This window comes from Mesoplodon bidens (assembly GCF_964165515.1).
Source record: "Mesoplodon bidens genome assembly, chromosome: Y".
Lineage (NCBI taxonomy): Eukaryota > Metazoa > Chordata > Mammalia > Artiodactyla > Ziphiidae > Mesoplodon > Mesoplodon bidens.
Genome location: NC_138180.1, coordinates 9913623 through 9985711, shown reverse-complemented (window position 1 = coordinate 9985711; position 72089 = coordinate 9913623).

Sequence of the window (72089 nt, the reverse complement as noted above, 5' to 3'; positions counted from 1 at the left end):
GGCCTCAGAATGCAGCATCTGTAGTCCATGGTAACCTGCGGAGAGTGGTCGGGGCTGAGGGAGGCTGGAACACTGCCCTCACTGAGGGAGTCGGTGTGGCCATCTCTGCTGTGACTGAACAAAGGGCAGGGGAGCAGGGGGCCCAGGGCAGGGCCCTCAGAGCCCGGCAGGCCCAGTGGAGTGTCCCAAGCATTTAGGCCCAGGCCATAGGGCGCCTTCTTTGTCTGCACAGCTACCCAAACTCTCACTTTTCCACTCAGGCCACCCACTTTGTTGAAGTGTGTGTGGAACCTGTCCGCGCAGTATACCTCGCTGCACAGCTAACCATAGGTCTGGGCATCGTAGCTTCCTGCCAGGTGACCGAAGTTCGCAGGAGAGATGATTCCCAGGTTCACACGCAGAGAGGCTCATGCCCGGGCCACAGGCCGCCCACTGCCCCTGCCCAAGATCGGGGGCCGAAAGCAGCCCTGTCTAAGTCCCCTACTCCTAGAAGGAGTATTGGACCAACACTTCTAGAAAACGGGGTCCTTGTGGGCAACTCATTGGAGGGACACAAATAAATCTTTGCCGACTTTTGGCTGAAACTTACGAGCGTTCACACCTAAGCCTCTTACAAGGTCAGCTGTTTAGCTAAACATGAGCTCATGATCTAAATTTACACAATAATGAAGAAATCAGCTACAAAGGGAGACAATCAGCAAAAACAATCAATACCAGATTTAGATTCCCTAGGCCATCCTTGAGATGTTGGAATAGTCAGGTGCTAGGCAGAAAATATACATAAAACTGGAAATGAAACAAGGAACAAGCATGTTTTCAAAGACTGGTAGGATCTCTAAAACATTTTTAAAGTACATGTCATTGATAAAGCTAAATACTCAAATGTTGTTTAATACAACAAATTAAGCAGTGAGAAGAGTGAAATTATGCTGTTTAGAAAACTATGGAAGGTGAGATTTTCTGCCTAATTATATAAGATGATTTCTCTAAAAAATACACATTATTTCAAAGAATTATTGGCTGTGAAATAAGTTAAGGGTATTTCAAATGGCTTGTCTGCAAAGAAAGGTGAGATGTAGGGAATCACAGAAAGCCGAGGGGATAATATGTCAATATATACATGGCTATATGGTGAACTAAGCCTTAGGCCGTTAACAGTGTAGAGGAATGGACCCTTAGAAACGTACAAGTAAGCTGGAATCTTTAAAAGTTCAAATCTTTATAAGTAAAAAGATTTATTAAAATGAATAACCAAGTGTTTTACTTGACATCAGAAAATCAAAACAATAAACCATGAGAACCTAGAAAAAAGATAAATAAAGATATGAGCAGAACTTACTACAACAGAAAACGTATAAAATTCAGGTGATTTAGTAAGTCCAAAGAATATTCTTTGAAAAGATTTAAAAGACACACTTTGATTAAGGAAAACAAAAACATAAGTAAAGAATATACAGAAAGAATCAGGACAATGTTACAGCAGAGAATATATGAAACGCCAGTAAATTTGAACATTTCTGTAAAGCGGACCATTTCCTAGCTCCTAAAGTTTACCAAAACTGACACAAGAGGAAATCATTTAAGGTCATCATGTCTGCCCTTGGCATTCTCGGAACGCCCTGGCCTCAGAATGCAGCATCTGTAGTCCATGGTAACCTGCGGAGAAGGGGCGTGGCTGAGGGAGGTTGGAAGACTGCCCTCACTGAGGGAGTGGGTGTGGCCATCTCTGCTGTGACTGAACAAAGGGCAGGGTAGCAGGGGGCCCAGGGGAGAGCCCTCAGATCCCGGCAGACCCAGTGGGGTGTCACAAGCATTTAGGCCCAGGCCAAAGGGCGCCTTCTTTGTCTGCACAGCTGCCCAAACTCTCACCTTTCCACTCAGGCCGCCCTCTTATTTGAAGTGTGTTTGGAACCTGTCCGCGAAGTACTCCTCGCTGCACAGCTCACCATAGGTCACGGCATCGTACCTTCCTGCCAGGTGACCGAAGTTCGCAGGCAAATGGGTCCCTGGGACACATGCGTAGAGGCTCTTGCCCGGGCCACAGGCCGCCCACTGGCCATGCCCCAGATCGAAGGCTGAAAAGCAGCCATGTCTGAGTCCACTGCCTCTCGAAGGAGTATTGGACCAACACTTGTAGAAAACGGGGTCCTTGCGGGCAACTCATTGGAGGAACACAAATAAATCTTTGCCGACTTTCTGCTGAAGCTTACCAGCGTTCACACCTAAGCCTCTTACAAGGTCAGCTGTTTAGCTAAACATGAGCTCATGATCTAAATTTACACAATATTGAAGAAATCAGCTGCAAAGTGAGACAAACAGCAAAACAATCAATACCAGAATGAGATTCCCTAGGCCATCCTTGAGATGTTGGAATAATCAGGTGCTAGGCAGAAAATATACATAAACCTGGAAATGAAACAAGGAACAAGCATGTTTTCAAAGACTGGTAGGATCTCTAAAACATTTTTAAAGTACATGTCATTGATAAAGCTAAATACTCAAAGGTTCTTTAATACAGCAAATTAAGCAGTGAGAAGAGTGAAATTATGCTGTTTAGAAAACTATGGAAGGTGAGATTTTCTGCCTAATTATATAAGATGATTTCTCTAAAAAATACACATTATTTCAAAGAATTATTGGCTGTGAAATAAGTTAAGGGTATTTCAAATGGCTTGTCTGCAAAGAAAGGTGAGATGTAGGGAATCACAGAAAGCCGAGGGTATAATATGTCAATATATACATTGCTATATGGTGAACTAAGCCTTAGGCCGGCAACAGTGGAGAGGAATGGACCCTTAGAAAGGTACAAGTAAGCTGGAATCTTTAAAAGTTCAAATCTTTATAAGTAAAAAGATTTATTAAAATGAATAACCAAGTGTTTTACTTGACATCAGAAAATCAAAACAATAAACCCTGAGAACATAGAAAAAAGATAAATAAAGATATGAGCAGAACTTAATACAACAGAAAAAGTATAAAATTCAGTGATTTAGTAAGTACAAAGAATATTCTTTGAAAAGATTTAAAAGACACACTTTGATTAAGGAAAACAAAAACATAAGTAAAGAATATACAGAAAGAATCAGGACAATGTTATAGCAGAGAATATATGAAATGCCAGTAAATTTGAACATTTCTGTAAAGCGGACCATTTCCTAGCTCCTAAACTTTACCAAAACTGACACAAGAGGAAATCATTTAAGGTCATCATGTCTGCCCTTGGCATTCTCGGAAAGCCCTGGCCTCAGAATGCAGCATCTGTAGTCCATGGTAACCTGCGGAGAGGAGGCGTGGCTGAGGGAGCTTGGAAGACTGCCCTCACTGAGGGAGTGGGTGTGGCCATCTCTGCTGTGACTGAACAAAGGGCAGGGGAGCAGGGGGCCCAGGGCTGGGCCCTCAGAGCCCGGCAGACCCAGTGGGGTGACACAAGCATTTAGGCCCAGGCCAAAGGGCGCCTTCTTTGTCTGCACAGCTGCCCAAACTCTAACCTTTCTACTCAGGCCGCCCTCTAATTTGAAGTGTGTTTGGAACCTGTCCGCGCAGTACTCCTCGCTGCACAGCTCACCATAGGTCAGGGCATTGTAGCTTCCAGCCAGGTGACCGAAGTTCGCAGGCAAATGCGTCCGTGGGACACATGTGGAGAGGCTCTTGCCCGGGCCACAGGCCGCCCACTGGCCCTGCCCCCAATCGAAGGCTGAAAAGCAGCCATGTCTGAATCCACTGCCTCTCGAAGGAGTATTGGACCAACAATTGTAGAAAACGGGGTCCTTGCGGGCAACTCATTGGAGGGACACAAATAAATCTTTGCCGACTTTCTGCTGAAGCTTACCAGCGTTCACACCTAAGCCTCTTACAAGGTCAGCTGTTTAGCTAAACATGAGCTCATGATCTAAATTTACACAATATTGAAGAAATCATCTACAAAGGGAGACAATCAGCAAAAACAATCAATACCAGAATGAGATTCACTAGGCCATCCACCTGATGTTGCAATAATCAGGTGCAAGGCAGAAAATATACATAAAACTGGAACTGAAACAAGGAACAAGGAGGTTTTCAAATGCTGGCAGGATCTCTAAAACATTTTAAAGTACATGTCGTTGATAAACCTAAATACTCAAAGGTTGTTTAATACCACAGATTAAGCATTGAGAAAAGTGAAATTATGCTGTTTTGAAAACTATGGCAGGTGAGATTTTCTGCCTAATTATATAAGAAGATTTCTCTAAAAAATAGACATTATTTCAAAGACTTATTGGCTGTGAAATAAGTTAAGTGTATTTCAAATGGCTTGTCTGCAAAGAAAGGTGAGATGTAGGGAATCACAGAAAGTCGAGGGGAAAATGTCAATATATACATTGCTATATGGTGAACTAAGCCTAAGGCCAGCCACAGTGTAGAGGACCTGACCCTTAGAAACTTAAAAGTGAGCTGGAATCTTAAAAACTTCAAATCTTTATAAGTAAAAAGATTGATGAAAATGAATAACCAAGTGTTTTAATTGACATCAGAAGATCAAAACAATAAACCCTGAGAACATAGAAAAAAGATAAATAGAGATATGAGCAGAACTTAATACCACAGAAAACGTATAAAATTCAGGTGAGGTAGTAAGTCCAAAGAATATTCTTTGAAAAGATTTAAAAGACACACTTTGATTAAGGAAAACACAAACATAATTAAAGAATATACAGAAAGAATCAGGACAATGTTATAGCAGAGAATATATGAAATGCCAGTAAATTTGAACATTTCTGTAAAGTTGACCATTTCCTAGCTCCTACAGTTTACCAAAACTGACACAAGAGGAAATCATTTAAGGTCATCATGTCTGCCCTTGGCATTCTCGGAACGCCCTGGCCTCAGAATGCAGCATCTGTAGTCCATGGTAACCTGCGGAGAGTGGGCGGGGCTGAGGGAGGCAGGAACACTGCCCTCACTGAGGGAGTGGGTGTGGCCATCTCTGCTGTGACTGAACAAAGGGCAGGGGAGCAGGGGGCCCAGGGCAGGGCCCTCAGAGCCCGGCAGGCCCAGTGGTGTGTCCCAAGCATTTAGGCCCAGGCCATAGGGCGCCTTCTTTGTCTGCACAGCTACCCAAACTCTCACTTTTCCACTCAGGCCACCCACTTAGTTGAAGTGTGTGTGGAACCTGTCCGCGCAGTATACCTCGCTGCACAGCTAACCATAGGTCTGGGCATCGTAGCTTCCTGCCAGGTGACCGAAGTTCGCAGGAGAGATGATTCCCAGGTTCACACGCAGAGAGGCTCCTGCCCGGGCCACAGGCCGCCCACTGCCCCTGCCCAAGATCGGGGGCCGAAAGCAGCCCTGTCTAAGTCCCCTACTCCTAGAAGGAGTATTGGACCAACACTTCTAGAAAACGGGGTCCTTGTGGGCAACTCATTGGAGGGACACAAATAAATCTTTGCCGACTTTTTGCTGAAACTTACGAGCGTTCACACCTAAGCCTCTTACAAGGTCAGCTGTTTAGCTAAACATGAGCTCATGATCTAAATTTACACAATAATGAAGAAATCAGCTACAAAGAAAGACAATCAGCAAAAACAATCAATACCAGAATTAGATTCCCTAGGCCATCCTTGAGATGTTGGAATAATCAGGTGCTAGGCAGAAAATATACATAAAACTGGAAATGAAACAAGGAACAAGCATGTTTTCAAAGACTGGTAGGATCTCTAAAACATTTTTAAAGTACATGTCATTGATAAAGCTAAATACTCAAAGGTTGTTTAATACAACAAATTAAGCAGTGAGAAGAGTGAAATTATGCTGTTTAGAAAACTATGGAAGGTGAGATTTTCTGCCTAATTATATAAGATGATTTCTCTAAAAAATACACATTATTTCAAAGAATTATTGGCTGTGAAATAAGTTAAGGGTATTTCAAATGGCTTGTCTGCAAAGAAAGGTGAGATGTAGGGAATCACAGAAAGCCGAGGGGATAATATGTCAATATATACATGGCTATATGGTGAACTAAGCCTTAGGCCGGCAACAGTGTAGAGGAATGGACCCTTAGAAACGTACAAGTAAGCTGGAATCTTTAAAAGTTCAAATCTTTATAAGTAAAAAGATTGATGAAAATGAATAACCAAGTGTTTTACTTGACATCAGAAAATGAAAACAATAAACCATGAGAACCTAGAAAAAAGATAAATAAAGATATGAGCAGAACTTAATACAACAGAAAACGTATAAAATTCAGGTGATTTAGTAAGTCCAAAGAATATTCTTTGAAAAGATTTAAAAGACACACTTTGATTAAGGAAAACAAAAACATAAGTAAAGAATATACAGAAAGAATCAGGACAATGTTACAGCAGAGAATATATGAAACGCCAGTAAATTTGAACATTTCTGTAAAGCGGACCATTTCCTAGCTCCTAAAGTTTACCAAAACTGACACAAGAGGAAATCATTTAAGGTCATCATGCCTGCCCATGGCATTCTCGGAATGCCCTGGCCTCAGAATGCAGCATCTGTAGTCCATGGTAACCTGCGGAGAGGGGGCGGGGCTGAGGGAGCTTGGAAGACTGCCCTCACTGACGGAGTGGGTGTGGCCATCTCTGCTGTGACTGAACAAAGGGCAGGGGAGCAGGGGGCCCAGGGCAGGGCCCTCAGAGTCCGGCAGACCCAGTGGGGTGACACAAGCATTTAGGCCCAGGCCAAAGGGCGCCTTCTTTGTCTGCACAGCTGCCCAAACTCTCACCTTTCTACTCAGGCCGCCCTCTTATTTGAAGTGTGTTTGGAACCTGTCCACGCAGTACTCCTCGCTGCACAGCTCACCATAGGTCAGGGCATCGTAGCTTCCTGCAAGGTGACCGAAGTTCGCAGGCAAATGGGTCCCTGGGACACATGCGGAGAGGCTCTTGCCCGGGCCACAGGCCGCCCACTGGCCCTGCCCCCAATCGAGGGCTGAAAAGCAGCCATGTCTGAATCCACTGCCTCTCGAAGGAGTATTGGACCAACACTTGTAGAAAACGGGGTCCTTGCGGGCAACTCATTGGAGGGACACAAATAAATCTTTGCCGACTTTCTGCTGAAGCTTACCAGCGTTCACACCTAAGCCTCATACAAGGTCAGCTGTTCAGCTAAACATGAGCTCATGATCTAAATTTACACAATATTGAAGAAATCAGCTACAAAGGGAGACAATCAGCAAAAACAATCAATACCAGAATGAGATTCCCTAGGCCATCCACCTGATGTTGGAATAATCAGGTGCAAGGCAGAAAATATACATAAAACTGGAACTGAAACAAGGAACAAGGAGGTTTTCAAAGGCTGGCAGGATCTCTAAAACTTTTTAAAGTACATGTCGTTGATAAACATAAATACTCAAAGGTTGTTTAATACCACAGATTAAGCATTGAGAAGAGTGAAATTATGCTGTTTTGAAAACTATGGCAGGTGAGATTTTCTGCCTAATTATATAAGAAGATTTCTCTAAAAAATAGACATTATTTCAAAGACTTATTGGCTGTGAAATAAGTTAAGAGTATTTCAAATGGCTTGTCTGCAAAGAAAGGTGAGATGTAGGGAATCACAGAAAGTCGAGGGGAAAATGTCAATATATACATTGCTATATGGTGAACTAAGCCTAAGGCCAGCCACAGTGTAGAAGACCTGACCCTTAGAAACTTAAAAGTGAGCTGGAATCTTTAAAACTTCAAATCTTTATAAGTAAAAAGATTGATGAAAATGAATAACCAAGTGTTTTAATTGACATCAGAAGATCAAAACAATAAACCCTGAGAACATAGAAAAAAGATAAATAAAGATATGAGCAGAACTTAATACCACAGAAAACGTATAAAATTCAGGTGAGGTAGTAAGTCCAAAGAATATTCTTTGAAAAGATTTAAAAGACACACTTTGATTAAGGAAAACACAAACATAATTAAAGAATATATAGAAAGAATCAGGACAATGTTATAGCAGAGAATATATGAAATGCCAGTAAATTTGAACATTTCTGTAAAGTGGACCATTTCCTAGCTCCTACAGTTTACCAAAACTGACACAAGAGGAAATCATTTAAGGTCATCATGTCTGCCCTTGGCATTCTCGGAACGCCCAGGCCTCAGAATGCAGCATCTGTAGTCCATGGTAACCTGCGGAGAGTGGGCGGGGCTGAGGGAGGCTGGAACACTGCCCTCACTGAGGGAGTCGGTGTGGCCATCTCTGCTGTGACTGAACAAAGGGCAGGGGAGCAGGGGGCCCAGGGCTGGGCCCTCAGAGCCCGGCAGGCCCAGTGGAGTGTCACAAGCATTTAGGCCCAGGCCATAGGGCGCCTTCTTTGTCTGCACAGCTACCCAAACTCTCACTTTTCCACTCAGGCCACCCACTTAGTTGAAGTGTGTGTGGAACCTGTCCGCGCAGTATACCTCGCTGCACAGCTAACCATAAGTCTGGGCATCGTAGCTTCCTGCCAGGTGACCGAAGTTTGCAGGAGAGATGATTCCCAGGTTCACACCCAGAGAGGGTCCTGCCCGGGCCACAGGCCGCCCACTGCCCCTGCCCAAGATCGGGGGCCGAAAGCAGCCCTGTCTAAGTCCCCTACTCCTAGAAGGAGTATTGGACCAACACTTCTAGAAAACGGGGTCCTTGTGGGCAACTCATTGGAGGGACACAAATAAATCTTTGCCGACTTTTTGCTGAAACTTACGAGCGTTCACACCTAAGCCACTTACAAGGTCAGCTGTTTAGCTAAACATGAGCTCATGATCTAAATTTACACAATAATGAAGAAATCAGCTACAAAGGGAGACAATCAGCAAAAACAATCAATACCAGATTTAGATTCCCTAGGCCATCCTTGAGATGTTGGAATAATCAGGTGCTAGGCAGAAAATATACATAAAACTGGAAATGAAACAAGGAACAAGCATGTTTTCAAAGACTGGTAGGATCTCTAAAACATTTTTAAAGTACATGTCATTGATAAAGCTAAATACTCAAAGGTTGTTTAATACAACAAATTAAGCAGTGAGAAGAGTGAAATTATGCTGTTTAGAAAACTATGGAAGGTGAGATTTTCTGCCTAATTATATAAGATGATTTCTCTAAAAAATACACATTATTTCAAAGAATTATTGGCTGTGAAATAAGTTAAGGGTATTTCAAATGGCTTGTCTGCAAAGAAAGGTGAGATGTAGGGAATCACAGAAAGCCGAGGGGATAATATGTCAATATATACATGGCTATATGGTGAACTAAGCCTTAGGCTGGCAACAGTGTAGAGGAATGGACCCTTAGAATCGTACAAGTAAGCTGGAATCTTTAAAAGTTCAAATCTTTATAAGTAAAAAGATTTATTAAAATGAATAACCAAGTGTTTTACTTGACATCAGAAAATCAAAACAATAAACCATGAGAACATAGAAAAAAGATATATAAAGATATGAGCAGAACTTAATACAACAGAAAACGTATAAAATTCAGGTGATTTAGTAAGTCCAAAGAATATTCTTTGAAAAGATTTAAAAGACACACTTTGATTAAGGAAAACAAAAACATAAGTAAAGAATATACAGAAAGAATCAGGACAATGTTATAGCAGAGAATATATGAAACGCCAGTAAATTTGAACATTTCTGTAAAGCGGACCATTTCCTAGCTCCTAAAGTTTACCAAAACTGACACAAGAGGAAATCATTTAAGGTCATCATGTCTGCCCTTGGCATTCTCGGAAAGCCCTGGCCTCAGAATGCAGCATCTGTAGTCCATGGTAACCTGCGGAGAAGGGGCGTGGCTGAGGGAGGTTGTAAGACTGCCCTCACTGAGGGAGTGGGTGTGGCCATCTCTGCTGTGACTGAACAAAGGGCAGGGGAGCAGGGGGCCCAGGGCAGGGCCCTCAGAGCCCGGCAGACCCAGTGGGGTGTCACAAGCATTTAGGCCCAGGACAAAGGGCGCCTTCATTGTCTGCACAGCTGCCCAAACTCTCACCTTTCCACTCAGGCCGCCCTCTTATTTGAAGTGTGTTTGGAACCTGTCCGCGCAGTACTCCTCGCTGCACAGCTCACCATAGGTCAGGGCATCGTACCTTCCTGCCAGGTGACCGAAGTTCGCAGGCAAATGGGACCCTGGGACACATGCGGAGAGGCTCCTGCCCGGGCCACAGGCCGCCCACTGGCCCTGCCCCTGATCGAAGGCTGAAAAGCAGCCATGTCTGAGTCCACTGCCTCTCGAAGGAGTATTGGACCAACACTTGTAGAAAACGGGGTCCTTGCGGGCAACTCATTGGAGGGACACAAATAAATCTTTGCCGACTTTGTGCTATAGCTTACCAGCGTTCACACCTAAGCCTCTTACAAGGTCAGCTGTTTAGCTAAACAAGAGCTCATGATCTAAATTTACACAATATTGAAGAAATCAGCTACAAAGTGAGACAATCAGCAAAAACAATCAATACCAGAATGAGATTCCCTAGGCCATCCATCTGATGTTGGAATAATCAGGTGCAAGGCAGAAAATATACATAAAACTGGAACTGAAACAAGGAACAAGGAGGTTTTCAAAGGCTGGTAGGATCTCTCAAACATTTTTAAAGTACATGTCGTTGATAAACCTAAATACTCAAAGGTTTTTTAATACCACAGATTAAGCATTGAGAAGAGTGAAATTATGCTGTTTTGAAAACTATGGCAGGTGAGATTTTCTGCCTAATTATATAAGAAGATTTCTCTATAAAATAGACATTATTTCAAAGACTTATTGGCTGTGAAATAAGTTAAGTGTATTTCAAATGGCTTGTCTGCAAAGAAAGGTGAGATGTAGGGAATCACAGAAAGTCGAGGGGAAAACGTCAATATATACATTGCTATATGGTGAACTAAGCCTTAGGCCTGCCACAATGAGAAGACATGACCCTTAGAAACTTAAAAGTGAGCTGGAATCTTTAAAAGTTCAAATCTTTATAAGTAAAAAGATTGATGAAAATGAATAACCAAGTGTTTTAATTGCCATCAGAAGATCAAAACAATAAACCCTGAGAACATAGATAAAAGATAAATAAAGATATGAGCAGAACTTAATACCACAGAAAACGTATAAAATTCAGGTGATTTAGTAAGTCCAAAGAATATTCTTTGAAAAGATTTAAAAGAAACACTTTGAATAACGAAAACAAAAACATAAGTAAAGAATATATAGAAAGAATCAGGACAAAGTTATAGCAGAGAATATATGAAATGCCAGTAAATTTGAACATTTCTGTAAAGTTGACCATTTCGTAGCTCCTACAGTTTACCAAAACTGACACAAGAGGTAATCATTTAAGGTCATCATGTCTGCTCTTGGCATTCTCGGAACGCCCTGGCCTCAGAATGCAGAATCTGTAGTCCAAGGTAACCTGCGGAGAGTGGGCGGGGCTGAGGGAGGCTGGAACACTGCCCTCACTGAGGGAGTCGGTGTGGCCATCTCTGCTGTGACTGAACAAAAGGCAGGGGAGCAGGGGGCCCAGGGCAGGGCCCTCAGAGCCCGGCAGGCCCAGTGGTGTGTCACAAGCCTTTAGGCCCAGGCCATAGGGCACCTTCTTTGTCTGTACAGCTGCCCTAACTCTCACTTTTCCACTCAGGCCACCCACTTAGTTGAAGTGTGTGTGGAACCTGTCCGCGCAGTATACCTCGTTGCACAGCTAACCATAGGTCTGGGCATCGTAGCTTCCTGCCAGGTGACCGAAGTTCGCAGGAGAGATGATTCCCAGGTTCACACGCAGAGAGGCTCCTGCCCGGTCCACAGCCGCCCACTGCCCCTGCCCAAGATCGGGGGCCGAAAGCAGCCCTGTCTAAGTCCCCTACCCCTAGAGGGAGTATTGGACCAACACTTCTAGAAAACGGGGTCCTTGTGGGCAACTCATTGGAGGGACACAAATAAATCTTTGCCGACTTTTTGCTGAAACTTACGAGCGTTCACACCTAAGCCTCTTACAAGGTCAGCTGTTTAGCTAAACATGAGCTCATGATCTAAATTTACACAATATTTAAGAAATCAGCTACAAAGGGAGACAATCAGCAAAAACAATCAATACCAGAATTAGATTCCTTAGGCCACCCAACAGATGTTGGAATAATCAGGTGCTAGGCAGAAAATATACATAAACCTGGAAATGAAACAAGGAACAAGGAGCTTTTCAAAGACTGGTAGGATCTCTAAAACATTTTTAAAGTACATGTCATTGATAAAGCTAAATACTCAAAGTTTGTTTAATACCACAGATTAAGCATTGAGAAGAGTGAAATTATGCTGTTTAGAAAAATACGGAAGGTGAATTTTTCTGCCTAATTATATAAGAAGATTTCTCTAAAAAATACACATTATTTCAAAGAATTATTTGCTGTGAAATAAGTTAAGGGTATTTCAAATGGCTTGTCTGCAAAGAAAGGTGAGATGTAGGGAATCACAGAAAGCCGAGGGGATAATATGTCAATATATACATTGCTATATGGTGAACTAAGCCTTAGGCCGGCAACAGTGTAGAGGAATGGACCCTTAGAAACGTACAAGTAAGCTGGAACCTTTAAAAGTTCAAATCTTTATAAGTAAAAAGATTTATTAAAATGAATAACCAAGTGTTTTACTTGACATCAGAAGATCAAACCAATAAACCCTGAGAACATAGAAAAAAGATAAATAAAGATATGGGCAGAACTTAATACCACAGAAAACGTATCAAATTCAGGTGAGGTTGTAAGTCCAAAGAATATTCTTTGAAAAGATTTAAAAGACACACTTAGATTAAGGAAAACACAAACAAAATTAAATAATATATAGAAAGAATCAGGGCAAAGTTATAGCAGAGAATATATGAAATGCCAGTAAATTTGAACATTTCTGTAAAGTTGACCATTTCCTAGCTCCTACAGTTTACCAAAACTGACAAAAGAGGAAATCATTTAAGGTCATCATGTCTGCCCTTGGCATTCTCAGAACGCCCTGGCCTCAGAATGCAGCATCTGTAGTCCATGGTAACCTGCGGAGAGTGGGTGGGGCTGAGGGAGGCTGGAACACTGCTCTCACTGAGGGAGTCGGTGTGGCCATCTCTGCTTTGACTGAACAAAGGGCAGGGGAGCAGGGGGCCCAGGGCAGGGCCCTCAGAGCCCGGCAGGCCCAGTGGAGTGTCACAAGCATTTAGGCCCAGGACATAGGGCACCTTCTTTGTCTGCACAGCTGCCCAAACTCTCACTTTTCAACTCAGGCCACCCACTTAGTTGAAGTGTGGGTGGAACCTGTCTGTGCAGTATACCTCGCTGCACAGCTAACCATAGGTCTGGGCATCGTAGCTTCCTGCCAGGTGACCGAAGTTCGCAGGAGAGATGATTCCCAGGTTCACACGCAGAGAGGCTCCTGCCCGGGCCACAGGCCGCCCACTGCCCCTCTCCAAGATCGGGGGCCGAAAGCAGCCCTGTCTAAGTCCCCTACCCCTAGAGGGAGTATTGGACCAACACTTCTAGAAAACGGGGTCCTTGTGGGCAACTCATTGGAGGGACACAAATAAATCTTTGCCGACTTTTTGCTGAAACTTGCGAGCGTTCACACCTAAGCCTCTTACAAGGTCAGCTGTTTAGCTAAACATGAGCTCATGATCTAAATTTACACAATAATGAAGAAATCAGCTACAAAGGGAGACAATCAGCAAAAACAATCAATACCAGAATTAGATTCCTTAGGCCACCCATCAGATGTTGGAATAATCAGGTGCTAGGCAGAAAATATACATAAACCTGGAAATGAAACAAGGAACAAGGAGGTTTTCAAAGACTGGTAGGATCTCTAAAACATTTTTAAAGTACATGTCATTGAGAAAGCTAAATACTGAAAGGTACTTTAATACAACAAATTAAGCAGTGAGAAAAGTGAAATTATGCTGTTTAGAAAAATATGGAAGGTGAGATTTTCTGCCTAATTATATAAGATGATTTCTCTAAAAAATACACATTATTTCAAAGAATTATTGGCTGTGAAATAAGTTAAGGGTATTTCAAATGGCTTGTCTGCAAAGAAAGGTGAGATGTAGGGAATCACAGAAAGCCGAGGGGATAATATGTCAATGTATACATTGCTAATGGTGATCTAAGCCTTAGGCCGGCAACAGTGTAGAGGAATGGACCCTTAGAAACGTACAAGTAAGCTGGAATCTTTAAAAGTTCAAATCTTTATAAGTAAAAAGATTGATTAAAATGAATAACCAAGTGTTTTACTTGACATCAGAAAATCAAAACAATAAACCCTGAGAACATAGAAAAAAGATAAATAAAGATATGAGCAGAACTTAATACAACAGAAAACGTATAAAATTCAGGTGATTTAGTAAGTCCAAAGAATATTCTTTGAAAAGATTTAAAAGACACACTTTGATTAAGGAAAACCAAAACATAAGTAAAGAATATACAGAAAGAATCAGGACAATGTTATAGCACAGAGTATATGAAATGCCAGTAAATTTGAACATTTGTGTATAGTGGACCAGTTCCTAGCTCCTAAAGTTTACCAAAACTGTCACAAGAGGAAATCATTTAAGGTCATCATGTCTGCCCTTGGCATTCTCGGAATGCCCTGGCCTCAGGATGCAGCATCTGTAGTCCATGGTAACCTGCGGAGAGGGGGCGGGGATGAGGGAGGTAGGAACACGGTCCTCACAGAGGGAATGGGTGGGGCCATCTCTGCTGTGACTGAACAAAGGGCAGGGGAGCAGGGGGCCCAGGGCAGGGCACTCAGAGGCCAGCAGGCCCAGTGGGGTGTCACAAGCATTTAGGCCCAGGACAAAGGAAGCCTTCTTTGTCTGCACAGCTGCCCAAACTCTCACCTTTCCACTCAGGCCGCCCTCTTATTGAAGTGTGTGTGGAACCTGTCCTCGCAGTACACCTCGCTGCACAGCTAACCATAAGTCTGGGCATCATAGCTTCCTGCCAGGTGACGGAAGCTCGCAGGCAGATGGGTCCCTGGGACACACGCAGAGAGGCTCCTACCCGGGCCACAGGCCGCCCACTGCCACTGCCCCAGATCGTGGGGCGCAAAGCAGCCCTGTCTGAGGCCGTGCCTCTAGAGGGAGTAGTGGACCAACACTTGTAGAGAACGGGGCCCACGCGGGCAACTCATTGGAGGGACACAAATAAATCTTTGCGGATTCTGTGATGAAGCTTACGAGGGTTCACACATAAGCCTCTTACATAGTGAGATGTTTAGATAAACATGAGCTCATGATCTAAATTTACACAATAATGAAGAAATCAGGTACAGGTGGAGACAATCAGCAAAAACAATCAATACCAGAATTAGATTCCCTAGGCCATCGATCAGACGTTGGAATAATCAGGTGCAAGGCAGAAAATATACATAAAACTGGAAATGAAACAAGGAACAAGGATGTTTTCAAAGACTGGTAGGATCTCTAAAACATTTTTAAAGTACATGTCATTGATAAAGCTAAATACTCAAAGGTTGTGTAATACAACAGATTCATCATTGTGAAGAGTGAAATTATGCTGTTTTGAAAACTATGGCAGGTCAGATTTTCTGCCTAAATATATAAGAAGATTTCTCTGAAAAATACACATTATTTCAAAGACTTATTGGCTGTGAAATAAGTTAAGTTTATTTCAAATGGCTTGTCTGCAAAGAAAGGTGAGTTATAGGAAATCACAGAAAGTCGAGGGGAAAACAGGTCAATATATACTTTGCTATATTGTGAACTAAGCCTTTGGCCAGCCACAATGTAGAGGACGGGACCCTTAGAAACTTACAAGTAAGCTGGAAGCTTTAAAAATTCAAATCTTTATAAGTAAAAAGATTTATTAAAATGAATAACCAGGTGTTTTAATTGACATCAGAAGATCAAAACAATAAACCCTGAGAACATAAAAAAAGATAAATAAATCTATGAGCAGAACTTAATACCACAGAAAACGTATAAAATTCAGTTGAGGTAGTAAGTCCAAAGAATATTCTTTGACAAGGTTTAAAAGACACACTTTGATTAAGGAAAACCAAAACATAAGTAAAGAATATACAGAAAGAATCAGGACAATGTTATAGCAGAGAATATATGAAATGCCAGTAAATTTGAACATTTGTGTAAAGTGGACCAGTTCCTAGCTCCTAAAGTTTACGAAAACTGACACAAGAGGAAATCATTTAAGGTCATCATGTCTGCCCTTGGCATTCTCGGAATGCCCTGGCCTCAGAATGCAGCATCTGTAGTCCATGGTAACCTGCGGAGAGGGGGCGGGGCTGAGGGAGGTAGGAACACGGCCCTCACAGAGGGAGAGGGTGGGGCCATCTCTGCTGTGACTGAACAAAGGGCAGGGGAGCAGGGGGCCTAGGGCAGGGCCCTCAGAGCCCAGCAGGCCCAGCCCAGTGGGGTGTCACAAGCATTTAGGCCCAGGACAAAGGAAACCTTCTTTGTCTGCACAGCTGCCCAAACTCTGACCTTTCCACTCAGGCCGACCTCTTACTTGAAGTGTGTTTGGAACCTGTCCGCGCAGTACACCTCGCTGCACAGCTAACCATAGGTCTGGGCATCGTAGCTTCCTGCCAGGTGACGGAAGCTCGCAGGCAGATGGGTCACTGGGACACACGCAGAGAGGCTCCTACCCGGGCCACAGGCCGCCCACTGCCACTGCCCCAGATCGTGGGGCGCAAAGCAGCCCTGTCTGAGGCCGTGCCTCTAGAGGGAGTAGTGGACCAACCCTAGTAGAAAACGGGGTCCTCGCGGGCAACTCATTGGAGGGACACAAATAAATCTTTGCGGACTTTCTGATGAAACTTACGAGTGTTCACACCTAAGCCTCTTACAAAGTCAGATGTTTAGCTAAACATGAGCTCATGATCTAAATTTACACAATAATGAAGAAATCAGCTACAGGGGGAGACAATCAGCAAAAACAATCAATACCAGAATTAGATTTCCTAAGCCATCGATCAGACGTTGGAATAATCAGGTGCAAGGCACAAAATATACATAAAAGTGGAACTGAAACAAGGAACAAGGATGTTTTCAAAGACTGGTAGGATCTCTAAAACATTTTTAAAGTTCATGTCATTGATAAAGCTAAATACTCAAAGGTTGTGTAATACAACAGATTCATCATTGAGAAGAGTGAAATTATGCTGTTTTGAAAACTATGGCAGGTCAGATTTTGTGCCTAAATATATAATAAGATTTCTCTGAAAAATGCACATTATTTCAAAGACTTATTGGCAGTAAAATAAGTTAAGGTTATTTCAAATGGCTTGTCTGCAAAGAAAGGTGAGATGTAGGAAATCACAGAAAGTCGAGGCGAAAATAGGTCAATATATACTTTGCTATACTGTGAACTAAGCCTTTGGCCAGCCATAATGTAGAGGACCTGACCCTTAGAAACTTACAAGTAAGCTGGAATCTTTAAAAATTCAAATCTTTATAAGTAAAAAGATTTATTAAAATGAATAACCAAGTGTTTTAATTGACATCAGAAGATCAAAACAATAAACCCTGAGAACATAGAAAAAAGATAAATAAAGATATGAGCAGAAATTAATACCACAGAAAACGTATAAAATTCAGTTGAGGTACTAAGTCCAAAGAATATTCTTTGACAAGATTTAAAAGACACACTTTGATTAAGGAAAACCAAAACATAAGTAAAGAATATACAGAAAGAATCAGGACAATGTTATAGCACAGAGTATATGAAATGCCAGTAAATTTGAACATTTCTGTAAAGTGGACCAGTTCCTAGCTCCTAAAGTTTACCAAAACAGACACAAGAGGAAATCATTTAAGGTCATCATGTCTGCCCTTGGCATTCTCGGAATGCCCTGGCCTCAGAATGCAGCATCTGTAGTCCATGGTAACCTGCGGAGAGGGGGCGGGGCTGAAGGAGGTAGGAACACGGCCCTCACAGAGGGAGTGGGTGGGGCCATCTCTGCTGTGACTGAACAAAGGGCAGGGGAGCAGGGGGCCCAGGGCAGGGCACTCAGAGGCCAGCAGGCCCAGTGGGGTGTCACAAGCATGTAGGCCCAGGACAAAGGAAGCCTTCTTTGTCTGCACAGCTGCCCAAACTCTCACCTTTCCACTCAGGCCGCCCTCTTATTGAAGTGTGTGTGGAACCTGTCCGCGCAGTACACCTCGCTGCACAGCTAACCATAAGTCTGGGCATCGTAGCTTCCTGCCAGGTGACGGAAGCTCGCAGGCAGATGGGTCCCTGGGACACACGCAGAGAGGCTCCTACCCGGGCCACAGGCCGCCCACTGCCACTGCCCCAGATCGTGGGGCGCAAAGCAGCCCTGTCTGAGGCCGTGCCTCTAGAGGGAGTAGTGGACCAACACTTGTAGAGAACGGGGCCCTCGCGGGCAACTCATTGGAGGGACACAAATAAATCTTTGCGGACTCTGTGATGAAGCTTACGAGGGTTCACACATAAGCCTCTTACATAGTCAGATGTTTAGCTAAACATGAGCTCATGATCTAATTTTACACAATAATGAAGAAATCAGCTACAGGGGGAGACAATCAGCAAAAACAATCAATACCAGAATTAGATTCCCTAGGCCATCGATCAGACGTTGGAATAATCAGGTGCAAGGCAGAAAATATACATAAAACTGGAAATGAAACAAGGAACAAGGATGTTTTCAAAGACTGGTAGGATCTCTAAAACATTTTTAAAGTACATGTCATTGATAAAGGTAAATACTCAAAGGTTGTGTAATACAACAGATTCATCATTGTGAAGAGTGAAATTATGCTGTTTTGAAAACTATGGTAGGTCAGATTTTCTGCCTAAATATATAAGAAGATTTCTCTGAAAAATACACATTATTTCAAAGACTTATTGGCTGTGAAATAAGTTAAGTTTATTTCAAATGGCTTGTCTGCAAGGAAAGGTGAGTTATAGGAAATCACAGAAAGTCGAGGGGAAAATAGGTCAATATATACTTTGCTATATTGTGAACTAAGCCTTTGGCCAGCCACAATGTAGAGGACGGGACCCTTAGAAACTTACAAGTAAGCTGGAATCTTGAAAAGTTCAAATCTTTAGAAGTAAAAAGATTTATTAAAATGAATAACCAAGTGTTTTAATTGACATCAGAAGATCAAAACAATAAACCTGAGAACATAGAAAAAATATAAATAAAGATATGAGCAGAACTTAATACAATAGAAAACGTATAAAATTCAGGTGATGTAGTAAGTCCAAAGAATATTCTTTGACAAGATTAAAAGACACACTTTGATTAAGGAAAACCAAAACATAAGTAAAGAATATACAGAAAGAATCAGGACAATGTTATAGCAGAGAGTATATGAAATGCCAGTAAATTTGAACATTTGTGTAAAGTGGACCAGTTCCTAGCTCCTAAAATTTACCAAAACTGACAAAAGAGGAAATCATTTAAGGTCGTCATGTCTGCCCTTGGCATTCTCGGAATGCCCTGGACTCAGAATGCAGCATCTGTAGTCCATGTTAACCTGCGGAGAGGGGGCGGGGCTGAGGGAGTTTGGAACACAGCCCTCACAGAGGGAGTGGGTGTGGCAATCTCTGCTGTGACTGAACAAAGGGCAGGGGAGCAGGGGGCCCAGGGCAGGGCCCTCAGAGCCCGGCAGGCCCAGTGGGGTACACAAGCATTTAGGCCCAGGACAAAGGAAGCCTTCTTTGTCTGCACAGCTGCCCAAACTCTCACCTTTCCACTCAGGCCGCCCTCTTACTTGAAGTGTGTGTGGAACCTGTCCGCGCAGTACACCTCGCTGCACAGCTAACCATAGTTCTGGGCATCGTAGCTTCCTGCCAGGTGACCGAAGTTCGCAGGCAGATGGGTCCCTGGGACACACGCAGAGAGTCTCCTAACCGGGCCACAGGCCGCCCACTGCCACTGCCCCAGATCGTGGGGTGCCAAGCAGCCCTGTCTGAGGCCGTGCCTCTAGAGGGAGTAGTGGACCAACCCTAGTAGAAAACGGGGTCCTCGCCGGCAACTCATTGGAGGGACACAAATAAATCTTTGCGGACTTTCTGATGAAGCTTACGAGTGTTCACACCTAAGCCTCTTACAAAGTCAGATGTTTAGCTAAACATGAGCTCATGATCTAAATTTACACAATAATGAAGAAATCAGCTACAGGGGGAGACAATCAGCAAAAACAATCAATACCAGAATTAGATTTCCTAAGCCATCGATCAGACGTTGGAATAATCAGGTGCAAGGCACAAAATATACATAAAAGTGGAACTGAAACAAGGAACAAGGATGTTTTCAAAGACTGGTAGGATCTCTAAAACATTTTTAAAGTACATGTCATTGATAAAGCTAAATACTCAAAGGTTGTGTAATACAACAGATTCATCATTGAGAAGAGTGAAATTATGCTGTTTTGAAAACTATGGCAGGTCAGATTTTGTGCCTAAATATATAATAAGATTTCTCTGAAAAATGCACATTATTTCAAAGACTTATTGGCAGTAAAATAAGTTAAGGTTATTTCAAATGGCTTGTCTGCAAAGAAAGGTGAGATGTAGGAAATCACAGAAAGTCGAGGCGAAAATAGGTCAATATATACTTTGCTATATTGTGAACTAAGCCTTTGGCCAGCCATAATGTAGAGGACCTGACCCTTAGAAACTTACAAGTAAGCTGGAATCTTTAAAAATTCAAATCTTTATAAGTAAAAAGATTTATTAAAATGAATAACCAAGTGTTTTAATTGACATCAGAAGATCAAAACAATAAACCCTGAGAACATAGAAAAAAGATAAATAAAGATATGAGCAGAAATTAATACCACAGAAAACGTATAAAATTCAGTTGAGGTACTAAGTCCAAAGAATATTCTTTGACAAGATTTAAAAGACACACTTTGATTAAGGAAAACCAAAACATAAGTAAAGAATATACAGAAAGAATCAGGACAATGTTATAGCACAGAGTATATGAAATGCCAGTAAATTTGAACATTTCTGTAAAGTGGACCAGTTCCTAGCTCCTAAAGTTTACCAAAACTGACACAAGAGGAAATCATTTAAGGTCATCATGTCTGCCCTTGGCATTCTCGGAATGCCCTGGCCTCAGAATGCAGCATCTGTAGTCCATGGTAACCTGCGGAGAGGGGGCGGGGCTGAAGGAGGTAGGAACACGGCCCTCACAGAGGGAGTGGGTGGGGCCATCTCTGCTGTGACTGAACAAAGGGCAGGGGAGCAGGGGGCCCAGGGCAGGGCACTCAGAGGCCAGCAGGCCCAGTGGGGTGTCACAAGCATGTAGGCCCAGGACAAAGGAAGCCTTCTTTGTCTGCACAGCTGCCCAAACTCTCACCTTTCCACTCAGGCCGCCCTCTTATTGAAGTGTGTGTGGAACCTGTCCGCGCAGTACACCTCGCTGCACAGCTAACCATAAGTCTGGGCATCGTAGCTTCCTGCCAGGTGACGGAAGCTCGCAGGCAGATGGGTCCCTGGGACACACGCAGAGAGGCTCCTACCCGGGCCACAGGCCGCCCACTGCCACTGCCCCAGATCGTGGGGCGCAAAGCAGCCCTGTCTGAGGCCGTGCCTCTAGAGGGAGTAGTGGACCAACACTTGTAGAGAACGGGGCCCTCGCGGGCAACTCATTGGAGGGACACAAATAAATCTTTGCGGACTCTGTGATGAAGCTTACGAGGGTTCACACATAAGCCTCTTACATAGTCAGATGTTTAGCTAAACATGAGCTCATGATCTAATTTTACACAATAATGAAGAAATCAGCTACAGGGGGAGACAATCAGCAAAAACAATCAATACCAGAATTAGATTCCCTAGGCCATCGATCAGACGTTGGAATAATCAGGTGCAAGGCAGAAAATATACATAAAACTGGAAATGAAACAAGGAACAAGGATGTTTTCAAAGACTGGTAGGATCTCTAAAACATTTTTAAAGTACATGTCATTGATAAAGCTAAATACTCAAAGGTTGTGTAATACAACAGATTCATCATTGTGAAGAGTGAAATTATGCTGTTTTGAAAACTATGGTAGGTCAGATTTTCTGCCTAAATATATAAGAAGATTTCTCTGAAAAATACACATTATTTCAAAGACTTATTGGCTGTGAAATAAGTTAAGTTTATTTCAAATGGCTTGTCTGCAAGGAAAGGTGAGTTATAGGAAATCACAGAAAGTCGAGGGGAAAATAGGTCAATATATACTTTGCTATATTGTGAACTAAGCCTTTGGCCAGCCACAATGTAGAGGACGGGACCCTTAGAAACTTACAAGTAAGCTGGAATCTTGAAAAGTTCAAATCTTTAGAAGTAAAAAGATTTATTAAAATGAATAACCAAGTGTTTTAATTGACATCAGAAGATCAAAACAATAAACCTGAGAACATAGAAAAAATATAAATAAAGATATGAGCAGAACTTAATACAATAGAAAACGTATAAAATTCAGGTGATGTAGTAAGTCCAAAGAATATTCTTTGACAAGATTAAAAGACACACTTTGATTAAGGAAAACCAAAACATAAGTAAAGAATATACAGAAAGAATCAGGACAATGTTATAGCAGAGAGTATATGAAATGCCAGTAAATTTGAACATTTGTGTAAAGTGGACCAGTTCCTAGCTCCTAAAATTTACCAAAACTGACAAAAGAGGAAATCATTTAAGGTCGTCATGTCTGCCCTTGGCATTCTCGGAATGCCCTGGACTCAGAATGCAGCATCTGTAGTCCATGTTAACCTGCGGAGAGGGGGCGGGGCTGAGGGAGTTTGGAACACAGCCCTCACAGAGGGAGTGGGTGTGGCAATCTCTGCTGTGACTGAACAAAGGGCAGGGGAGCAGGGGGCCCAGGGCAGGGCCCTCAGAGCCCGGCAGGCCCAGTGGGGTACACAAGCATTTAGGCCCAGGACAAAGGAAGCCTTCTTTGTCTGCACAGCTGCCCAAACTCTCACCTTTCCACTCAGGCCGCCCTCTTACTTGAAGTGTGTGTGGAACCTGTCCACGCAGTACACCTCGCTGCACAGCTAACCATAGTTCTGGGCATCGTAGCTTCCTGCCAGGTGACCGAAGTTCGCAGGCAGATGGGTCCCTGGGACACACGCAGAGAGTCTCCTAACCGGGCCACAGGCCGCCCACTGCCACTGCCCCAGATCGTGGGGTGCCAAGCAGCCCTGTCTGAGGCCGTGCCTCTAGAGGGAGTAGTGGACCAACCCTAGTAGAAAACGGGGTCCTCGCCGGCAACTCATTGGAGGGACACAAATAAATCTTTGCGGACTTTCTGATGAAGCTTACGAGTGTTCACACCTAAGCCTCTTACAAAGTCAGATGTTTAGCTAAACATGAGCTCATGATCTAAATTTACACAATAATGAAGAAATCAGCTACAGGGGGAGACAATCAGCAAAAACAATCAATACCAGAATTAGATTTCCTAAGCCATCGATCAGACGTTGGAATAATCAGGTGCAAGGCACAAAATATACATAAAAGTGGAACTGAAACAAGGAACAAGGATGTTTTCAAAGACTGGTAGGATCTCTAAAACATTTTTAAAGTACATGTCATTGATAAAGCTAAATACTCAAAGGTTGTGTAATACAACAGATTCATCATTGAGAAGAGTGAAATTATGCTGTTTTGAAAACTATGGCAGGTCAGATTTTGTGCCTAAATATATAATAAGATTTCTCTGAAAAATGCACATTATTTCAAAGACTTATTGGCAGTAAAATAAGTTAAGGTTATTTCAAATGGCTTGTCTGCAAAGAAAGGTGAGATGTAGGAAATCACAGAAAGTCGAGGCGAAAATAGGTCAATATATACTTTGCTATATTGTGAACTAAGCCTTTGGCCAGCCACAATGTAGAGGACCTGACCCTTAGAAACTTACAAGTAAGCTGGAATCTTTAAAAATTCAAAACTTTAAAAGTAAAAAGATTTATTAAAATGAATAACCAAGGGTTTTAATTGACATCAGAAGATCAAAACAATAAACCCTGAGAACATAGAAAAAAGATAAATAAAGATATGAGCAGAAATTAATACCACAGAAAACGTATAAAATTCAGTTGAGGTACTAAGTCCAAAGAATATTCTTTGACAAGATTTAAAAGACACACTTTGATTAAGGAAAACCAAAACATAAGTAAAGAATATACAGAAAGAATCAGGACAATGTTATAGCACAGAGTATATGAAATGCCAGTAAATTTGAACATTTGTGTATAGTGGACCAGTTCCTAGCTCCTAAAGTTTACCAAAACTGACACAAGAGGAAATCATTTAAGGTCATCATGTCTGCCCTTGGCATTCTCGGAATGCCCTGGCCTCAGAATGCAGCATCTGTAGTCCATGGTAACCTGCGGAAAGGGGGCGGGGCTGAGGGAGGTAGGAACACGGTCCTCACAGAGGGAGTGGGTGGGGCCATCTCTGCTGTGACTGAACAAAGGGCAGGGGAGCAGGGGGCCCAGGGCAGGGCACTCAGAGGCCAGCAGGCCCAGTGGGGTGTCACAAGCATTTAGGCCCAGGACAAAGGAAGCCTTCTTTGTCTGCACAGCTGCCCAAACTCTCACCTTTCCACTCAGGCCGCCCGCTTATTGAAGTGTGTGTGGAACCTGTCCTCGCAGTACACCTCGCTGCACAGCTAACCATAAGTCTGGGCATCATAGCTTCCTGCCAGGTGACGGAAGCTCGCAGGCAGATGGGTCCCTGGGACACACGCAGAGAGGCTCCTACCCGGGCCACAGGCCGCACACTGCCACTGCCCCAGATCGTGGGGCGCAAAGCAGCCCTGTCTGAGGCCGTGCCTCTAGAGGGAGTAGTGGACCAACACTTGTAGAGAACGGGGCCCACGCGGGCAACTCATTGGAGGGACACAAATAAATCTTTGCGGATTCTGTGATGAAGCTTACGAGGGTTCACACATAAGCCTCTTACATAGTGAGATGTTTAGCTAAACATGAGCTCATGATCTAAATTTACACAATAATGAAGAAATCAGGTACAGGGGGAGACAATCAGCAAAAACAATCAATACCAGAATTAGATTCCCTAGGCCATCGATCAGACGTTGGAATAATCAGGTGCAAGGCAGAAAATATACATAAAACTGGAAATGAAACAAGGAACAAGGATGTTTTCAAAGACTGGTAGGATCTCTAAAACATTTTTAAAGTACATGTCATTGATAAAGCTAAATACTCAAAGGTTGTGTAATACAACAGATTCATCATTGTGAAGAGTGAAATTATGCTGTTTTGAAAACTATGGCAGGTCAGATTTTCTGCCTAAATATATAAGAAGATTTCTCTGAAAAATACACATTATTTCAAAGACTTATTGGCTGTGAAATAAGTTAAGTTTATTTCAAATGGCTTGTCTGCAAAGAAAGGTGAGTTATAGGAAATCACAGAAAGTCGAGGGGAAAATAGGTCAATATATACTTTGCTATATTGTGAACTAAGCCTTTGGCCAGCCACAATGTAGAGGACGGGACCCTTAGAAACTTACAAGTAAGCTGGAAGCTTTAAAAATTCAAATCTTTATAAGTAAAAAGATTTATTAAAATGAATAACCAGGTGTTTTAATTGACATCAGAAGATCAAAACAATAAACCCTGAGAACATAGAAAAAAGATAAATAAATCTATGAGTAGAACTTAATACCACAGAAAACGTATAAAATTCAGTTGAGGTAGTAAGTCCAAAGAATATTCTTTGACAAGGTTTAAAAGACACACTTTGATTAAGGAAAACCAAAACATAAGTAAAGAATATACAGAAAGAATCAGGAGAATGTTATAGCAGAGAATATATGAAATGCCAGTAAATTTGAACATTTGTGTAAAGTGGACCAGTTCCTAGCTCCTAAAGTTTACGAAAACTGACACAAGAGGAAATCATTTAAGGTCATCATGTCTGCCCTTGGCATTCTCGGAATGCCCTGGCCTCAGAATGCAGCATCTGTAGTCCATGGTAACCTGCGGAGAGGGGGCGGGGCTGAGGGAGGTAGGAACACGGCCCTCACAGAGGGAGAGGGTGGGGCCATCTCTGCTGTGACTGAACAAAGGGCAGGGGAGCAGGGGGCCTAGGGCAGGGCCCTCAGAGCCCAGCAGGCCCAGCCCAGTGGGGTGTCACAAGCATTTAGGCCCAGGACAAAGGAAACCTTCTTTGTCTGCACAGCTGCCCAAACTCTGACCTTTCCACTCAGGCCGACCTCTTACTTGAAGTGTGTTTGGAACCTGTCCGCGCAGTACACCTCGCTGCACAGCTAACCATAGGTCTGGGCATCGTAGCTTCCTGCCAGGTGACGGAAGCTCGCAGGCAGATGGGTCACTGGGACACACGCAGAGAGGCTCCTACACGGGCCACAGGCCGCCCACTGCCACTGCCCCAGATCGTGGGGCGCAAAGCAGCCCTGTCTGAGGCCGTGCCTCTAGAGGGAGTAGTGGACCAACCCTAGTAGAAAACGGGGTCCTCGCGGGCAACTCATTGGAGGGACACAAATAAATCTTTGCGGACTTTCTGATGAAACTTACGAGTGTTCACACCTAAGCCTCTTACAAAGTCAGATGTTTAGCTAAACATGAGCTCATGATCTAAATTTACACAATAATGAAGAAATCAGCTACAGGGGGAGACAATCAGCAAAAACAATCAATACCAGAATTAGATTTCCTAAGCCATCGATCAGACGTTGGAATAATCAGGTGCAAGGCACAAAATATACATAAAAGTGGAACTGAAACAAGGAACAAGGATGTTTTCAAAGACTGGTAGGATCTCTAAAACATTTTTAAAGTACATGTCATTGATAAAGCTAAATACTCAAAGGTTGTGTAATACAACAGATTCATCATTGAGAAGAGTGAAATTATGCTGTTTTGAAAACTATGGCAGGTCAGATTTTGTGCCTAAATATATAATAAGATTTCTCTGAAAAATGCACATTATTTCAAAGACTTATTGGCAGTAAAATAAGTTAAGGTTATTTCAAATGGCTTGTCTGCAAAGAAAGGTGAGATGTAGGAAATCACAGAAAGTCGAGGCGAAAATAGGTCAATATATACTTTGCTATATTGTGAACTAAGCCTTTGGCCAGCCACAATGTAGAGGACCTGACCCTTAGAAACTTACAAGTAAGCTGGAATCTTTAAAAATTCAAATCTTTATAAGTAAAAACATTTATTAAAATGAATAACCAAGTGTTTTAATTGACATCAGAAGATCAAAACAATAAACCCTGAGAACATAGAAAAAAGATAAATAAAGATATGAGCAGAAATTAATACCACAGAAAACGTATAAAATTCAGTTGAGGTACTAAGTCCAAAGAATATTCTTTGACAAGATTTAAAAGACACACTTTGATTAAGGAAAACCAAAACATAAGTAAAGAATATACAGAAAGAATCAGGACAATGTTATAGCACAGAGTATATGAAATGCCAGTAAATTTGAACATTTCTGTAAAGTGGACCAGTTCCTAGCTCCTAAAGTTTACCAAAACTGACACAAGAGGAAATCATTTAAGGTCATCATGTCTACCCTTGGCATTCTCGGAATGCCCTGGCCTCAGAATGCAGCATCTGTAGTCCATGGTAACCTGCGGAGAGGGGGCGGGGCTGAAGGAGGTAGGAACACGGCCCTCACAGAGGGAGTGGGTGGGGCCATCTCTGCTGTGACTGAACAAAGGGCAGGGGAGCAGGGGGCCCAGGGCAGGGCACTCAGAGGCCAGCAGGCCCAGTGGGGTGTCACAAGCATGTAGGCCCAGGACAAAGGAAGCCTTCTTTGTCTGCACAGCTGCCCAAACTCTCACCTTTCCACTCAGGCCGCCCTCTTATTGAAGTGTGTGTGGAACCTGTCCGCGCAGTACACCTCTCTGCACAGCTAACCATAAGTCTGGGCATCGTAGCTTCCTGCCAGGTGACGGAAGCTCGCAGGCAGATGGGTCCCTGGGACACACGCAGAGAGGCTCCTACCCGGGCCACAGGCCACCCACTGCCACTGCCCCAGATCGTGGGGCGCAAAGCAGCCCTGTCTGAGGCCGTGCCTCTAGAGGGAGTAGTGGACCAACACTTGTAGAGAACGGGGCCCTCGCGGGCAACTCATTGGAGGGACACAAATAAATCTTTGCGGACTCTGTTATGAAGCTTACGAGGGTTCACACATAAGCCTCTTACATAGTCAGATGTTAAGCTAAACATGAGCTCATGATCTAATTTTACACAATAATGAAGAAATCAGCTACAGGGGGAGACAATCAGCAAAAACAATCAATACCAGAATTAGATTCCCTAGGCCATCGATCAGACGTTGGAATAATCAGGTGCAAGGCAGAAAATATACATAAAACTGGAAATGAAACAAGGAACAAGGATGTTTTCAAAGACTGGTAGGATCTCTAAAACATTTTTAAAGTACATGTCATTGATAAAGGTAAATACTCAAAGGTTGTGTAATACAACAGATTCATCATTGTGAAGAGTGAAATTATGCTGTTTTGAAAACTATGGTAGGTCAGATTTTCTGCCTAAATATATAAGAAGATTTCTCTGAAAAATACACATTATTTCAAAGACTTATTGGCTGTGAAATAAGTTAAGTTTATTTCAAATGGCTTGTCTGCAAGGAAAGGTGAGTTATAGGAAATCACAGAAAGTCGAGGGGAAAATAGGTCAATATATACTTTGCTATATTGTGAACTAAGCCTTTGGCCAGCCACAATGTAGAGGACGGGACCCTTAGAAACTTACAAGTAAGCTGGAATCTTGAAAAGTTCAAATCTTTAGAAGTAAAAAGATTTATTAAAATGAATAACCAAGTGTTTTAATTGACATCAGAAGATCAAAACAATAAACCTGAGAACATAGAAAAAATATAAATAAAGATATGAGCAGAACTTAATACAATAGAAAACGTATAAAATTCAGGTGATGTAGTAAGTCCAAAGAATATTCTTTGACAAGATTAAAAGACACACTTTGATTAAGGAAAACCAAAACATAAGTAAAGAATATACAGAAAGAATCAGGACAATGTTATAGCAGAGAGTATATGAAATGCCAGTAAATTTGAACATTTGTGTAAAGTGGACCAGTTCCTAGCTCCTAAAATTTACCAAAACTGACAAAAGAGGAAATCATTTAAGGTCGTCATGTCTGCCCTTGGCATTCTCGGAATGCCCTGGACTCAGAATGCAGCATCTGTAGTCCATGTTAACCTGCGGAGAGGGGGCGGGGCTGAGGGAGTTTGGAACACAGCCCTCACAGAGGGAGTGGGTGTGGCAATCTCTGCTGTGACTGAACAAAGGGCAGGGGAGCAGGGGGCCCAGGGCAGGGCCCTCAGAGCCCGGCAGGCCCAGTGGGGTACACAAGCATTTAGGCCCAGGACAAAGGAAGCCTTCTTTGTCTGCACAGCTGCCCAAACTCTCACCTTTCCACTCAGTCCGCCCTCTTACTTGAAGTGTGTGTGGAACCTGTCTGCGAAGTACACCTCGCTGCACAGCTAACCATAGTTCTGGGCATCGTAGCTTCCTGCCAGGGGACCGAAGTTCGCAGGCAGATGGGTCCCTGGGACACACGCAGAGAGTCTCCTAACCGGGCCACAGGCCGCCCACTGCCACTGCCCCAGATCGTGGGGTGCCAAGCAGCCCTGTCTGAGGCCGTGCCTCTAGAGGGAGTAGTGGACCAACCCTAGTAGAAAACGGGGTCCTCGCGGGCAACTCATTGGAGGGACACAAATAAATCTTTGCGGACTTTCTGATGAAGCTTACGAGTGTTCACACCTAAGCCTCTTACAAAGTCAGATGTTTAGCTAAACATGAGCTCATGATCTAAATTTACACAATAATGAAGAAATCAGCTACAGGGGGAGACAAGCAGCAAAAACAATCAATACCAGAATTAGATTCCCTAGGCCAATCATCAGATATTGGAATAATCAGGTGCAAGGCAGAAAGTATATACAAAACTGGAACTGAAACAAGGAACAAGGATGTTTTCAAAGACTGGTAGGATCTCTAAAACATTTTTAAAGTACATGTCATTGATAAAGCTAAATACTCAAAGGTTGTGTAATACAACAGATTCATCATTGAGAAGAGTGAAATTATGCTGTTTTGAAAACTATGGCAGGTGAGATTTTCTGCCTAAATATATAATAAGATTTCTCTGAAAAATGCACATTATTTCAAAGACTTATTGGCAGTAAAATAAGTTAAGGTTATTTCAAATGGCTTGTCTGCAAAGAAAGGTGAGATGTAGGAAATCACAGAAAGTCGAGGCGAAAATAGGTCAATATATACTTTGCTATATTGTGAACTAAGCCTTTGGCCAGCCACAATGTAGAGGACCTGACCCTTAGAAACTTACAAGTAAGCTGGAATCTTTAAAAATTCAAATCTTTATAAGTAAAAATATTTATTAAAATGAATAACCAAGTGTTTTAATTGACATCAGAAGATCAAAACAATAAACCCTGAGAACATAGAAAAAAGATAAATAAAGATATGAGCAGAAATTAATACCACAGAAAACGTATAAAATTCAGTTGAGGTAATAAGTCCAAAGAATATTCTTTGACAAGATTTAAAAGACACACTTTGATTAAGGAAAACCAAAACATAAGTAAAGAATATACAGAAAGAATCAGGACAATGTTACAGCACAGAGTATATGAAATGCCAGTAAATTTGAACATTTGTGTAAAGTGGACCAGTTCCTAGCTCCTAAAGTTTACCAAAACTGACACAAGAGGAAATCATTTAAGGTCATCATGTCTGCCCTTGGCATTCTCGGAATGCCCTGGCCTCAGAATGCAGCATCTGTAGTCCATGGTAACCTGCGAAGAGGGGGCGGGGCTGAGGAAGGTAGGAACAGGGCCCTCACAGAGGGAGTGGGTGGGGCCATCTCTGCTGTGACTGAACAAAGGGCAGGGGAGCAGGGGACCCAGGGCAGGGCACTCAGAGGCGAGCAGGCCCAGTGGGGTGTCACAAGCATTTAGGCCCAGAACAAAGGAAGCCTTCTTTGTCTGCACAGCTGCCCAAACTCTCACCTTTCCACTCAGGCCGCCCTCTTATTGAAGTGTGTGTGGAACCTGTCCGCGCAGTACACCTCGCTGCACAGCTAACCATAAGTCTGTGCATCGTAGCTTCCTGCCAGGTGACGGAAGCTCGCAGGCAGATGGGTCCCTGGGACACATGCAGAGAGGCTCCTACCCGGGCCACAGGCCGCCCACTGCCACTGCCCCAGATCGTGGGGCGCAAAGCAGCCCTGTCTGAGGCCTTGCATCTAGAGGGAGTAGTGGACCAACACTTGTAGAGAACGGGGCCTACGCGGGCAACTCATTGGAGGGACACAAATAAATCTTTGCGGATTCTGTGATGAAGCTTACGAGGGTTCACACATAAGCCTCTTACATAGTCAGATGTTTAGTAAACATGAGCTCATGATCTAAATTTACACAATAATGAAGAAATCAGGTACAGGGGGAGACAATCAGCAAAAACAATCAATACCAGAATTAGATTCCCTAGGCCATCGATCAGACGTTGGAATAATCAGGTGCAAGGCAGAAAATATACATAAAACTGGAAATGAAACAAGGAACAAGGATGTTTTCAAAGACTGGTAGGATCTCTAAAACATTTTTAAAGTACATGTCATTGATAAAGCTAAATACTCAAAGGTTGTGTAATACAACAGATTCATCATTGTGAAGAGTGAAATTATGCTGTTTTGAAAACTATGGCAGGTCAGATTTTCTGCCTAAATATATAAGAAGATTTCTCTGAAAAATACACATTATTTCAAAGACTTATTGGCTGTGAAATAAGTTAAGTTTATTTCAAATGGCTTGTCTGCAAAGAAAGGTGAGTTATAGGAAATCACAGAAAGTCGAGGGGAAAATAGGTCAATATATACTTTGCTATATTGTGAACTAAGCCTTTGGCCAGCCACAATGTAGAGGACGGGACCCTTAGAAACTTACAAGTAAGCTGGAAGCTTTAAAAATTCAAATCTTTATAAGTAAAAAGATTTATTAAAATGAATAACCAGGTGTTTTAATTGACATCAGAAGATCAAAACAATAAACCCTGAGAACATAAAAAAAGATAAATAAATCTATGAGCAGAACTTAATACCACAGAAAACGTATAAAATTCAGTTGAGGTAGTAAGTCCAAAGAATATTCTTTGACAAGGTTTAAAAGACACACTTTGATTAAGGAAAACCTAAACATAAGTAAAGAATTTACAGAAAGAATCAGGACAATGTTATAGCAGAGAATATATGAAATGCCAGTAAATTTGAACATTTGTGTAAAGTGGACCAGATGCTAGCTCCTAAAGTTTACCAAAACTGACACAAGAGGAAATCATTTAAGGACATCATGTCTGCCCTTGGCATTCTCGGAATGCCCTGGCCTCAGAATGCAGCATCTGTAGTCCATGGTAACCTGCGGAGAGGGGGCGGGGCTGAGGGAGGTAGGAAGACGGCCCTCACAGAGGGAGTGGGTGGGTCCATCTCTGCAGTGACTGAACAAAGGGCAGGGGAGCAGGGGGCCCAGGGCAGGGCCCTCAGAGCCCAGCAGGCCCAGTGGGGAGTCACAAGCATTTAGGCCCAGGACAAAGGAAGCCTTCTTTGTCTGCACAGCTGCCCAAACTCTCACCTTTCCTCTCAGGTCGCCCTCTTATTGAAGTGTGTGTGGAACCTGTCCACGCAGTACACCTCGCTGCACAGCTAACCATAGGTCTGGGCATCGTAGCTTCCTGCCAGGTGACGGAAGCTCGCAGGCAGATGGGTCACTGGGACACACGCAGAGAGGCTCCTACCCGGGCCACAGGCTGCCAACTGCCACTGCCCCAGATCGTGGGGCGCAAAGCAGCCCTGTCTGAGGCCGTGCCTCTAGAGGGAGTAGTGGACCAACACTTGTAGAGAACGGGGCCCTCGCGGGCAACTCATTGGAGGGACACAAATAAATCTTTGCGGACTCTGTGATGAAGCTTACGAGGGTTCACACATAAGCCTCTTACATAGTCAGATGTTTAGCTAAACATGAGCTCATGATCTAATTTTACACAATAATGAAGAAATCAGCAACAGGGGGAGACAATCAGCAAAAACAATCAATACCAATATTAGATTCCCTAGGCCATCGATCAGACGTTGGAATAATCAGGTGCAAGGCAGAAAATATACATAAAACTGGAAATGAAACAAGGAACAAGGATGTTTTCAAAGACTGGTAGGATCTCTAAAACATTTTTAAAGTACATGTCATTGATAAAGCTAAATACTCAAAGGTTGTGTAATACACCAGATTCATCATTGTGAAGAGTGAAATTATGCTGTTTTGAAAACTATGGTAGGTCAGATTTTCTGCCTAAATATATAAGAAGATTTCTCTGAAAAATACACATTATTTCAAAGACTTATTGGCTGTGAAATAAGTTAAGTTTATTTCAAATGGCTTGTCTGCAAAGAAAGGTGAGTTATAGGAAATCACAGAAAGTCGAGGGGAAAATAGGTCAATATATACTTTGCTATATTGTGAACTAAGCATTTGGCCAGCCACAATGTAGAGGACGGGACCCTTAGAAACTTACAAGTAAGCTGGAAGCTTTAAAAATTCAAATCTTTATAAGTAAAAAGATTTATTAAAATGAATAACCAGGTGTTTTAATTGACATCAGAAGATCAAAACAATAAACCCTGAGAATATAGAAAAAAGATAAATAAATCTATGAGCAGAACTTAATACCACAGAAAACGTATAAAATTCAGTTGAGGTAGTAAGTCCAAAGAATATTCTTTGACAAGGTTTAAAAGACACACTTTGTTTAAGGAAAACCAAAACATAAGTAAAGAATATACAGAAAGAATCAGGACAATGTTATAGCAGAGAATATATGAAATGCCAGTAAATTTGAACATTTGTGTAAAGTGGACCATTTCCTAGCTCCTAAAGTTTAACAAAATTGACACAAGAGGAAATCATTTAAGGTCATCATGTCTGCTCTTGGTATTCTCGGAATGCCCTAGACTCAGAATGCAGCATCTGTATTCCATGGTAACCTGCGGAGAGGGCATGGAGCTGAGGGATGTTGGAACACTGCCTTCACTGAGGGAGGGGGTGGGGCCATCTCTGCTGTGACTGAACAAAGGGCAGGGGAGAAGTGGGCCCAGGGCAGGGCCCTCAGAACCCGGCAGGGCCAGTCGTGTGTCAGAAGCATTTAGGCTCAGGCCAAAGTGCGCCTTCTTTGTCTGCACAGCTGCCCAAACTCTCACGTTTCCACTCAGGCCGCCCTCTTACTTGAAGTGTGTGTGGAACCGGTCCGCGCAGTACACCTCGCTGCAAAGCTATCCATAGGACTGGGCATCATAGCTTCCTGCCAGGGGACAGAAGTTCGCAGGCAGATGGGTCGTGGGACACGCGTGGTGAACCTCATGCCCAGGCCACAGGCCGCCCAAAGCCACTATCCCAGATCGGGGGCAGCAAAGCAGTCCTGTCTGAGTCCCAGCCTCTAGAGGGAGTAGTGGACCAACACTTGTAGAAAACGGGGTCCGCGCGGGTAACTCATTGGAGGGACACAAAAAAATCTTTGCGGACTTTCTGCTGAAGCTTACGAGCGTTCACACATAAGCCTCTTACAAGGTCATCTGTTTAGCTAAACATGAGCTCATGATCTAAATTTACACAATAATGAAGAAATCAGCTACAAGGGGAGACAAGCAGCAAAAACAATCAATACCAGAATTAGATTCCCTAGGCCAACCATCAGATGTTGGAATAATCAGGTGCAAGGCAGAAAGTATATACAAAACTGGAACTGAAACAAGGAACAAGGATGTTTTCAAAGACTGGTAGGATCTCTAAAACATTTTTAAAGTACATGTCATTGATAAAGCTAAATACTCAATGGTTGTGTAATACAACAGATTCATCATTGAGAAGAGTGAAATTATGCTGTTTTGAAAACTATGGCTGGTCAGATTTTCTGCCTAATTATATAAGAAGATTTCTCTAAAAATACACATTATTTCAAAGACTTATTGGCTGTGAAATAAGTTAAGGGTATTTCAAATGGCTTGTCTGCAAAGAAAGGTGAGATGTAGGGAATCACAGAAAGTCGAGGGGAAAATAGGTCAATATATACATTGCTATATGGTGAACTAAGACTTAGGCCAGCCACAATGTAGAGGACCTGACCCTTAGAAACTTACAAGTAAGCTGGAATCTTGAAAAGTTCAAATCTTTAGAAGTAAAAAGATTTATTAAAATGAATAACCAAGTGTTTTAATTGACATCAGAAGATCAAAACAATAAACCTGAGAACATAGAAAAAATATAAATAAAGATATGAGCAGAACTTAATACAATAGAAAACGTATAAAATTCAGGTGATGTAGTAAGTCCAAAGAATATTCTTTGACAAGATTAAAAGACACACTTTGATTAAGGAAAACCAAAACATAAGTAAAGAATATACAGAAAGAATCAGGACAATGTTATAGCAGAGAGTATATGAAATGCCAGTAAATTTGAACATTTGTGTAAAGTGGACCAGTTCCTAGCTCCTAAAATTTACCAAAACTGACAAAAGAGGAAATCATTTAAGGTCGTCATGTCTGCCCTTGGCATTCATGGAATGCCCTGGAGTCAGAATGCAGCATCTGTAGTCCATGTTAACCTGCGGAGAGGGGGCGGGGCTGAGGGAGTTTGGAACACAGCCCTCACAGAGGGAGTGGGTGTGGCAATCTCTGCTGTGACTGAACAAAGGGCAGGGGAGCAGGGGGCCCAGGGCAGGGCCCTCAGAGCCAGGCAGGCCCAGTGGGGTACACAAGCATTTAGGCCCAGGACAAAGGAAGCATTCTTTTTCTGCACAGCTGCCCAAACACTCACCTTTACACTCAGGCCGCCCACTTACTTGAAGTGTGTGTGGAACCTGTCCGCGCAGTACACCTCGCTGCACAGCTAACCATAGTTCTGGGCATCGTAGCTTCCTGCCAGGTGACCGAAGTTCGCAGGCAGATGGGTCCCTGGGACACACGCAGAGAGTCTCCTAACCGGGCCACAGGCCGCCCACTGCCACTGCCCCAGATCGTGGGGTGCCAAGCAGCCCTGTCTGAGGCCGTGCCTCTAGAGGGAGTAGTGGACCAACCCTAGTAGAAAACGGGGTCCTCGCGGGCAACTCATTGGAGGGACACAAATAAATCTTTGCGGACTTTCTGATGAAGCTTATGAGAGTTCACACCTAAGCCTCTTACAAAGTCAGATGTTTAGCTAAACATGAGCTCATGATCTAAATTTACACAATAATGAAGAAATCAGCTACAGGGGGAGACAATCAGCAAAAACAATCAATACCAGAATTAGATTTCCTAAGCCATCGATCAGACGTTGGAATAATCAGCTGCAAGGCAGAAAATATACATAAAACTGGAACTGAAACAAGGAACAAGGATGTTTTCAAAGAGGGGTAGGATCTCTAAAACATTTTAGTAGTACATGTCATTTATAAAGCTAAATACTCAAAGGTTGTGTAATACAACAGATTCATCATTGAGAAGAGTGAAATTATGCTGTTTTGAAAACTATGGCACGTCAAATTTTCTGCCTAAATATATAAGAAGATTTCTCTGCAAACTACACATTATTTCAAAGATTTATTGGCTGTGAAATAAGTTAAGGTTATTTCAAATGGCTTTTCTGCAAATAAAGGTGAGATGTAAGAAATCACAGAAAGTCGAGGGGAAAATAGGTCAATATATACTTTGCTATATTGTGAACTAAGCCCTTGGCCAGCCACAATGTAGAGGACCTGACCCTTAGAAATTTACAAGTAAGCTGGAATTTTTAAAAATTCAAATCTTTATAAGTAAAAAGATTTATTAAAATGAATAACCAAGTGTTTTAATTGACATCAGAAGATCAAAACAATAAACCCTGAGAACATAGAAAAAAGATAAATACAGATATGAGCAGAACTTAATACCACAGAAAACGTATAAAATTCAGTTGAGGTAGTAAGTCCAAAGAATATTCTTTGACAAGATTTAAAAGACACACTTTGATTAAGGAAAACGAAAACATAAATAAAGAATATACACAAAGAATCAGGACAATGTTATAGCAGATAATATCTGAAATGCCAGTAAATTTGAACATTTCTGTAAAGTGGACCATTTCCTAGCTCCTAAACTTTACCAAAATTGACACAAGAGGAAATCATTTAAGGTCATCATGTCTGCCCTTGGCATTCTCGGAACGCCCTGGCCTCAGAATGCAGCATCTGTAGTACATGGTAACCTGGGGAGAGAGGTCGGGGCTGAGGGAGGTTGGTACACTGCCTTCACTGAGGGAGTGGGTGGGGCCATCTCTGCTGTGACTGAACAAAAGGCAGGGGAGAAGGGTTCCCACGGCAGGGCCCTCAGAGCCCGTCAGGCCCAGTCGTGTGTCACAAGCATTTAGGCACAGGCCAAAGTGCGCCTTCTTTTTCTGCACAGCTGCCCAAACTCTCACCTTTCCACTCAGGCCGCCCTCTTACTTGAAGTGTGTGTGGAACCGGTCCTAGCAGTACACCTCGATGCAAAGCTAACCATAGGTCTGGGCATCATAGCTTCCTGCCAGGTGACCGAAGTTCGCAGGCAGATGGGTCGTGGGACACACGTGGGGAACCTCCTGCCCAGGCCACAGGCCGCCCAAAGCCACTATCCCAGATCGGGGGCAGCAAAGCAGTCCTGTCTGATTCCCAGCCTCTAGAGGGAGTAGTGGACCAACACTTGTAGAAAAAGGTGTCCGCGCGGGTAACTCATTGGAGGGACACAAAAAAATCTTTGCAGACTTTCTGCTGAAGCTTACGAGCGTTCACACCTAAGCCTCTTACAAGGTCAGCTGTTTAGCTAAACATGAGCTCATGATCTAAATTTACACAATAATGAAGAAATCAGCTACAAGGGGAGACAAGCAGCAAAAACAATCAATACCAGAATTAGATTCCCTAGGCCAACCATCAGATGTTGGAATACTCAGGTGCAAGGCAGAAAGTATACATAAAACTTGAACTGAAACAAGGAACAAGGATGTTTTCAAAGACTGGTAGGATCTCTAAAACATTTTTAAAGTACATGTCATTGATAAAGCTAAATACTAAATTGTTGTGTAATACAACATATTCAACATTGAGAAGAGTGAAATTATGCTGTTTTGAAAACTATGGCAGGTCAGATTTTCTGCCTAATTATATAAGAAGATTTCTCTAAAAAATACACATTATTTCAAAGACTTATTGGCTGTGAAATAAGTTAAGGGTATTTCAAATGGCTTGTCTGAAAAGAAAGGTGAGATGTATGGAATCACAGAAAGTCGAGGGGAAAATAGGTCAATATATACATTGCTATATGATGAACTAAGACATAGGCCAGCCACAATGTAGAGGACCTGACCCTTAGAAACTTACAAGTAAGCTGGAATCTTGAAAAGTTCAAATCTTTATAAGTAAAAAGATTTATTAAAATGAATAACCAAGTGTTTTAATTGACATCAGAATATCAAACAATAAACCTGAGAACATAGAAAAAATATAAATAAAGATATGAGCAGAACTTAATACAGTTGAAAACGTATAAAATTCAGGTGATGTAGTAAGTCCAAAGAATATTCTTTGACAAGATTAAAAGACACACTTTGATTAAGGAAAACCAAAACATAAGTAAAGAATATACAGAAAGAATCAGGACAATGTTATAGCACAGAGTATATGAAATGCCAGTAAATTTGAAAGTTTGTGTAAAGTGGACAAGTTCCTAGCTCCTAAAATTTACCAAAACTGACACAAGAGGAAATCATTTAAGGTCATCATGTCAGCCCTTGGCATTCTCGGAATGCCCTGGATTCAGAATGCAGCCTCTTTAGTCCATGGTAACCTGTCGAGAGGGGGCGGGGCTGAGGGAGTTTGGAACACTGCCCTCACAGAGGGAGTGGGTGTGGCCATCTCTCCTGTGACTGAACAAAGGTCAGGGGAGCAGGGGACCAGGAGCAGGGCCCTCAGAGCCCGGCAGGCTCAGTGGGGTGTCACAAGCATTTAGGCCAAGGACAAAGGGCACCTTCTTTGTCTGCACAGCTGCCCAAACTCTCACCTTTCCCCTCAGGGCGCCCTGTTAATTGAAGTGTGTGTGGAACCTGTCCGCGCAGTACACCTCGCTGCAAAGCTAACCATAGGTCTGGGCATCGTAGCTTCCTGCCAGGTGACCGAAGTTCGCAGGCAGATGGGTCCGTGGACACACGCAGAGAGGCTCCTGCCCCGGCCACAGGCCCCCCACTGCCACTGCCACAGATCGTGGGGCACAAAGCAGCCCTGTCTGAGGCCGTGCCTCTAGAGGGAGTAGTGGACCAACACTTGTAGTTAATGGTGTCCTCGCGGGCAACTCATTGGAGGGACACAAAAAAATCTTTGCGGACTTTCTGATGAAACTTACGAGTGTTCACACCTAAGACTCTTACAATGTCAGATGTTTAGCTAAACATGAGCTCATGATCTAATTTTACACAATAATGAAGAAATCAGCTACAGGGGGAGACAATCAGCAAAAACAATCAATACCAGAATTAGATGCCCTAGGCCATCGAGCAGACGTTGGAATAATCAGGTGCAAGGCAGAAAATATACATAAAACTGGAACTGAAACAAGGAACAAGGATGTTTTCAAAGACTGGTAGGATCTCTAAAACATTTTTAAAGTACATGTCATTGATAAAGCTAAATACTGAAAGGTTGTGTAATAGAACAGATTCATCATTGAGAAGAGTGAAATTATGCTGTTTTGAAAACTACGGCAGGTCAGATTTTCTGCCTAAATATATAAGAAGATTTGTCTGAGAACTACACATTATTTCAAAGACTTATTGGCTGTGAAATCAGTTAAGGTTATTTCAAATGGCTTGTCTGCAAAGAAAAATGAGATGTAGGAAATCAGAGAAAGTCGAGGGGAAAATAGGTCAATATATACTTTGCTATATTGTGAATTAAGCCTTTGGCCAGCCACAATGTAGAGGACCTGACCCTTAGAAACTTACAAGTAAGATGGAATCTTTAAAAATTCAAATCTTTATAAGTAAAAAGATTTATTAAAATGAATAACCAAGTGTTTTAATTGACATCAGAAGATCAAAACAATAAACCCTGAGAACATAGAAAAAAGATAAATACAGATATGAGCAGAATTTAATACCACAGAAAACGTATAAAATTCAGTTGAGGTAGTAAGTCCAAAGAATATTCTTTGACAAGATTTAAAAGACACACTTTGATTAAGGAAAACCAAAACATAAGTAAAGAATATACAGAAAGAATCAGGACAATGTTATAGCAGAGAATATCTGAAATGCCAGTAAATTTGAACATTTGTGTAAAGAGGACCATTTCCTAGTTCCTAAAGTTTACCAAAATTGACACAAGAGGAAATCATTTAAGGTCATCATGTCTGCCCTTGGCATTCTCGGAATGCCCTGGCCTCAGAATGCAGCATCTGTAGTCCTTGGTAACCTGCGGAGAGGGGGCGGGGCTGAGGGAGGTAGGAACACGGCCCTCACAGAGGGAGTGGGTGGGGCCATCTCTGCTGTGACTGAACAAAGGGCAGGGGAGAAGGGTGCCCAGGGCAGGGCCCTCAGAGCCCGGCAGGCACAGTGGGGTGTCACAAGAATTTAGGCCCAGGCCAAAGTGCGCCTTCTTTGTCTGCACAGCTGCCCAAACTCTCACCTTTCCACTCAGGCCGCCCTCTTACTTGAAGTGTGTGTGGAACCGGTCCGCGCAGTACACCTCGCTGCAAAGCTAACCATAGGTCTGGCCATCATAGCTTCCTGCCAGGTGACCGAAGTTCGCACGGAGATGGGTCGTGGGACACACGTGGGGAGCCTCCTGACCAGGCCACAGGCCGCCCAAAGCCACTATCCCAGATCGGGGGCAGCAAAGCAGTCCTGTCTGAGTCCCAGCCTCTAGAGGGAGTAGTGGACCAACACTTGTAGAAAAAGGGGTCCGCGCGGGTAACTCATTGGAGGGACACAAAAAATCTTTGCGGACTTTCTGTGAAGCTTACGAGCGTTCACACCTAAGCCTCTTACAAGGTCAGCTGTTTAGCTAAACATGAGCTCATGATCTAAATTTACACAATAATGAAGAAATCAGCTACAAGGGGAGACAAGCAGCAAAAACAATCAATACCAGAATTAGATTCCCTAGGCCAACCATCAGATGTTGGAATAATCAGGTGCAAGGCAGAAAGTATACACAAAACTGGAACTGAAAAAAGGAACAAGGATGTTTTCAAAGACTGGTAGGATCTCTAAAACATTTTTAAAGTATATGTCATTGATAAAGCTAAATACTCAAAGGTTGTGTAATACAACAGATTCAACATTGAGAAGAATGAAATTATGCTGTTTTGAAAACTATGGCAGGTCAGATTTTCTGCCTAATTATATAAGAAGATTTCTCTAAAAATTACACATTATTTCAAAGACTTATTGGCTGTGAAATAAGTTAAGGTTATTTCAAATGGCTTGTCTGCAAAGAAAGGTGAGATGTAGGGAATCACAGAAAGTCGAGGGGAAAATAGGTCAATATATACATTGCTATATGGTGAACTAAGACTTAGGCCAGCCACAATGTAGAGGACCTGACCCTTAGAAACTTACAAGTAAGCTGGAATCTTGAAAAGTTCAAATCTTTAGAAGTAAAAATATTTATTAAAATGAATAACCAAGTGTTTTAATTGACATCAGAAGATCAAAACAATAAACCTTGGAACATAAAAAAATATAAATAAAGATATGAGCAGAACTTAATACAATAGAAAACGTATAAAATTCAGGTGATGTAGTAAGTCCAAAGAATATCCTTTGACAAGATTAAAAGACACACTTTGATTAAGGAAAAAAAAACATAATTAAAGAATATACAGAAAGAATCAGGACAATGTTATAGCAGAGAGTATATGAAATGCCAGTAAATTTGAACGTTTGTGTAAAGTGGACCAGTTCCTAGCTCCTAAAATTTACCAAACTGACACAAGAGGAAATCATTTAAGGTCATCATGTCAGCCCTTGGCATTCTCGGAATGCCCTGGACTCAGAATGCAGCATCTTTAATCCATGGTAACGTGTGGAGAGGGGACGGGGCTGAGGGAGTTTGGAACACTGGCCTCACAGAGGGAGTGGGTGTGGACATCTCTGCTGTGACTGAACAAAGGGTAGGGGAGCAGGGGGCCCAGGGCTGGGCCCTCAGAGCCCGGCAGGCCCTGTGGGGTGTCACTAGCATTTAGGCCCAGGACAAAGGGCGCCTTCTTTGTCTGCACAGCTGCCCAAACTCTCAAATTTCCACTCAGTCCGCCCTCTTACTTGAAGTGTGTGTGGAACCTGTCCGCGCAGTACACCTCGCTGCACAGCTAACCATAGGTCTGGGCATCGTAGCTTCCTGCCAGGTGACCGAAGTTCGCAGGCAGATGGGTCCCTGGGACACATGCAGAGAGGCTCCTGCCCCGGCACAGGCCACCCACTGCCACTGCCATAGATCGTGGGGCACAAAGCAGCCCTGTCTGAGGCCGTGCCTCTAGAGGGAGTAGTGGACCAACACTTGTAGTCAACGGGGTCCTCGGGGGCAACTCATTGGAGGGAAACAAATAAATCTTTGCGGACTTTCTGATGAAACTTACGAGTGTTCACACCTAAGGCTCTTACAAAGTCAGATGTTTAGCTAAACATGAGCTCATGATCTAAATTTACACAATAATGAAAAAATTAGCTACAGGGGGAGACAATCAGCAAAAACAATCAATACCAGAATTAGATTCCCTAGGCCATCGATCAGACGTTGGAATAATCATGTGCAAGGCAGAAAGTATACACAAAACTGGAACTGAAAGAAGGAACTAGGATGTTTTCAAAGACTGGAAGGATCTCTAAAACATTTTTAAAGTACATGTCATTGATAAAGCTAAATACTCAAAGGTTGTGTAATACAACAGATTCATCAGTGAGAAGAGTGAAATTATGCTGTTTTGAAAACTATGGCAGGGCAGATTTTCTGCCTAAATATATAAGAAGATTTGTCTGAAAACTACACATTATTTCAAAGACTTATTGGCTGTGAAATAAGTTAAGGTTATTTCAAATGGCTTGTCTGCAAAGAAAGGAGAGATGTAGGAAATCACAGAAAGTCGAGGGGAAAATAGGTCAATATATACTTTGCTATATTGTGAACTAAGCCTTTGGCCAGACACAATGTAGAGGACCTGACCCTTAGAAACTGACAAGTAAGATGGAATCTTTAAAAATTCAAATCTTTATAAGTAAAAATATTTATTAAAATGAATAACCAAGTGTTTTAATTGACATCAGAAGGTCAAAACAATAAACCCTGAGAACATATAAAAAAGATAAATACAGATATGAGCAGAACTTAATACCACAGAAAACGTATAAAATTCAGTTGAGGTAGTAAGTCCAAAGAATATTCTTTGACAAGATTTAAAAGACACAATTTGATTAAGGAAAACCAAAACATAAGTAAAGAATATAGAGAAAGAATCAGGACAATGTTATAGCAGAGAATATCTGAAATGCCAGTAAATTTGAACATTTGTGTAAAGTGGACCATTTCCTAGCTCCTAAACTTTACCAAAATTGACACAAGAGTAAATCATTTAAGGTCATCATGTCTGCCCTTGGCATTCTCGGAATGCCCTGGCCTCAGAATGCAGCATCTGTAGTCCATGGTAACCTGCGGAGAGGAGGCGGGGCTGAGGGAGGTTGGAACACGGCCCTCACTGAGGGAGTGCGTGGGGCCATCTCTGCTGTGACTGAACAAAGGGCAGGGGAGCAGGGGTCCCAGGGCAGGGCCCTCAGAGCCCGGCAGGCCCAGTGGGGTGTCACAAGCATTTAGGCCCTGGACAAAGGAAGCCTTCTTTGTCTGCACAGCTGCCCAAACTCTCACCATTCCACTCAGGCCGCCCTCTTATTGAAGTGTGTGTGGAACATGTCCGCGCAGTACACCTCGCTGCACAGCTAACCATAGGTCTGGGCATCATAGCTTCCTGCCAGGTGACCGAAGTTCGCAGGCAGATGGGTCGTGGGACACACGTGGGGAACCTCCTGCCCAGGCCACAGGCCGCCCAAAGCCACTATCCCAGATCGGGGGCAGCAAAGCAGTCCTGTCTGAGTCCCAGCCTCTAGAGGGAGTAGTGGACCAACACTTGTAGAAAAAGGTGTCCGTGCGGGTAACTCATTGGAGGGACACAAAAAAATCTTTGCAGACTTTCTGCTGAAGCTTACGAGTGTTCACACCTAAGCCTCTTACAAGGTCAGATGTTTATCTAAACATGAGCTCATGATCTAAATTTACACAATAATGAAGAAATCAGCTACAAGGGGAGACAAGCAGCAAAAACAATCAATACCAGAATTAGATTCCCTAGGCCAACCATCAGATGTTGGAATACTCAGGTGCAAGGCTGAAAGTATACATAAAACTTGAACTGAAACAAGGAACAAGGATGTTTTCAAAGACTGGTAGGATCTCTAAAACATTTTTAAAGTACATGTCATTGATAAAGCTAAATACTAAATTGTTGTGTAATACAACATATTCAACATTGAGAAGAGTGAAATTATGCTGTTTTGAAAACTATGGCAGGTCAGATTTTCTGCCTAATTATATAAGAAGATTTCTCTAAAAATACACATTATTTCAAAGACTTATTGGCTGTGAAATAAGTTAAGGGTATTTCAAATGGCTTGTCTGCAAGGAAAGGTGAGATGTAGGGAATCACAGAAAGTCGAGGGGAAAATAGGTCAATATATACATTGCTATATGGTGAACTAAGACTTAGGCCAGCCACAATGTAGAGGACCTGACCCTTAGAAACTTACAAGTAAGCTGGAATCTTGAAAAGTTCAAATCTTTATAAGTAAAAAGATTTATTAAAATGAATAACCAAGTGTTTTAATTGACATCAGAATATCAAACAATAAACCTGAGAACATAGAAAAAATATAAATAAAGATATGAGCAGAACTTAATACAGTTGAAAACGTATAAAATTCAGGTGATGTAGTAAGTCCAAAGAATATTCTTTGACAAGATTAAACGACACACTTTGATTAAGGAAAACCAAAACATAAGTAAAGAATATACAGAAAGAATCAGGACAATGTTATAGCAGAGAGTATATGAAATGCCAGTAAATTTGAAAGTTTGTGTAAAGTGGACCAGTTCCTAGCTCCTAAAATTTACCAAAACTGACACAAGAGGAAATCATTTAAGGTCATCATGTCAGCCCTTGGCATTCTCGGAATGCCCTGGATTCAGAATGCAGCATCTTTAGTCCATGGTAACCTGTGGAGAGGGGGCGGGGCTGAGGGAGTTTGGAACACTGCCCTCACAGAGGGAGTGGGTGTGGCCATCTCTGCTGTGACTGAACAAAGGTCAGGGGAGCAGGGGACCACGGGCACGGCCCTCAGAGCCCGGCAGGCTCAGTGGGGTGTCACAAGCATTTAGGCCAAGGACAAAGGGCACCTTCTTTGTCTGCACAGCTGCCCAAACTCTCACCTTTCCACTCAGGGCGCCCTGTTAATTGAAGTGTGTGTGGAACCTGTCCGCGCAGTACACCTCGCTGCAAAGCTAACCATAGGTCTGGGCATCGTAGCTTCCTGCCAGGTGACCGAAGTTCGCAGGCAGATGGGTCCGTGGACACACGCAGAGAGGCTCCTGCCCCGGCCACAGGCCCCCCACTGCCACTGCCACAGATCGTGGGGCACAAAGCAGCCCTGTCTGAGGCCGTGCCTCTAGAGGGAGTAGTGGACCAACACTTGTAGTTAATGGTGTCCTCGCGGGCAACTCATTGGAGGGACACAAATAAATCTTTGCGGACTTTCTGATGAAACTTACGAGTGTTCACACCTAAGCCTCTTACAATGTCAGATGTTTAGCTAAACATGAGCTCATGATCTAATTTTACACAATAATGAAGAAATCAGCTACAGGGGGAGACAATCAGCAAAAACAATCAATACCAGAATTAGATGCCCTAGACCATCGAGCAGACGTTGGAATAATCAGGTGCAAGGCAGAAAATATACATAAAACTGGAACTGAAACAAGGAACAAGGATGTTTTCAAAGACTGGTAGGATCTCTAAAACATTTTTAAAGTACATGTCATTGATAAAGCTAAATACTGAAAGGTTGTGTAATAGAACAGATTCATCATTGAGAAGAGTGAAATTATGCTGTTTTGAAAACTACGGCAGGTCAGATATTCTGCCTAAATATATAAGAAGATTTGTCTGAGAACTACACATTATTTCAAAGAATTATTGGCTGTGAAATCAGTTAAGGTTATTTCAAATGGCTTGTCTGCAAAGAAAGGTGAGATGTAGGGAATCACACAAAGTCGAGGGGAAAATAGGTCAATATATGCTTTGCTATATTGTGAACTAAGCCTTTGGCCAGCCACAATGTAGAGGACCTGACCCTTAGAAACTTACAAGTAAGATGGAATCTTTAAAAATTCAAATCTTTATAAGTAAAAAGATTTATTAAAATGAATAACCAAGTGTTTTAATTGACATCAGAAGATCAAAACAATAAACCCTGAGAACATAGAAAAAAGATAAATAGAGATATGAGCAGAATTTAATACCACAGAAAACGTATAAAGTTCAGTTGAGGTAGTAAGTCCAAAGAATATTCTTTGACAAGATTTAAAAGACACACTTTGATTAAGGAAAACCAAAACATAAGTAAAGAATATACAGAAAGAATCAGGACAATGTTATAGCAGAGAATATCTGAAATGCCAGTAAATTTGAACATTTGTGTAAAGAGGACCATTTCCTAGTTCCTAAAGTTTACCAAAATTGACACAAGAGGAAATAATTTAAGGTCATCAAGTCTGCCCTTGGCATTCTCGGAATGCCCTGGCCTCAGAATGCAGCATCTGTAGTCCTTGGTAACCTGCGGAGAGGGGGCGGGGCTGAGGGAGGTTGGAACACTGCCTTCACTGAGGGAGTGGGTGGGGCCATCTCTGCTGTGACTGAACAAAGGGCAGGGGAGAAGGGTGCCCAGGTCAGGGCCCTCAGAGCCAGGCAGGCACAGTGGGGTGTCACAAGAATTTAGGCCCAGGCCAAAGTGCGCCTTCTTTGTCTGCACAGCTGCCCAAACTCTCACCTTTCCACTCAGGCCGCCCTCTTACTTGAAGTGTGTGTGGAACCGGTCCGCGCAGTACACCTCGCTGCAAAGCTAACCATAGGTCTGGGCATCATAGCTTCCTGCCAGGTGACCGAAGTTCGCACGGAGATGGGTCGTGGGACACACGTGGGGAGCCTCCTGCCCAGGCCACAGGCCGCCCAAAGCCACTATCCCAGATCGGGGGCAGCAAAGCAGTCCTGTCTGAGTCCCAGCCTCTAGAGGGAGTAGTGGACCAACACTTGTAGAAAAAGGGGTCCGCGCGGGTAACTCATTGGAGGGACACAAAAAATCTTTGCGGACTTTCTGTGAAGCTTACGAGCGTTCACACCTAAGCCTCTTACAAGGTCAGCTGTTTAGCTAAACATGAGCTCATGATCTAAATTTACACAATAATGAAGAAATCAGCTACAAGGGGAGACAAGCAGCAAAAACAATCAATACCAGAATTAGATTCCCTAGGCCAACCATCAGATGTTGGAATAATCAGGTGCAAGGCAGAAAGTATACACAAAACTGGAACTGAAAAAAGGAACAAGGATGTTTTCAAAGACTGGTAGGATCTCTAAAACATTTTTAAAGTGTATGTCATTGATAAAGCTAAATACACAAAGGTTGTGTAATACAACAGATTCAACATTGAGAAGAATGAAATTATGCTGTTTTGAAAACTATGGCTGGTCAGATTTTCTGCCTAATTATATAAGAAGATTTCTCTAAAAATTACACATTATTTCAAAGACTTATTGGCTGTGAAATAAGTTAAGGTTATTTCAAATGGCTTGTCTGCAAAGAAAGGTGAGATGTAGGGAATCACAGAAAGTCGAGGGGAAAATAGGTCAATATATACATTGCTATATGGTGAACTAAGACTTAGGCCAGCCACAATGTAGAGGACCTGACCCTTAGAAACTTACAAGTAAGCTGGAATCTTGAAAAGTTCAAATCTTTAGAAGTAAAAATATTTATTAAAATGAATAACCAAGTGTTTTAATTGACATCAGAAGATCAAAACAATAAACCTTGGAACATAAAAAAATATAAATAAAGATATGAGCAGAACTTAATACAACAGAAAACGTATAAAATTCAGCTGATGTAGTAAGTCCAAATAATATTCTTTGACAAGATTAAAAGACACACTTTGATTAAGGAAAAAAAAAACATAATTAAAGAATATACAGAAAGAATCAGGACAATGTTATAGCAGAGAGTATATGAAATGCCAGTAAATTTGAACGTTTGTGTAAAGTGGACCAGTTCCTAGCTCCTAAAATTTACCAAACTGACACAAGAGGAAATCATTTAAGGTCATCATGTCAGCCCTTGGCATTCTCGGAATGCCCTGGACTCAGAATGCAGCATCTTTAATCCATGATAACGTGTGGACAGGGGACGGGGCTGAGGGAGTATGGAACACTGGCCTCACAGAGGGAGTGGGTGTGGACATCTCTGCTGTGACTGAACAAATGGTAGGGGAGCAGGGGGCCCAGGGCTGGGCCCTCAGAGCCCAGCAGGCCCAGTGGGGTGTCAATAGCATTTAGGCCCAGGACAAAGGGCGCCTTCTTTGTCTGCACAGCTGCCCAAACTCTCAAATTTCCACTCAGTCCGCCCTCTTACTTGAAGTGTGTGTGGAACCTGTCCGCGCAGTACACCTCGCTGCACAGCTAACCATAGGTCTGGGCATCGTAGCTTCCTGCCAGGTGACCGAAGTTCGCAGGAAGATGGGTCCCAGGGACACATGCAGAGAGGCTCCTGCCCCGGCACAGGCCACCCACTGCCACTGCCATAGATCGTGGGGCACAAAGCAGCCCTGTCTGAGGCCGTGCCTCTAGAGGGAGTAGTGGACCAACACTTGTAGTCAACGGGGTCCTCGTGGGCAACTCATTGGAGGGAAACAAATAAATCTTTGCGGACTTTCTGATGAAACTTACGAGTGTTCACACCTAAGCCTCTTACAAAGTCAGATGTTTAGCTAAACATGAGCTCATGATCTAAATTTACACAATAATGAAGAAATTAGCTACAGGGGGAGACAATCAGCAAAAACAATCAATACCAGAATTAGATTCCTTAGGCCATCGATCAGACGTTTGAATAATCATGTGCAAGGCAGAAAGTATACACAAAACTGGAACTGAAAGAAGGAACTAGGATGTTTTCAAAGACTGGAAGGATCTCTAAAACATTTTTAAAGTACATGTCATTGATAAAGCTAAATACTCAAAGGTTGTGTAATACAACAGATTCATCAGTGAGAAGAGTGAAATTATGCTGTTTTGAAAACTATGGCATGGCAGATTTTCTGCCTAAATATATAAGAAGATTTGTCTGAAAACTACACATTATTTCAAAGACTTATTGGCTGTGAAATAAGTTAAGGTTATTTCAAATGGCTTGTCTGCAAAGAAAGGAGAGATGTAGGAAATCACAGAAAGTCGAGGGGAAAATAGGTCAATATATACTTTGCTATATTGTGAACTAAGCCTTTGGCCAGCCACAATGTAGAGGACCTGACCCTTAGAAACTGACAAGTAAGATGGAATCCTTAAAAATTCAAATCTTTATAAGTAAAAAGATTTATTAAAATGAATAACCAAGTGTTTTAATTGACATCAGAAGATCAAAACAATAAACCCTGAGAACATAGAAAAAAGATAAATACAGATATGAGCAGAACTTAATACCACAGAAAACGTATAAAATTCAGTTGAGGTAGTAAGTCCAAAGAATATTCTTTGACAAGATTTAAAAGACACACTTTGATTAAGGAAAACCAAAACATAAGTAAAGCATATAGAGAAAGAATCAGGACAATGTTATAGCAGAGAATATATGAAATGCCAGTAAATTTGAACATTTGTGTAAAGTGGACCATTTCCTGGCTCCTAAACTTTACCAAAATTGACACAAGAGGAAATCATTTAAGGTCATCATGTCTGCCCTTGGCATTCTCGGAATGCCCTGGCCTCAGAATGCAGCATCTGTAGTCCATGGTAACCTGCGGAGAGGAGGCGGGGCTGAGGGAGGTTGGAACACGGCCTTCACTGAGGGAGTGCGTGGGGCCATCTCTGCTGTGACTGAACAAAGGGCAGGGGAGCAGGGGGCCCAGGGCAGGGCCCTCAGAGCCCGGCAGGCCCAGTGGGGTGTCACAAGCATTTAGGCCCTGGACAAAGGAAGCCTTCTTTGTCTGCACAGCTGCCCAAACTCTCACCATTCCACTCAGGCCGCACTCGTACTTGAAGTGTGTGTGGAACCTGTCCGCGCAGTACACCTCGCTGCACAGCTAACCATAGGTCTGGGCATCGTAGCTTCCTGCCAGGTGACGGAAGCTCGCAGGCAGATGGGTCCCTGGGACTCACGCAGAGAGGCTCCTACCCGGGACACAGGCCGCCCACTGCCACTGCCCCAGATCGTGGGGCGCAAAGCAGCCCTGTCTGAGGCCGTGCCTCTAGAGGGAGTGGTGGACCAACACTTGTAGAGAACGGGGCCCTCGCGGGCAACTCATTGGAGGGACACAAATAAATCTTTGCGGACTCTGTGATGAAGTTTACGAGGGTTCACATATAAGCCTCTTACATAGTCAGATGTTTAGCTAAACATGAGCTCATGATCTAAATTTACACAATAATGAAGAAATCAGCTACAGGGGGAGACAATCAGCAAAAACAATCAATACCAGAAATAGATTCCCTAGGACATCGGTCAGACGTTGGAATAATCAGGTGCAAGGCAGAAAATATACATAAAACTGGAAATGAAACAAGGAACAAGGATGTTTTCAAAGACTGGTAGGATCTCTAAAACATTTTTAAAGTACATGTCATTGATAAAGCTAAATACTCAAAGGTTGTGTAATACAACAGATTCATCATTGAGAAGAGTGAAATTATGCTGTTTTGAAAACTATGGCAGGTCAGATTTTCTGCCTAAATATATAAGAAGATTTCTCTGAAAACTACACATTATTTCAAAGACTTATTGGCTGTGAAATAAGTTAAGGTTATTTCAAATGGCTTGTCTGCAAAGAAAGGTGAGTTATAGGAAATCACAGAAAGTCGAGGGGAAAATAGGTCAATATATACTTTGCTATATTGTTAACTAAGCCTTTGGCCAGCCACAATGTAGTGGACGGGACCCTTAGAAACTTATAAGTAAGCTGGAAGCTTTAAAAATTCAAATCTTTATAAGTAAAAAGATTGATTAAAATGAATAAACAAGTGTTTTAATTGACATCAGAAGATCAAAACAATAAACCCTGAGAACATAGAAAAAAGATAAATAAATCTATGAGCAGAACTTAATACCACAGAAAACGTATAAAATTCAGTTGAGGTAGTAAGTCCAAAGAATATTCTTTGACACAGTTTAAAAGACACACTTTGATTAAGGAAAACCAAAACATAAGTAAAGAATATACAGAAAGAATCAGGACAATGTTATAGCAGAGAATATATGAAATGCCAGTAAATTTGAACATTTGTGTAAAGTGGACCATTTCCTAGCTCCTAAAGTTTACCAAAATTGACACAAGAGGAAATCATTTAAGGTCATCATGTCTGCCCTTGGCATTCTCGGAACGCCCTGGCCTCAGAATGCAGCATCTGTAGTCCATGGTAACCTGCGGAGTGGGGGCGGGGCTGAGGGAGGCTGGAACACTGCCTTCACTGAGGGAGTGGGTGGGGCCATCTCTGCTGTGACTGAACAAAGGGCAGGGGAGAAGGGGGCCAATGGCAGGGCCCTCAGAACCCGGCAGGGCCAGTCGTGTGTCACAAGCATTTATGCCCAGGCCAAAGTGCGCCTTCTTTGTCTGCACAGCTGCCCAAACTCTCACCTTTCCACTCAGGCCGTCCTCTTACTTGAAGTGTGTGTGGAACCGGTCCGCGCAGTACACCTCGCTGCAAAGCTAACCATAGGTCTGGGCATCATAGCTTCCTGCCAGGGAACCGAAGTTCGCAGGCAGATGGGTCGTGGGACACACGTGGGGAACCTCCTGCCCAGGCCACAGGCCGCCCAAAGCCACTATCCCAGATCGGGAGCAGCAAAGCAGTCCTGTCTGAGTCCCAGCCTCTAGAGGGAGTAGTGGACCAACACTTGTAGAAAAAGGGGTCCGCGCGGGTAACTCATTGGAGGGACACAAAAAAATCTTTGCGGACTCTCTGCTGAAGCTTACGAGCGTTCACACATAAGCCTCTTACATGGTCAGCTGTTTAGCTAAACATGAGCTCATGATCTAAATTTACACAATAATGAAGAAATCAGCTACAAGGGGAGACAAGCAGCAAAAACAATCCATACCATAATTAGATTCCCTAGGCCAACCATCAGATGTTGGAATAATCAGGTGCAAGGCAGAAAGTATATACAAAACTGGAACTGAAACAAGGAACAAGGATGTTTTCAAAGACTGGTAGGATCTCTAAAACATTTTTAAAGTACATGGCATTGATAAAGCTAAATACTCAATGGTTGTGTAATACAACAGATTCATCATTGAGAAGAGTGAAATTATGCTGTTTTGAAAACTATGGCAGGTCAGATTTTCTGCCTAATTTTATAAGAAGATTTCTCTAAAAATACACATTATTTCAAAGACTTATTGGCTGTGAAATAAGTGAAGGGTATTTCAAATGGCTTGTCTGCAAAGAAAGGTGAGATGTAGGGAATCACAGAAAGTCGAGGGGAAAATAGGTCAATATATACATTGCTATATGGTGAACTAAGACTTAGGCCAGCCACAATGTAGAGGACCTGACCCTTAGAAACTTACAAGTAAGCTGGAATCTTGAAAAGTTCAAATCTTTAGAAGTAAAAAGATTTATTAAAATGAATAACCAAGTGTTTTAATTGACATCAGAAGATCAAAACAATAAACCTGAGAACATAGAAAAAATATAAATAAAGATATTAGCAGAACTTAATACAATAGAAAACATATAAAATTCAGGTGATGTAGTAAGTCCAAAGAATATTCTTTGACAAGATTAAAAGACACACTTTGATTAAGGAAAACCAAAACATAAGTAAAGAATATACAGAAAGAATCAGGACAATGTTATAGCAGAGAGTATATGAAATGCCAGTAAATTTGAACATTTGTGTAAAGTGGACCAGTTCCTAGCTCCTAAAATTTAACAAAACTGACAAAAGAGGAAATCATTTAAGGTCGTCATGTCTGCCCTTGGCATTCTCGGAATGCCCTGGACTCAGAATGCAGCCTCTGTAGTCCATGTTAACCTGCGGAGAGGGGGCGGGGCTGAGGGAGTTTGGAACACAGCCCTCATAGAGGGAGTGGGTGTGGCAATCTCTGCTGTGACTGAACAAAGGGCAGGGGAGCAGGGGGCCCAGGACAGGGCCCTCAGAGCCCGGCAGGCCCAGTGGGGTACACAAGCATTTAGGCCCAGGACAAAGGAAGCCTTCTTTGTCTGCACAGCTGCCCAAACTCTCACCTTTCCACTCAGGCCGCCCTCTTACTTGAAGTGTGTGTGGAACCTGTCCGCGCAGTACACCTCGCTGCACAGCTAACCATAGTTCTGGGCATCGTAGCTTCCTGCCAGGTGACCGAAGTTCGCAGGCAGATGGGTCCTTGGGACACACGCAGAGAGTCTCCTAACCGGGCCACAGGCCGCCCACTGCCACTGCCCCAGATCGTGGGGTGCCAAACAGCCCTGTCTGAGGCCGTGCCTCTAGAGGGAGTAGTGGACGAACCCTAGTAGAAAACGGGGTCCTCGCGGGCAACTCATTGGAGGGACACAAATAAATCTTTGCGGACTTTCTGATGAAGCTTACGAGTGTTCACACCTAAGCCTCTTACAAAGTCAGATGTTTAGCTAAACATGAGCTCATGATCTAAATTTACACAATAATGAAGAAATCAGCTACAGGGGGAGACAATCAGCAAAAACAATCAATACCAGAATTAGATTTCCTAAGCCATCGATCAGACGTTGGAATAATCAGGTGCAAGGCACAAAATATACATAAAAGTGGAACTGAAACAAGGAACAAGGATGTTTTCAAAGACTGGTAGGATCTCTAAACCATTTTTAAAGTACATGTCATTGATAAAGCTAAATACTCAAAGGTTGTGTAATACAACAGATACATCATTGAGAAGAGTGAAATTATGCTGTTTTGAAAACTATGGCAGGTCAGATTTTGTGCCTAAATATATAATAAGATTTCTCTGAAAAATGCACATTATTTCAAAGACTTATTGGCAGTAAAATAAGTTAAGGTTATTTCAAATGGCTTGTCTGCAAAGAAAGGTGAGATGTAGGAAATCACAGAAAGTCGAGGGGAAAATAGGTCAATATATACTTTGCTATATTGTGAACTAAGCCTTTGGCCAGCCACAATGTAGAGGACCTGACCCTTAGAAACTTACAAGTAAGCTGGAATCTTTAAAAATTCAAATCTTTATAAGTAAAAAGATTTATTAAAATGAATAACCAAGTGTTTTAATTGACATCAGAAGATCAAAACAATAAACCCTGAGAACATAGAAAAAAGATAAATAAAGATATGAGCAGAAATTAATACCACAGAAAACGTATAAAATTCAGTTGAGGTAGTAAGTCCAAAGAATATTCTTTGACAAGATTTAAAAGACACACTTTGATTAAGGAAAACCAAAACATAAGTAAAGAATATACAGAAAGAATCAGGACAATGTTATAGCACAGAGTATATGAAATGCCAGTAAATTTGAACATTTGTGTAAAGTGGACCAGTTCCTAGCTCCTAAAGTTTACCAAAACTGACACAAGAGGAAATCATTTAAGGTCATCATGTCTGCCCTTGGCATTCTCGGAATGCCCTGGCCTCAGAATGCAGCATCTGTAGTCCATGGTAACCTGCGGAGAGGGGGCGGGGCTGAGGGAGGTAGGAACACGGCCCTCACAGAGGGAGTGGGTGGGGCCATCTCTGCTGTGACTGAACAAAGGGCAGGGGAGCAGGGGCCCCAGGGCAGGGCACTCAGAGGCCAGCAGGCCCAGTGGGGTGTCACAAGCGTTTAGGCCCAGGTCAAAGGAAGCATTCTTTGTCTGCACAGCTGCCCAAACTCTCACCTTTCCACTCAGGCCGCCCTCTTATTGAAGTGTGTGTGGAACCTGTCCGCGCAGTACACCTCGTTGCACAGCTAACCATAAGTCTGGGCATCGTAGCTTCCTGCCAGGTGACGGAAGCTCGCAGGCAGAAGGGTCCCTGGGACACACGCAGAGAGGCTCCTACCCGGGCCACAGGCCGCCCACTGCCACTGCCCCAGATCGTGGGGCGCAAAGCAGCCCTGTCTGAGGCCGTGCCTCTAGAGGGAGTAGTGGACCAACACTTGTAGAGAACGGGGCCCACGCGGGCAACTCATTGGAGGGACACAAATAAATCTTTGCGGATTCTGTGATGAAGCTTACGAGGGTTCACACATAAGCCTCTTACATAGTCAGATGTTTAGCTAAACATGAGCTCATGATCTAAATTTACACAATAATGAAGAAATCAGGTACAGGGGGAGACAATCAGCCAAAACAATCAATACCAGAATTAGATTCCCTAGGCCATCGAACAGACGTTGGAATAATCAGGTGCAAGGCAGAAAATATACATAAAACTGGAAATGAAACAAGGAACAAGGATGTTTTCAAAGACTGGTAGGATCTCTAAAACATTTTTAAAGTACATGTCATTGATAAAGCTAAATACTCAAAGGTTGTGTAATACAACAGATTCATCATTGAGAAGAGTGAAATTATGCTGTTTTGAAAACTATGGCAGGTCAGATTTTCTGCCTAAATATATAAGAAGATTTCTCTGAAAAATACACATTATTTCAAAGACTTAATGGCTGAGAAATAAGTTAAGTTTATTTCAAATGGCTTGTCTGCAAAGAAAGGTGAGTTATAGGAAATCACAGAAAGTCGAGGGGAAAATAGGTCAATATATACTTTGCTATATTGTGAACTAAGCCTTTGGCCAGCCACAATGTAGAGGACGGGACCCTTAGAAACTTACAAGTAAGCTGGAAGCTTTAAAAATTCAAATCTTTATAAGTAAAAAGATTTATTAAAATGAATAACCAGGTGTTTTAATTGACATCAGAAGATCAAAACAATAAACCCTGAGAACATAGAAAAAAGATAAATAAATCTATGAGCAGAACTTAATACCACAGAAAACGTATAAAATTCAGTTGAGGTAGTAAGTCCAAAGAATATTCTTTGACAAGGTTTAAAAGACACACTTTGATTAAGGAAAACCAAAACATAAGTAAAGAATATACAGAAAGAATCAGGACAATGTTATAGCAGAGAATATATGAAATGCCAGTAAATTTGAACATTTGTGTAAAGTGGACCAGTTGCTAGCTCCTAAAGTTTACCAAAACTGACACAAGAGGAAATCATTTAAGGTCATCATGTCTGCCCTTGGCATTCTCGGAATGCCCTGGCCTCAGAATGCAGCATCTGTAGTCCATGGTAACCTGCGGAGAGGGGGCGGGGCTGAGGGAGGTAGGAACAGGGCCCTCACAGAGGGAGTGGGTGGGGCCATCTCTGCTGTGACTGAACAAAGGGCAGGGGAGCAGGGGGCCCAGGGCAGGGCCCTCAGAGCCCAGCAGGCCCAGTGGGGTGTCACAAGCAATTAGGCCCAGGACAAAGGAAGCCTTCTTTGTCTGCACAGCTGCCCAAACTCTCACCTTTCCTCTCAGGCCGCCCTCTTATTGAAGTGTGTGTGGAACCTGTCCGCGCAGTACACCTCGCTGCACAGCTAACCATAGGTCTGGGCATCGTAGCTTCCTGCCAGGTGACGAAAGCTCGCAGGCAGATGGGTCACTGGGACACACGCAGAGAGGCTCCTACCCGGGCCACAGGCCGCCCACTGCCACTGCCCCAGATCGTGGGGCGCAAAGCAGCCCTGTCTGAGGCCGTACCTCTAGAGGGAGTAGTGGACCAACCCTAGTAGAAAACGGGGCCCTCGCGGGCAACTCATTGGAGGGACACAAATAAATCTTTGCAGACTCTGTGATGAAGCTTACGAGGGTTCACACATAAGCCTCTTACATAGTCAGATGTTTAGCTAAACATGAGCTCATGATCTAATTTTACACAATAATGAAGAAATCAGCTACAGGGGGAGACAATCAGCAAAAACAATCAATACCAGAATTAGATTTCCTAAGCCATCGATCAGACGTTGGAATAATCAGGTGCAAGGCTAAAAAATATACATAAAACTGGAACTGAAACAAGGAACAAGGATGTTTTCAAAGACTGGTAGGTTCTCTAAAACATTTTTGTAGTACATGTCATTGATAAAGATAAATACTCAAAGGTTGTGTAATACAACAGATTTATCATTGAGAAGAGTGAAATTATGCTGTTTTGAAAACTATGGCAGGTCATATTTTCTGCCTACATATATAAGAAGATTTCTCTGCAAACTACACATTATTTCAAAGATTTATTGGCTGTGAAATAAGTTAAGGTTATTTCAAACGGCTTGTCTGCAAATAAAGGTGAGATGTAAGAAATCACAGAAAGTCGAGGGGAAAATAGGTCAATATATACTTTGCTATATTGTGAACTAAGCCTTTGGCCAGCCCCAATGTAGAGGACCTGACCCTTAGAAATTTACAAGTAAGCTGGTAGCTTTAAAAATTCAAATCTTTATAAGTAAAAAGATTTATTAAAATGAATAACCAAGTGTTTTAATTGACATCAGAAGATCAAAACAATAAACCCTGAGAACATAGAAAAAAGATAAATAAAGATATGAGCAGAACTTAATACCACAGAAAACGTGTAAAATTCAGTTGAGGTAGTAAGTCCAAAGAATATTCTTTGACAAGATTTAAAAGACACACTTTGATTAAGGAAAACGAAAACATAAATAAAGAATATACACAAAGAATCAGGACAATGTTATAGCAGAGAATATCTGAAATGCCAGTAAATTTGAACATTTGTGTAAAGTGGACCATTTCCTATCTCCTAAACTTTACCAAAATTGACACAAGAGGAAATCATTTAAGGTCATCATGTCTGCCCTTGGCATTCTCGGAACGCCCTGGCCTCAGAATGCAGCATCTGTAGTCCATGGTAACCTGGGGAGAGAGGTCGGGGCTGAGGGAGGTTGGAACACTGCCTTCACTGAGGGAGTGGGTGGGGCCATCTCTGCTGTGACTGAACAAAAGGCAGGGGAGAAGGGGGCCCACGGCAGGGCCCTCAGAGCCCGGCAGGCCCAGTCGTGTGTCACAAGCATTTAGGCACAGGCCAAAGTGCGCCTTCTTTTTCTGCACAGCTGCCCAAACTCTCACCTTTCCACTCAGGCCGCCCTCTTACTTGAAGTGTGTGTGGAACCGGTCCTAGCAGTACACCTCGATGCAAAGCTAACCATAGGTCTGGGCATCATAGCTTCCTGCCAGGTGACTGAAGTTCGCAGGCAGATGGGTCGTGGGACACACGTGGGGAGACTCCTGCCGAGGCCACAGGCCGCCCAAAGCCACTATCCCAGATCGGGGGCAGCAAAGCAGTCCTGTCTGAGTCCCAGCCTCTAGATGGAGTAGTGGACCAACACTTGTAGAAAAAGGGGTCCGCGCGGGTAACTCATTGGAGGGACACAAAAAAATCTTTGCAGACTTTCCGCTGAAGCTTACGAGCGTTCACACCAAAGCCTCTTACAAGGTCAGCTGTTTATCTAAACATGAGCTCATGATCTAAATTTACACAATAATGAAGAAATCAGCTACAAGGGGAGACAAGCAGCAAAAACAATCAATACCAGAATTAGATTCCCTAGGCCAACCATCAGATGTTGGAATACTCAGGTGCAAGTCAGAAAGTATACATAAAACTTGAACTGAAACAAGGAACAAGGATGTTTTCAAAGACTGGTAGGATCTCTAAAACATTTTTAAAGTACATGTCATTGATAAAGCTAAATACTAAATTGTTGTGTAATACAACATATTCAACATTGAGAAGAGTGAAATTATGCTGTTTTGAAAACTATGGCAGGTCAGATTTTCTGCCTAATTATATAAGAAGATTTCTCTAAAAAATACACATTATTTCAATGACTTATTGGCTGTGAAATAAGTTAAGGGTATTTCAAATGGCTTGTCTGAAAAGAAAGGTGAGATGTAGGGAATCACAGAAAGTCGAGGGGAAAATAGGTCAATATATACATTGCTATATGATGAACTAAGACTTAGGCCAGCCACAATGTAGAGGACCTGACCCTTAGAAACTTACAAGTAAGCTGGAATCTTGAAAAGTTCAAATCTTTATAAGTAAAAAGATTTATTAAAATGAATAACCAAGTGTTTTAATTGACATCAGAATATCAAACAATAAACCTGAGAACATAGAAAAAATATAAATAAAGATATGAGCAGAACTTAATACAGTTGAAAACGTATAAAATTCAGGTGATGTAGTAAGTCCAAAGAATATTCTTTGACAAGATTAAAAGACACACTTTGATTAAGGAAAACCAAAACATAAGTAAAGAATATACAGAAAGAATCAGGACAATGTTATAGCAGAGAGTATATGAAATGCCAGTAAATTTGAAAGTTTGTGTAAAGTGGACCAGTTCCTAGCTCCTAAAATTTACCAAAACTGACACAAGAGGAAATCATTTAAGGTCATCATGTCAGCCCTTGGCATTCTCGGAATGCCCTGGATTCAGAATGCAGCATCTTTAGTCCATGGTAACCTGTGGAGAGGGGGCGGGGCTGAGGGAGTTTGGAACACTGCCCTCACAGAGGGAGTGGGTGTGGCCATCTCTGCTGTGACTGAACAAAGGTCAGGGGAGCAGGGGACCAAGGGCAGGGCCCTCAGAGCCCGGCAGGCTCAGTGGGGTGTCACAAGCATTTAGGCCCAGGCCAAAGTGCGCCTTCTTTGTCTGCACAGCTGCCCAAACTCTCACCTTTCCACTCAGGGCGCCCTGTTAATTGAAGTGTGTGTAGAACCTGTCCGCGCAGTACACCTCGCTGCAAAGCTAACCATAGGTCTGGGCATCATAGCTTCCTGCCAGGTGACCGAAGTTCGCAGGCAAATGGGTCCCTGGACACACGCAGAGAGGCTCCTGCCCCGGCCACAGGCCCCCCACTGCCACTGCCACAGATCGTGGGGCACAAAGCAGCCCTGTCTGAGGCCGTGCCTCTAGAGGGAGTAGTGGACCAACACTTGTAGTAAATGGTGTCCTCGCGGGCAACTCATTGGAGGGACACAAATAAATCTTTGCGGACTTTCTGATGAAACTTACGAGTGTTCACACCTAAGCCTCTTACAATGTCAGATGTTTAGCTAAACATGAGCTCATGATCTAATTTTACACAATAATGAAGAAATCAGCTACAGGGGGAGACAATCAGCAAAAACAATCAATACCAGAATTAGATGCCCTAGGCCATCGAGCAGACGTTGGAATAATCAGGTGCAAGGCAGAAAATATACATAAAACTGGAACTGAAACAAGGAACAAGGATGTTTTCAAAGACTGGTAGGATCTCTAAAACATTTTTAAAGTACATGTCATTGATAAAGCTAAATACTCAAAGGTTGTGTAATACAACAGATTCATCAGTGAGAAGAGTGAAATTATGCTGTTTTGAAAACTATGGCAGGGCAGATTTTCTGCCTAAATATATAAGAAGATTTGTCTGAAAACTACACATTATTTCAAAGACTTATTGGCTGTGAAATAAGTTAAGGTTATTTCAAATGGCTTGTCTGCAAAGAAAGGAGAGATGTAGGAAATCACAGAAAGTCGAGGGGAAAATAGGTCAATATATACTTTGCTATATTGTGAACTAAGCCTTTGGCCAGCCACAATGTAGAGGACCTGACCCTTAGAAACTGACAAGTAAGGTGGAATCTTTAAAAATTCAAATCTTTATAAGTAAAAAGATTGATTAAAATGAATAACCAAGTGTTTTAATTGACATCAGAAGATCAAAACAATAAACCCTGAGAACATAGAAAAAAGATAAATACAGATATGAGCAGAACTTAATACCACAGAAAACGTATAAAATTCAGTTGAGGTAGTAAGTCCAAAGAATATTCTTTGATAAGATTTAAAAGACACACTTTGATTAAGGAAAACCAAAACATAAGTAAAGAATATAGAGAAAGAATCAGGACAATGTTATAGCAGAGAATATCTGAAATGCCAGTAAATTTGAACATTTGTGTAAAGTGGACCATTTCCTGGCTCCTAAACTTTACCAAAATTGACACAAGAGGAAATCATTTAAGGTCATCATGTCTGCCCTTGGCATTCTCGGAATGCCCTGGCCTCAGAATGCAGCATCTGTAGTCCATGGTAACCTGCGGAGAGGAGGCGGGGCTGAGGGAGGTTGGAACACGGCCTTCACTGAGGGAGTGCGTGGGGCCATCTCTGCTGTGACTGAAAAAAGGGCAGGGGAGCAGGGGGCCCAGGGCAGGGCCCTAAGAGCCCGGCAGGCCCAGTGGGGTGTCACAAGCATTTAGGCCCTGGACAAAGGAAGCCTTCTTTGTCTGCAGAGCTGCCCAAACTCTCACCATTCCACTCAGGCCGCCCTCGTACTTGAAGTGTGTGTGGAACCTGTCCGCGCAGTACACCTCGCTGCACAGCTAACCATAGGTCTGGGCATCGTAGCTTCCTGCCAGGTGACGGAAGCTCGCAGGCAGATGGGTCCCTGGGACTCACGCAGAGAGGCTCCTACCCGGGACACAGGCCGCCCACTGCCACTGCCCCAGATCGTGGGGCGCAAAGCAGCCCTGTCTGAGGCCGTGCCTCTAGAGGGAGTGGTGGACCAACACTTGTAGAGAACGGGGCCCTCGCGGGCAACTCATTGGAGGGACACAAATAAATCTTTGCGGACTCTGTGATGAAGTTTACGAGGGTTCACATATAAGCCTCTTACATAGTCAGATGTTTAGCTAAACATGAGCTCATGATCTAAATTTACACAATAATGAAGAAATCAGCTACAGGGGGAGACAATCAGCAAAAACAATCAATACCAGAAATAGATTCCCTAGGACATCGGTCAGACGTTGGAATAATCAGGTGCAAGGCAGAAAATATACATAAAAGTGGAACTGAAACAAGGAACAAGGATGTTTTCAAAGACTGGTAGGATCTCTAAAACAATTTTAAAGTACATGTCATTGATAAAGCTAAATACTCAAAGGTTGTGTAATACAACAGATTCATCATTGAGAAGAGTGAAATTATGCTGTTTTGAAAACTATGGCAGGTCAGATTTTCTGCCTAAATATATAAGAAGATTTCTCTGAAAACTACACATTATTTCAAAGACTTATTGGCTGTGAAATAAGTTAAGGTTATTTCAAATGGCTTGACTGCAAAGAAAGGTGAGATATAGGAAATCACAGAAAGTCGAGGGGAAAATAGGTCAATATATACTTTGCTATATTGTGAACTAAGCCTTTGGCCAGCCACAATGTAGTGGACGTGACCCTTAGAAACTTATAAGTAAGCTGGAAGCTTTAAAAATTCAAATCTTTATAAGTAAAAAGATTGATTAAAATGAATAACCAAGTGTTTTAATTGACATCAGAAGATCAAAACAATAAACCCTGAGAACATAGAAAAAAGATAAATAAATCTATGAGCAGAACTTAATACCACAGAAAACGTATAAAATTCAGTTGAGGTAGTAAGTCCAAAGAATATTCTTTGACAAAGTTTAAAAGACACACTTTGATTAAGGAAAACCAAAACATAAGTAAAGAATATACAGAAAGAATCAGGACAATGTTATAGCAGAGAATATATGAAATGCCAGTAAATTTGAACATTTGTGTAAAGTGGACCATTTCCTAGCTCCTAAAGTTTACCAAAATTGACACAAGAGGAAATCATTTAAGGTCATCATGTCTGCCCTTGGCATTCTCGGAACGCCCTGGCCTCAGAATGCAGCATCTGTAGTCCATGGTAACCTGCGGAGTGGGGGCGGGGCTGAGGGAGGCTGGAACACTGCCTTCACTGAGGGAGTGGGTGGGGCCATCTCTGCTGTGACTGAACAAAGGGCACGGGAGAAGGGGGCCAATGGCAGGGCCCTCAGAACCCGGCAGGGCCAGTCGTGTGTCACAAGCATTTAGGCCCAGGCCAAAGTGCGCCTTCTTCGTCTGCACAGCTGCCCAAACTCTCACCTTTCCACTCAGGCCGTCCTCTTACTTGAAGTGTGTGTGGAACCGGTCCGCGCAGTACACCTCGCTGCAAAGCTAACCATAGGTCTGGGCATCATAGCTTCCTGCCAGGTGACCGAAGTTCACAGGGAGATGGGTCGTGGGACACACGTGGGGAGCCTCCTGCCCAGGCCACAGGCCGCCCAAAGCCACTATCCCAGATCGGGGGCAGCAAAGCAGTCCTGTCTGAGTCCCAGCCTCTAGAGGGAGTAGTGGACCAACACTTGTAGAAAAAGGGGTCCGCGCGGGTAACTCATTGGAGGGACACAAAAAATCTTTGCGGACTTTCTGTGAAGCTTACGAGCGTTAACACCTAAGCCTCTTACATGGTCAGGTGTTTAGCTAAACATGAGCTCATGATCTAAATTTACACAATAATGAAGAAATCAGCTACAAGGGGAGACAATCAGCAAAAACAATCAATACCAGATTTAGATTCCCTAGGCCAACCATCAGATGTTGGAATAATCAGGTGCAAGGCAGAAAGTCTACACAAAACTGGAACTGCAAAAAGGAACAAGGATGTTTTCAAAGACTGGTAGGATCTCTAAAACATTTTTAAAGTATATGTCATTGATAAAGCTAAATACTCAAAGGTTGTGTAATACAACAGATTCAACATTTAGAAGAATGAAATTATGCTGTTTTGAAAACTATGGCAGGTCAGATTTTCTGCCTAATTATATAAGAAGATTTCTCTAAAAATTACACATTATTTCAAAGACTTATTGGCTGTGAAATAAGTTAAGGTTATTTCAAATGGCTTGTCTGCAAAGAAAGGTGAGATGTAGGGAATCACAGAAAGTCGAGGGGAAAATAGGTCAATATATACATTGCTATATGGTGAACTAAGACTTAGGCCAGCCACAATGTAGAGGACCTGACCCTTAGAAACTTACAAGTAAGCTGGAATCTTGAAAAGTTCAAATCTTTAGAAGTAAAAAGATTTATTAAAATGAATAACCAAGTGTTTTAATTGACATCAGAAGATCAAAACAATAAACCTGGGAACATAGAAAAAATATAAATAAAGATATGACCAGAACTTAATACAATAGAAAACGTATAAAATTCAGGTGATGTAGTAAGTCCAAAGAATATTCTTTGACAAGATTAAAAGACACACTTTGATTAAGGAAAAAAAAACATAATTAAAGAATATACAGAAAAAATCAGGACAATGTTATAGCAGAGAGTATATGAAATGCCAGTAAATTTGAACGTTTGTGTAAAGTGGACCAGTTCCTAGCTCCTAAAATTTACCAAACTGACACAAGAGGAAATCATTTAAGGTCTTCATGTCAGCCCTTGGCATTCTCGGAATGCCCTGGACTCAGAATGCAGCATCTTAGTCCATGATAACGTGTGGAGAGGGGACGGGGCTGAGGGAGTTTGGAACACTGGCCTCACAGAGGGAGTGGGTGTGGACATCTCTGCTGTGACTGAACAAAGGGTAGGGGAGCAGGGGGCCCAGGGCAGGGCCCTCAGAGCCCGGCAGGCCCAGTGGGGTGTCACAAGCATTTAGGCCCAGGACAAAGGAAGCCTTCTTTGTCTGCACAGCTGCCCAAACTCTCACCATTCCACTCAGGCCGCCCTCTTATTGAAGTGTGTGTGGAACCTGTCCGCGCAGTACACCTCGCTGCACAGCTAACCATAGGTCTGGGCATCGTAGCTTCCTTCCAGGAGACGGAAGCTCGCAGGCAGATGGGTCCCTGGGACACACGCAGAGAGGCTCCTACCCGGGCCACAGGCCGCCCACTGCCACTGCCCCAGATCGTGGGGCGCAAAGCAGCCCTGTCTGAGGCCGTGCCTCTAGAGGGAGTGGTGGACCAACACTTGTGGAGAACGGGGCCCTCGCGGGCAACTCATTGGAGGGACACAAATAAATCTTTGCGGACTCTGTGATGAAGTTTACCAGGGTTCACATATAAGCCTCTTACATAGTCAGATGTTTAGCTAAACATGAGCTCATGATCTAAATTTACACAATAATGAAGAAATCAGCTACAGGGGGAGACAATCAGCAAAAACATTCAATACCAGAATTAGATTCCCTAGGACATCGGTCAGACATTGGAATAATCAGGTGCAAGGCAGAAAGTATACACAATACTGGAACTGAAACAAGGAACAAGGATGTTTTCAAAGACTGGTAGGATCTCTAAAACATTTTTAAAGTGCATGTCATTGATAAAGCTAAATACTCAATGGTTGTTTAATACAACAGATTCATCATTGAGAAGAGTGAAATTATGCTGTTTTGAAAACTATGGCAGGTCAGATTTTCTGCCTAATTATATAAGAAGATTTCTCTAAAAAATACACATTATTTCAAAGACTTATTGGCTGTGAAATAAGTGAAGGGTATTTCAAATGGCTTGTCTACAAAGAAAGGTGAGATGTAGGGAATCACAGAATGTCGAGGGGAAAATGTGTCAATATATACATTGCTATAGGGTGAACTAAGCCTTAGGCGAGCAACAATGTAGAAGACCTTGCCCTTAGAAACTTACAAGTAAGCTGGAATCTTCAAAAGTTCAAATCTTTATAAGTAAAAAGATTTATTAAAAGGAATAACCAAGTGTTTTAATTGACATCAGAAGATCAAAACAATAAACCCTGAGAACATAGAAGAAAGATAAATAAATATATGAGAAGAACATAATACAACAGAAAACGTATAAAATTGAGGTGATTTAGTAAGTCCAAAGAATATTCTTTGAAAAGATTTAAAAGACACACTTTGATTAAGGAAAACAAAAACATAAGTCAAGAATATACAGAAAGAATCAGACAATCTTATAGCAGAGAATATATGCAATGCCAGTAAATTTGAACATTTCTCTAAAGTGGACCATTTCCTACCTCCTAAAGTTTACCAAAACTGACACAAGAGGGAATCATTTAAGGTCATCATGACTGTGTTGGGCATTCTCGGAACGCCCTGGCCTCAGAATGCAGCATCAGTAGTCCATGGTAACCTGCGAAGAGGGGGCGGGGCTGAGGGAGGTTGGAACACTGCCCTCACAGAGGGAGTGGGTGTGGCCATCTCTGCTGTAACTGATCAAAGGGCAGGGGAGCAGGGGTCCCAGGGCAGGGCCCTCAGAGTTCGGGAGGCCCAGTGGGGTGTCACAAGCATTTAGGCCCAGGCCAAAGGGCGCCTTCTTTGTCTGCACAGCTGCCCAAACTCTCACCTTTCCACTCAGGACGCCCTCGTACTTGAAGTGTGTGTGGAACCTGTCCGCGCTGTACACCTTGCTGCATAGCTAACCATAGGTCTGGGCATCGTAGCTTCCTGCCAGGTGACCGAAGTTCGCAGGCTGATGGTTCCCTGGGACACACGCCGAGAGGCTCCTGCCTGGGCCACAGACCGCCCACAGGCCCTGCCCCACATCAGTGGCCGCAAAGTAGCCCTGTCTGAGTACCCTGCCTCTAGAGGGAGTATTGGAACAACACTTCTAGTAAATGGGGTCCTTGCGGGTAACTCATTGTAGAGACACAAATAAATCTTTGCCGACTTCCTGCTGAAGCTTACGAGCGTTCACACCTAAGCCACTTACAAGGTCAGCTGTTTAGCTAATCATGAGATCATGATCTAAATTTACACAATAATGAAGAAATCAGCTACAAGGGGAGGCAATCAGCAAAAACAATCAATACCAGCATTAGATTCCCTAGGCCATCCATCAGATGTTGGAATAATCAGGTGCAAGGCAGAAAATATACATAAAACTGGAACTGAAACAAGGAACAAGGATGTTTTCAAAGACTGGTAGGATCTCTAAAACGTTTTTAAATTACATGTCATTGATAAAGCTAAATACTGAAAGGTTGTGTAATAGAACAGATTCATCATTGAGAAGAGTGAAATTATGCTGTTTTGAAAACTATGGCAGGTCAGATTTTCTGCCTAATTATAGAAGAAGATTTCTCTAAAAAATACACATTATTTTAAAGACTTATTGGCTGTGAAATAAGTTAAGGGTATTTCAAATGGCTTGTCTGCAAAGAAAGGTGAGATGTAGGGAATCACAGAAAGTCGAGGGGAAAATATGTCAATATATACTTTGCTATAGGGTGAAATAAGCCTTAGACCATCAACAATGTAGAGGACCTGATCCTGTGAAACGTACAAGTAAGCTGGAAACTTCAAAAGTTCAAATCTTGATAAGTAAAAAGATTCATTAAAATGAATAACCAAGTGTTTTAAATGACATCAGAAGATCAAAACAATAAACCCTGAGAACATAGAAAAAAGATAAATAAAGATATGGGCAGAACTTAATACAACAGAAAACGTATAAAATTGAGGTGATTTAGTAAGTCCAAGGAATACGGTTTGAACAGATTTAAAAGACACACTTTGATTAAGGAAAACAAAAACAGAATTAAAGAATATATAGAAAGAATCAGGACAATGTTATAGCAGAGAATATATGAAATGCCAGTAAATTTGAACATTTCTGTAAAGTGGACCATTTCCTAGCTCCTAAAGTTTACCAAAACTGACACAAGAGGAAATCATTTAAGGTCATTATGTCTGCCCTTGGCATTCTCGGAATACCCTGGCCTCAGAATGCAGCATCTGTTGTCCATGGTAAGCTGCGGAGAGGTGGCGGGGCAGAGGGTGGTTGGAACACTGCCCACAATGAGGGAGTGGGTGTGGCCATCTCTGCTGTGACTGAACAAAGGGCAGGGGAGCAGGTGGCCGAGGGCAGGGCCCTCAGAGCCCGGGAGGCCCAGTGGGGTGTCACAAGCATTTAGGCCCAGGCCAAAGGGCGCCTTCTTTGTCTGCACAGCTGCCAACACTCTCACCTTTCCACTCAGGCCGACCCCTTACTTGAAGTGTGTGTGGAACCTGTCTGCGCAGTACACCTCGCTGCACAGCTAACCATAGGTCTGGGCATCGTAGCTTCCTGACAGGTCACCGAAGTTCGCAAGCAGATGGTTACCTGGGACACACGCCGAGAGGCTCCTGCCTGGGCCACAGACCGCCCATGGCCGTGGCCCACATCAGTGGCCGCAAAGCAGCCCTGTCTGAGTACCCTGCCTCTAGAGGGAGTACTGGAACAACACTTCTAGAAAATGGGGTCCTTGCGGGTAACTCATTGTAGAGACACAAATAAATCTTTGCTGACTTCCTGTTGAAGATTACGAGTGTTGACACCTAAGCCACTTACAAGGTCAGCTGTTTATCTAATCATGAGCTCATGATCTAAATTTACACAATAAAGAAGAAATCAGCTACAAGTGGAGGCAATCAGCAAAAACAATCAATACCAGTATTAGATTACATAGGCCATCCATCAGATGTTGGAATAATCAGGTGCAAGGCAGAAAATATACATACAACTAGAACTGAACTAAGGAACACGGATGTTTTCAAAGACTGGTGGGATCTCTAAAATAGTTTTAAAGTACATGTCATTGATAAAGCGAAATACTCAAGGGTTGTGAAATACAACAGATTCATCATTGAGAAGAGTGAAATTATGCTGTTTTGAAAACTATGGCAGGTCAGATTTTCTGCCTAATTATAGAAGAAGATTTCTCTAAAAAATACACATTATTTCAAAGACTTATTGGCTGTGAAATAAGTGAAGGGTATTTCAAATGGCTTGTCTGCAAAGAAAGGTGAGATGTAGGGAATCACAGAAACTCGAGGGGAAAATGTGTCAATATATACATTGCTATAGGGTGAACTAAGCCTTAAGCGAGCAACAATGTAGAGGACCTTGCCGTTAGAAACTTACAGGTAAGCTGGAATCTTCAAAAGTTCAAACCTTTATAAGTAAAAAGATTTATTAAAAGGAATAACCAAGTGTTTTAATTGACATCAGAAGATCAAAACAATAAACCCTGAGAACATAGAAAAAAGATACATAAAGATATGAGCAGAACTTAATACAACAGAAAACGTATAAAATTGAGGTGATTTAGTAAGTCCAAAGAATACGGTTTGAACAGATTTAAAAGACACACTTTGATTAAGGAAGACAAAAATATAAGTCAAGAATATACAGAAAGAATCAGACAAACTTATAGCAGAGGATATATGCAATGCCAGTAAATTTGAACATTTCTCTAAAGTGGACCATTTCCTAGCTCCTAAAGTTTACCAAAACTGACACAAGAGGAAATCAATTAAGGTCATTATGTCTGCCCTTGGCATTCTCGGAATACCCTGGACTCAGAATGCAGCATCTGTTGTCCATGGTAAGCTGCGGAGAGGTGGCGGGGCAGAGGGTGTTTGGAACACTGCCCACAATGAGGGAGTGGGTGTGGCCATCTCTGCTGTGACTGAACAAAGGGCAGGGGAGCAGGGTGCCGAGGGCAGGGCCCTCAGAGCCCGGCAGGCCAGGTGGGGTGTCACAAGCATTTAGGCCCAGGCCAAAGGGGGCCTTCTTTGTCTGCACAGCCGCCAACACTCTCACCTTTCCACTCAGGCCGACCCCTTACTTGAAGTGTGTGTGGAACCTGTCTGCGCAGTACACCTCACTGCACAGCTAACCATAGGTCTGCGCATCATAGCTTCCTGCCAGGTCACCGAAGTTCGCAAGCAGATGGTTACCTGGTACACACACCGAGAGGCTCCTGTCTGGGCCACAGACCGCCCATGGCCCTGGCCCACATCAGTGGCCGCAAATCAGCCATGTCTGAGTACCCTGCCTCTAGAGGGAGTACTGGAACAACACTTCTAGAAAATTGGGTCCTTGCGGGTAACTCATTGTAGAGACACAAATAAATCTTTGCTGACTTCCTGTTGAAGCTTACGAGTGTTGACACCTAAGCCACTTACAAGGTCAGCTGTTTATCTAATCATGAGCTCATGATCTAAATTTACACAATAAAGAAGAAATCAGCTACAAGTGGAGGCAATCAGCAAAAACAATCAATACCAGTATTAGATTACATAGGCCATCCATCAGATGTTGGAATAATCAGGTGCAAGGCAGAAAATATACATACAACTGGAACTGAACTAAGGAACAAGGATGTTTTCAAAGACTGGTAGGATCTCTAAAATAGTTTTAAAGTACATGTCATTGATAAAGCTAAATACTCAAAGGTTGTGTAATACATCAGATTTATCATTGAGAAGAGTGAAATTATGCTGTTTTGAAAACTATGGCAGGTCAGATTTTCTGCCTAATTATATAAGAAGATTTCTCTAAAAAATACACATTATTTCAAAGACTTATTGGCTGTGAAATAAGTGAAGGGTATTTCAAATGGCTTGTCTACAAAGAAAGGTGAGATGTAGGGAATCACAGAATGTCGAGGGGAAAATGTGTCAATATATACATTGCTATAGGGTGAACTAAGCCTTAGGCGAGCAACAATGTAGAAGACCTTGCCCTTAGAAACTTACAAGTAAGCTGGAATCTTCAAAAGTTCAAATCTTTATAAGTAAAAAGATTTATTAAAAGGAATAACCAAGTGTTTTAATTGACATCAGAAGATCAAAACAATAAACCCTGAGAACATAGAAGAAAGATAAATAAATATATGAGAAGAACTTAATACAACAGAAAACGTATAAAATTGAGGTGATTTAGTAAGTCCAAAGAATATTCTTTGAAAAGATTTAAAAGACACACTTTGATTAAGGAAAACAAAAACATAAGTCAAGAATATACAGAAAGAATCAGACAAACTTATAGCAGAGAATATATGCAATGCCAGTAAATTTGAACATTTCTCTAAAGTGGACCATTTCCTAGCTCCTAAAGTTTACCAAAACTGACACAAGAGGGAATCATTTAAGGTCATCATGTCTGTGTTGGGCATTCTCGGAACGCCCTGGCCTCAGAATGCAGCATCAGTAGTCCATGGTAACCTGCGAAGAGGGGGCGGGGCTGAGGGAGGTTGGAACACTGCCCTCACAGAGGGAGTGGGTGTGGCCATCTCTGCTGTAACTGATCAAAGGGCAGGGGAGCAGGGGTCCCAGGGCAGGGCCCTCAGAGTTCGGGAGGCCCAGTGGGGTGTCACAAGCATTTAGGCCCAGGCCAAAGGGCGCCTTCTTTGTCTGCACAGCTGCCCAAACTCTCACCTTTCCACTCAGGACGCCCTCGTACTTGAAGTGTGTGTGGAACCTGTCCGCGCTGTACACCTTGCTGCATAGCTAACCATAGGTCTGGGCATCGTAGCTTCCTGCCAGGTGACCGAAGTTCGCAGGCAGATGGTTCCCTGGGACACACGCCGAGAGGCTCCTGCCTGTGCCACAGACCGCCCACAGGCCCTGCCCCACATCAGTGGCCGCAAAGTAGCCGTGTCTGAGTACCCTGCCTCTAGAGGGAGTATTGGAACAACACTTCTAGTAAATGGGGTCCTTGCGGGTAACTCATTGTAGAGACACAAATAAATCTTTGCCGACTTCCTGCTGAAGCTTACGAGAGTTCACACCTAAGCCACTTACAAGGTCAGCTGTTTAGCTAATCATGAGCTCATGATCTAAATTTACACAATAATGAAGAAATCAGCTACAAGGGGAGGCAATCAGCAAAAACAATCAATACCAGCATTAGATTCCCTAGGCCATCCATCAGATGTTGGAATAATCAGGTGCAAGGCAGAAAATATACATAAAACTGGAACTGAAACAAGGAACAAGGATGTTTTCAAAGACTGGTAGGATCTCTAAAACGTTTTTAAATTACATGTCATTGATAAAGCTAAATAC